The sequence below is a fragment of the Dryas octopetala genome, chromosome 5 (assembly GCF_963921425.1).
Source record: "Dryas octopetala chromosome 5, drDryOcto1.1, whole genome shotgun sequence".
Taxonomy (NCBI): Eukaryota; Viridiplantae; Streptophyta; class Magnoliopsida; order Rosales; family Rosaceae; genus Dryas; species Dryas octopetala.
The window spans coordinates 3,024,995-3,097,083 of NC_141370.1; the positions used below are offsets into that span (position 1 = coordinate 3,024,995).

The following is a 72,089-nucleotide window of genomic DNA, read 5'->3' on the forward strand; positions in this document are numbered from 1 at the left end:
AACATTGTTGTATGGATTGGGTATGGTCGAAGATGAATCCTCTTGATAGGCCACGTCATTCTGATTTTCCTTTTGCAGAATATCTCATATATTTTGATTCTGAATCATCTGAGCTACTTTCCAACCCACACCCGCCTTAGGATCATCCAGATAACATACTGGTTTCGCCATAGTAGCAAAAATAAATGGATCACTCTCATACCATCGAGTGTTTGTATTCACACATATTAAGTCATAATCGAGTTTAATACTGTTGTTTCTATTCGGGTCTGTATTAAACCAATGACACTTAAATAACACAACTTGAAAGCGATGCGAGTACAACACTTGATGTACACTCGTCAGCTTATCGTAGAAATCTACCGTGCCAGTCTCCAAGTTCTCTACACAAACCCCGCTATTTTGAGTGCTTAAGATGTCATCTCGTTCTACAGTTAAAAACTTAACTCCATTCACATTTCATCTGGAAAACGTTTCAACCCATTGAATGTCACTCGCCAAACTCATTAACTCATTGTATAATGGCGAATTATCATCAGTCAGCTTTTCAATCTGTTAAAAGACAATGTAATTAATATAATACAAAAAACATACAAACACATGAACGAACTGATCATTATTGTCAATAATCACTTACATGTTTCTTAAACCATTTAGGAAACAATTCTCGATAATTTTTCTCTACACGTTCCTTGTCCCATCCTGGATAGTCGCGATTCATTAGTTCCTCATGCTCAATGAGTAAGGAGTCAACTTCTTCGCAATTATTGAGTATAAACCAATGAGCCACCTCCATATCGTGTTTCGAGAATTCAACAGCTGGTTTAGGGGCTTCGCCAAATGGTCGTGTAATTTGAGAAAAGATAGAAAGTGTCTCATTTTTTTCACCACCGTTGTCGTTGCGTTGGGGCTGATTGAATGACGTCTCAACACTGCTGAGATACATTGCACAGTAGGTGATGAATTCATTTGCAATGTATGCCTCTGCTACGGAGCCTTCGGGGTGTGCCCTGTTTCGGACGTACATTTTGTAATTACCCAACATTCTTCAAATATAAGTACATAGTGAGAAAACTTTTATGAGTAACATAGAGCTAAACTTGGATAATAGTAACAAAAAAGTTTAGAAATTGTTACTTTTCTATTGGGTACATCCACCGATAATTGACCGGCCCAGCAATAATTGCCTCTTGCGGTAAATGTATCATCAAGTGAATCATTATATAAAAAAAGGCCAGTGAAAATATTTGTTCAAATTTGCAAAGGATGTACACAATCTCATTTTTCAATTTTACACGTCTGACACACGCAACGTCTTAGCGCATATATGCTGAAAGAACCTCGACAACCCAACAATCGGTTCAACCACATCTTCGGGCAAAAATTCTCGAATACCCACCGAAAGCAGCCGTTGCAAGAAAACATGACAATCATGACTCTTGAAGCCCAAAATTTTTCTAGAGTCTCACATTTCGTGAGATATTGGCCGCGTATCCATCTGGAAATTTGATCGATGAAAGAAACTTTAAGAATTATTTCTTATCCTCAGGCTTCACTATATAAAATGGATGCTTCTTTATCATTTTTTTCACTCTTCTTCGTTAACCACAAATGTTTCCTGATGCCCATTTCTTGCAAATCTTGTCGAGCCTTAATTGTGTATTTTGATTTTCCCTTAATGCCCAAAATTGTCCCCACCAAACTTTCGCACACGTTCTTCTCAATATGCATTACATCGAAATTGTGCCTGATTTTCAACTTGAACCAGTACTCCAACTCGAAGAATATCAACTTGTTCGTCCAATTTAGATGTGCAGGTGACCTTGACATATTTCATTCTTTGTTAGAGAGATGTTTACCAATCCGGCCAAATTCTAAGTTATTCAACTGCCTCAAGATGTCATCGCTAGATAATTCTTTAGGTTTCACGCCTATCTCCTTTTTTCTGTCAAAGGCCTCCTTATTGTGACGCCATTTATGATCCCCCAGCAACCATCTTTGGTGGCCCATATAACATACTTTACCACTGTGCCAAGCGGAAGTTATATTCTTATTATAAGTGGGACATGCCATATAACCCTTGTTGCTCCAACCTGATATATTCCCATAAGCTGGGAAATCATTTATTGTCCACATGATTGCTGCATGCAAGGAAAACATTTTTTCGGTTGACTTATCATATGTCGGCACACCATTTTGCCACAATTCTTTCAGCTCATCAATCAACGACCGCAAATATACATCGATCTCCTTGCCAGAGGATTGCGGTTCTGGAATTAATAGCGTCAGAATTGTGAATTCTTTTTTCATGCATTTTCAGGGAGGCAAATTATAAGGAACCACGACCACTGGCTAAGTGCTGTGAGATGTGCTCATATTCCCGAATGGATTAAATCCATCAGTAGCAAATCCTAACCTGAAATTTCGTGGATCCGCTGCAAAATCCGATATATCTTGTCAAATTTTTTCCATGCGCTTCCATCTGCAGAATGTCTCATCACATCGTCTTCAATCCGCTTATCTTTGTGTCATCTCATGTCACTTGTAATATGTGTCGACATGTACAATCGTTGCAATCTTGGCTTAAGTGGGAAATAACGCAACACCTTTTGCGGAATCTATTTCTTTCTCTCTACAGACTTGTTCTTATATCTCAGCTCATTGCACACAGGGCATTTATCCTTCCCTTGGTATTCTTTGTAAAACAATACAAAATCATTCTTGCATGCATGAATTTTTTCATATCCCAAACTGAGATCTTTCAACACCTTATTCGCCTGATAATGGGTTTCAGGAATATGATTGTTCTTTGGAAGCATTCGTTTCAAAATTTTCATTAACTGATCATAACTTCGATTCGAATGTTGATTAAGTACTTTCCAATGCATTAACTCCACAACAACAGTTAGCACTGAGAACTCTTCACAACCAGAGTACAATTCCCGCTGAGCTTGATTCAACAATCTCTTACACTTATCAAACTCTTCTCTTTGGACTTCGGGCAACCCATCATCCTTCATCCATATTATCGCTCTTTATATCATCCTGATTGACTTCGTGATCAAGCGATGCATATGGATAAACATCATTTATTATGCCCATCACTTGGTCATTATCATTACCAACAGATTCAGTAGGCTGCAGAATTGTTCGAGCATCCGAAGAAGTCGAAGCATAAACTCTCGGTTCACCATGATAATACCATGTCGTATAGTTGTGTGACATCTCATATTTCACCAAATGAATTATGACTTCACGCACTGTCTTCCATAAAGTGTTGTTACAATTCTGGCACGGACACTTTATATTATTCTGAGCATTAACTGTCGGTCCATGATGCCTGTTTCCATATTACGTGACAATTAGAAAAAGATTTGTCACCTTTCTTCATCTCTTTATGCCTCCGGTAAAGGCCCTATCCCATTCGAGAATGCACATATGTGTCGTGGTTGTTGGGTCTCACGATGTAGTTTCAATCTAGGAAAATTTCGGCAGCATCTCCCTATGATTCTCCAAGTGCATGTAACGACCCGACCCAAATTTTCACTAGAAATTTAAATTTTTAATTAATTATATTTTTTAAGAGGTCTTTAAAGAATGTTGGGTTGTATTTTAAAGATTTTGAGATTTATTTGGAAAATAAAAAGGGTTTTGATTTAAAGTTTTGATTTATTTATTTTTGTTTTAATTTAAGCTTGACCCAAAGTTGACTTTTAAAATAAATGGGTTTTCGATTTTGACTTTGGGTCCGTTAGATAGGTTTTAGAGCCCACGATTTCATAGACACGTAGCACACGTCGATCCGATTTACGGTTTGGAAGATACGGACATGTGAAGTGAGGGGCAATTTTGTAAATTTATAAAAGTCGGTTTTTAAATACCCAAAATCAGAAAAATTTCTGATTTCCCTCACTCTCTCCAGAAAATTCTACACACTTCTCCCTCTCCCTTTATCTCTCTCTCCCCGCACTCTCTCTCTCGGTTTTCCTCTCCCCCGCACCCTCTCCCCTGCGCCATCACCCAGCCACCACCCCTCACCGTCACCGGCCAACGCCCCAGGCACCGACCACCCCTCACCGACCCAGCTTCACCGGCGAGACCCCCCCCCCCCGGCGCCGACCTCTCTCTCTCTCTCTCTCTCTCTCTCTCTCTCTCTCTCCTGCACATCTCTCTCTCTCCTCCCTCTGCGTGCGCACATACCCACTACAGCCACCATCGCCAACCACCTCCCGCCGACCTCAACCACCGACGAGCCTCCCCCGACGCCGACCAGCTCAGCTCGGCCCTCCTCCAGCCAGCCCAGCTCCCACACGCGCGAAATCCGGGCCAGAAGAAGCCCAGCCCGCCGCCTCTCTCTCGCCGGATTCCGGCCAAATCTCAGCCCCTTTCATCCCTATTTTTGGTGAGATTTCTTCCTCTTCCTTTGGGTTTTCATTTTCCTAACTGATGTTGATTAATTTCGAGTATATAGGAATTTGAAATTTCTGGGTTTTGAAGCCATTTCGGGTTGTTCTTTAATTTTCGGATTAGAGGGCTATTTTTGTCGTTTTAAATAATAAATTCTATTCCTAGGAACCCCAATTGTGGTTTAAGATTGAAGGATTGAGTGGGTTTGAGGAATTAGGCATTTCTTGGTTGAATTTGGAGTTGGGACAGCCACCTTGGGTAGCACCCACAGTAATTCTGAACCCCCACTGCCATTCGTGCATTAAGGACTATTTTGGGCATTTGTGGAATGGGTTGTTGAGCATGGCTACGTGAGTGTGATTAGAGAAGTCGAAGTTGTTTGTAAGTTTAATTTTGAACGTCGTAAATTGTCGAGTTAGAACGAGTGTTGGGCGTGATGTTAAGGTGAACACACATCTACGTTTAAGTGTCTTGAGGCGGAACTAATTGTATTTCGTTGATTGTCTATTTTATAGGCGAGACGACCGCAGCCCGAAACGATTCGGCGGAGGATCGGAGCTAGGATTCTCACTGTGAGTGGACATTTGTTTCTAGAAGCATTTTATAAAATCTGTGAATTTATTTATTGATTATTTGAGTTTTGAATGAGATATAATGAATGTGGGCGAATTCTCGGTTTTTAAATGTATTTATTAAATTCCTTTGAATTAACTGTTGTTGATAAATCTTGATTTTGATGTGGGGTTTGGTGGACGGAGATGAATTTCGGGTTTTCAAATACTCTCGTATATAAGTTTTAAAACATAATTTTATTTGATGGTTTGTTTAAATTTATGGACCTTTTTGGAAAGAACTCTAGCTTCCTACTAAATCAATATGGTTCATTTATTACTTTGGGTTTTGATCGAAAAGAATGGATTAGATTTATGCCTATTGAATTTAAATTGAGCTATGAATTTACGTTTATGGATTTAAAGTTTTTCTTGGAAAACTACGATTATTTTATTCTTGGTGGAAAAAGGATTTATTTGGGGTTATGGAAAAATGGTTTTCAAACCACCCTTTGCAATACCCTCCAGGTTATCAAATACATAGGTCTTTGGGACCCATCACGGCACACATATAGGCTTTGGGCCGTGTGTCGGGATGCTTCGCCCTTTGGGGGCTGCTCTGCGTGCACGTATGACCAGGATTGCCTGCACTGTATGGCTAGGATATTGCCTGCACGTGTTGGATTTACTCAACGCGTGTGTATGGCCAGGATATTGCATGCCTGTGCGATGCAGAAATTTCGCACAGGTGTATGGCCAGGTTATTCAGGGTATATAGCATGGTGGAAAATGAAATTGTTATTTTCAAGTGTTTTAAGTACGAATTTTAAGTGAGAAATACCTTTCGAGTTTTATAATGATTTCGAGTTTTATTATTTTTATGACCTTGTTAATTTAGATGGTCGGTTATTGAGAAAAGTGTTTTGATTTGTCTTTTAGTTGAGTTCCAATGGTTTATAACACTCTTAAAGTTTGGAAATGGTTTTAAAACTGGGGGATTTCAAAGAGTGACGTGAGGTCTTTGAACTACACGTGGTTTTGAAGGATTTTCTGAAAATGGAATTTACTTTTGTTTTTGTTTTCCATAAATTTGTCCACTCACTGAGCCTATCTCACCGTTTTCTTGTTTTGTCTTAAATTGTCCCACCAGGTAGTAGCTTTGGTGGAGGTCGAGCCAAACACGTCGAGGCAGTTACATCCGTCTCCCTAGTCGGACCCTGTAGGCGCCATTTAATTTTTTTGTAGAAATTCTTTGTAATAGAATAGAAGCTCTGATAACTACTTTAAAATTTTAAGTTGGATTTCTGTGAAAATGTTGGTCTGAGACCCTATTTTGGTTGTGGTAGAGGTGATTGCTGTTTAGAAGTGCTTTTTAACAGGTTTTAAAATTTTGGGTTAGTACATTTTCAGGGGAGGTTCTGCCGAATTTTCGGTAGGATTTTCCTTGATTTTGGATTCCCGCAAGACCTCTCCGGGTTCCAGGGTGGAATCCGGGGGCGGTCTTGTCAACTTGGTATCAGAGCATTAGGTTTTAGATTCCTCAATTCTGCACTGAATGTGCATCCCCATTATTGATAAGAGTTTGGTTTTCTTATAGGTATTATGCCTCCTCGACGACGTGGCCGACCACCGGGGACCCACCATAGGGTAGCCGAAGGTGTCGATGAGACGACACAAGGTTTCGAGCAGTCTATTGATAGGCTAGCCGAGGCAGTGACTGCTGCTGTTCGTACTAGGGCGTTTCCTGAGGGACAGTACAACATTGAGCGTGCCCGTAAGCTCGGGGCCTCAAATTTTTCGGGTACTTCGGATCCCAGTGAGGCTAACGAGTGGATGATACAACTCGAGAGGATCTTTGAGGTTATGGGATGCCCCGATGACCGGAAGTTAGTCTTGGCTACTTTCCTGCTTGTGGGTGACGCTTATCACTGGTGGGATTCCGAGCGTTTAGGACTCACCGCGGCGGAGATTACTTGGGACAGATTTAGGAGAGTCTTTTATGAGAAGTACTATCCGCGGGTTTATTGTGATGAGAAGAGGGCTAAATTCTTGAGGCTTAGACAGTGATCTATGTCAGTAGCAGAGTATGAGAGGAAATTCACTGAGCTTTCCAGGTTTTGCTCAGCGCTTGTGGCAGATGAGGCAGATAGATGCTCGAGATTTGAGGAGGGTCTGAGAGACTCTATTCGCACGGTGGTTACCGCAGCTAACCACTCTACTTTTAGTTCTTTGAGGGATGCTGCTATGAGGGTCGAAAGGTCTTTATCTGATCGGAGTAAAGGCGAGGCGAGGCGTCGTCATTTTCAGAGTACCTCGATGGGTGGCCCTAGTCAAGGACCATCCAAGAGAGGTAGTTTCAGTTCGGGTTCTTCAGGAAGTGATGGTTTTAGAGGTGTTAGACATGGCTCAGTGGATAGTCGAGGTTCTGGACACAGTCATAGTTCTGGCTATCAGTCAGCGGGTAGCTCAGCTCGTAGCACAGCACGATTGAGTGGATCTCAGGGTAGTCAGATTCGTGGGACAGGCCGTCCTCTGTGTAGTTCTTGCGGCAGGTATCATGATGGAATGTGTCATTTAGGCAGCTCTGGATGTTATCATTGTGGACAGACGGGCCATTTTATGAGGGAGTGCCCGATGCTACAACCGGGTGATGGAGGATCTTCGGGATCGGCCCCCCTACAGGGACAGACTTCAGGGGCCCAGAGTCAGGGGAAAAGAGCAGTGGAGACTGCGGGTGCTATGTCTAGTAGTGGAGCACGGTCTAGTCATGCCAGTAGAGGTGGAGGACAGCAGAGGGGCCAGCCAGGACGCCCCAGAGCCCAGGGCAGAGTTTTCGCCATGACGCAGCAGGACGCTTAGGCTTCACCGGATGTCATCATGGGTACGTTATCTATCTTTGGGCATAATGCAATATTTTTATAGGCTCTGGACACACACACACTCTTGCGTGTCACGTATTCTCGTTTTGATTGTCAATAAGAGATGAACTTTCTCGATTTGTGGGTTAGAGTGGTTTTCAAATGATTTAAAGGTTTTAAAATGGATTTATTTCGTAATGGTTTTATCCCTGAAAACTTTATCTAGGGTTTGGTGTTCTATCACATTTTTAAGTTTTTATTTTTGAGGCGTACTTAATTTATTTAGGTTCGTTGTGGAGTGATCTTTTCAGTTTAAATGTCTTTGGTTTTCTCAAACGGAAGGAAATGTCAAAATTCACGCATATTTCAACTTATGGTTGTTGAAAGGAGGTTTGATTTGATGGGCGATAAGAATTTTACAAATACAATTCACTTAAATTAAGGTTTTCTACTAAATTTCGAGGACGAAATTTTTAAGGGGGGAAGGTTGTAACGACCCGACCAAAATTTTCACTAGAAATTTAAATTTTTAATTAATTATTTTTTTTAAGAGGTCTTTAAAGAATGTTGGGTTGTATTTTAAAGATTTTGAGATTTATTTGGAAAATAAAAAGGGTTTGATTTATTTATTTTTTTTTAAATTTAAGCTTGACCCAAAGTTGACTTTTAAAATAAATGGGTTTTCGATTTTGACTTTGGGTCCGTTAGATAGGTTTCGAGCCCACGATTTCATAGACACGTAGCACGCGTCGATCCGATTTACGGTTTGGAAGATACGGACATGTGAAGTGAGGGGTAATTTTGTAAATTTATAAAAGTGGGTTTTTAAATACCCAAAATCAGAAAAATTTTCTGATTTCCCTCTCTCTCTCCAGAAAATTCTACACACTTCTCCCTCTCCCTTTATCTCTCTCTCTCCCCGCACTCTCTCTCTCGGTTTTCCTCTCCCCCGCACCCTCTCCCCTGCGCCATCACCCAGCCACCACCCCTCACCGTCACCGGCCAACGCCCCAGGCACCGACCACCCCTCGCCGACCCAGCTTCACCAGCGAGACCCCCCCCCCCCCCGACGTCGACCTCTCTCTCTCTCTCTCTCTTTCCTGCACATCTCTCTCTCCTCCCTCTGCGTGCGCACATACCCACCACAGCCACCATCGCCAACCACCTCCTGCCGACCTCGACCACCGACGAGCCTCCCCGACGCCGACTAGCTCAGCTCGGCCCTCCTCCAGCCAGCCCAGCTCCCACACGCGCGAAATCCGGGCCAGAGGAAGCCCAGCCCGCCGCCTCTCCCTCGCCGGATTCCGGCCAAATCTCAGCCCCTTTCATCCCTATTTTTGGTGAGATTTCTTCCTCTTCCTTTGGGTTTTCATTTTCCTAACTGATGTTGATTAATTTCGAGTATATAGGAATTTGAAATTTCTGGGTTTTGAAGCCATTTCGGGTTGTTCTTTAATTTTCGGATTAGAGGGCTATTTTTGTCGTTTTAAATAATAAATTCTATTCCTAGGAACCCCAATTGTGGTTTAAGATTGAAGGATTGAGTGGGTTTGAGGAATTAGGCATTTCTTGGTTGAATTTGGAGTTGGGGCAGCTACCTTGGTTAACACCCACAGTAATTCCGAACCCCCACTGCCATTCGTGCATTAAGGACTATTTTGGGCATTTGTGGAATGGGTTGTTGAGCATGGCTACGTGAGTGTGATTAGAGAAGTCGAAGTTGTTTGTAAGTTTAATTTTGAACGTCGTAAATTGTTGAGTTAGAACGAGTGTTGGGCGTGATGTTAAGTTGAACACACATCTACGTTTAAGTGTCTTGAGGCGGAACTAATTGTATTTCGTTGATTGTCTATTTTATAGGCGAGACGACCGCAGCCCGAAACGATTCGGCGGAGGATCGGAGCTAGGATTCTCACTGTGAGTGGACATTTGTTTCTAGAAGCATTTTATAAAATCTGTGAATTTATTTATTGATTATTTGAGTTTTGAATGAGATATAATGAATGTGGGCGAATTCTCGGTTTTTAAATGTATTTATGAAATTCCTTGGAATTAACTGTTGTTGATAAATCTTGATTTTGATGTGGGGTTTGGTGGACGGAGATGAATTTCGGGTTTTCAAATACTCTCGTATATAAGTTTTAAAACTTAATTTTATTTGATGGTTTGTTTAAATTTATGGACCTTTTTGGAAAGAACTCTAGCTTCCTACTAAATCAATATGGCTCATTTATTACTTTGGGTTTTGATCGAAAAGAATGGATTAGATTTATGCCTATTGAATTTAAATTGAGCTATGAATTTACGTTTATGGATTTAAAGTTTTTCTAGGAAAAGTACGATTATTTTATTTTTGGTGGAAAAAGGATTTATTTGGGGTTATGGAAAAATGGTTTTCAAACCACCCTTTGCAGTACCCTCCAGGTTATCAGATACATAGGTCTTTGGGACCCATCACGGCACACATATAGGCTTTGGGCCGTGTGTCGGGATGCTTCGCCCTTTGAGGGCTGCTCTGCGTGCACGTATGACCAGGATTGCCTACACGTGCTGATTTTATTCGCACGTGTGTATGGCCAGGATATTACCTGCACGTGTTGGATTTACTCCACGCATGTGTATGGCCAGGATATTGCCTGCCTGTGCGATGCAGGAATTCCGCACAGGTGTATGGCCAGGTTATTCAGGGTATATAGCATGGTGGAAAATGAAATTGTTATTTTCAAGTGTTTTAAGTACGAATTTTAAGTGAGAAATACCTTTCGAGTTTTATAATGATTTCGAGTTTTATTATTTTTATGACCTTGTTAATTTAGATGGTCGGTTATTGAGAAAAGTGTTTTGATTTGTCTTTTAGTTGAGTTCCAATGGTTTATAACACTCTTAAAGTTTGGAAATGGTTTTAAAACTGGTGGATTTCAAAGAGTGACGTGAGGTCTTTGAACTACACGTGGTTTTGAAGGATTTTCTGAAAAAGGAATTTACTTTTGTTTTTGTTTTCCATAAATTTGTCCACTCACTGAGCCTATCTCACCGTTTTCTTGTTTTGTCTTAAATTGTCCCCCCAGGTAGTAGCTTTGGTGGAGGTCGAGCCAAACACGTCGAGGCAGTTACATCCGTCTCCCTAGTCGGACCCTGTAGGCGCCATTTAATTTTTTTGTAGAAATTCCTTGTAATAGAATAGAAGCTCTGATAACTACTTTAAAATTTTAAGTTGGATTTCTGTGAAAATGTTGGTCTGAGACCCTATTTTGGTTGTGGTAGAGGTGATTGCTGTTTAGAAGTGTTTTTTAACAGGTTTTAAAATTCTGGGTTAGTCTATTTTCAGTGGAGGTTCTGCCGAATTTTCGGTAGGATTTTCCTTGATTTTGGATTTCCACAAGACCTCTCCGGGTTCCAGGGTGGAATCCGGGGGCGGTCCTGTCAGTGCACGACGTAGATATTAAAAACAAATATCTAGTATGCACTCGAAGAACACATAGGGAAATGTTGCCGAAATTTTCCAGATCGAAACCGCATCACATGAACCGCTAACCATAACACATAATTGTGCACTCCCAAACTATCCATGGATAATTTGGACAGTTCAAGAATCATATTAGAGCGTAGTCACGCCCAGTGTCCATGCGTGTGTCCAACAGACTCTCGAACGGGTCTAAGATGAATTTAAGTTGAATGTACAAAGTTATTCACTGATAACTTCGCACAACTAGTTGAATGTACAAAGTTATCGACTGATAACTTCGCACAGGCGCTTCGTGCCACATGATCTAACCCAGTACTCGAGGAGTGTTGGACTACGTCATCAGGAATTTTGTAATTACAACTAAATTAAATATAACATACAAACTAAACTATAATTAATCTAACAATATACATACAATGTAATGACCCTACCCAAAATTTAACTAGAAAATGTAGTATTTTTATTAAACTTTGGTTTTACAAAGTTTTATAGGGATTGAACTGTGACACCTCGAGAAAATTTTTACTTATAAATTACCGTTGGAAATTTAAAGTTATTTTTTGGCAACCCATTTTTTGTGCGCCAAAATAAATTTATTTGAAATTTACCTATTATAGTTTTATTTTATAAACGACTTATTTTAAAGGTTTGACCCAAATGTTGACTAAAGTTTTTTTGTTGGTTTTCAATTTCTATTTTGGTATTCTCGGGAAGATCTCGAGCTCACGAACGCGTAGGCACGAACGGTTTGTAAGTCGGAGTTACGAGTAGGATTTTACGGATGAATAAAGTTTGGGGGCATTTTAGACCTTTTTCCTTCTAAGGATTTTTCTAGAAAGACAAACTAGATTTTTTTTTGTTTCTCCACTCTCTCTCTACTCACGCAACGCCTCCCCTGAGTTCTCTCTTTTCTCTCTCCCTTTTCGGTCACTCTCCCTTCCTCTCTCTTCGGATCCTTGTCGTCCGGCGAGGGATGGCAGCAAGACCACCCACCCCTTGCTCGCCTCCTCCCCCTCTCTCTCCCATTATTCTCTGTTTCTCCCGCCGATCACCCACGGTGAGGAAATGACACAAAACAGGCCGAGCCTCTTCGCTGACATCCTCTATTTTCCGACCACGTCACGATGCCGGACCACCAGGGATGACTTCCTCTCGTCACAGCGAGTTTTTCTGTCACTTTCCCTTTCTCCGACGACCACCCACGAGAGAGAAATGATGAGTGCAGTCGCCGGCTTCCTTCCCATTTTTCGGCGACTCCGGTGACTTCTAGTCTCGACCCAGGTACTGAAATCGATCCTCTCTTCATTCTCTACAAGTTTGTATGTTTGATTTGGTTTGATTGTGCCCGGAATTAAAAACCCAACTCAGCCACCCATGGCCACCGTGAGCTTCGCCGCGCATGGTGACCGGCTCAGATTCCCTTCAATGTTTCCTGTCTCTTTTAAGTTTAATGAGCCTATTGGAGTTGGAATTAAGTTTATACATTTGTGTTTGGGTTGGACATCAGGTTTGGGTAGCCATCGAAACTGACGACAGTGTCGAATTCTGGCCACTCAGAGGCCACATGGCCACTGAATGGGAATTGGGTGAGTTTAATCGGACCCGTCGTTGATTGTGGGTTAATTTGTGAGCTAGTAATGCAAATTCTCTACAGTTATTAAACCGATTTTGGATTGATGGTTGAAGATTGTGTAATTGGACAGGTTGTTGTCTTGGCTAGGTCCGAAGTTGTTGGAGAAGCCGAGAAGTGTTGGACATAAATTGTGACTTTACCGATACAAAATTCATCTTAGGAAGAATTTTCTGATCGAGGTAAGACATTGCGTTGATTTCCTTAAGTTTAAGATGTGTTTTGGTGTTGTGGTTGAGGTTCGTTTGAGCCGGGAAGCTTGGGGTGATTAAGGAGGTGTTTATTATGGGTTTAAGTTGTGTGTCGAAATCTTTGTGTCGGACGAGAAACGGGAGTGTCGTTAGGTCTCGTAAACACACACACCTTTAATGTTGTCGAGTCGAGAATAATTGTGTTTTATTGTTTATTTTATAGGCGAGACGACCGTGGCTCGTGACGATCCGGCGGAGGATCGAAGATAAGGCTATCTTTGTGAGTAGACTTTTGTTTTTTAAAAGCATTTTTAAACTTATGAATTTATTTATTTGATTATCTTGAGTTTTAATTGAGAAATAGTAAATTCGAGTAAACTTTTGGTTTTCAAAAGAATCTATGAAAATTCCATTAATTCTATCATGCTTAATATCTTCAATTGATTTTCGATTTAATAAATGGCGACGGATTTCAGTTTTCAAATGCTTTCATAAATAAGTTTAAAACATGGATTTACAAGTTGGTTTTTCTGAGTTGTTGGATCTTGGAAAGGAAATCTAGTTCCTTATTTTATACATATGATTTGTTTAATATTTTGGGTATTATCGAAAAGTTTGGATATACTTGATTCATGTAGTTTAATTTGAATAATACATTTTGGGCTTTTGGATTTAAATTTGTAAAAGGGTTTCAATGATATTTTCTTTCGGTGAGAAAATAATTTATTTGGGTTATGGAAAATTGGAAAAATGGTTTTCAAACCACCCTTGCAGTACCCTCCAGGTTATCAGATTGGATAGGTCTTTGGGACCCATTGTAACGACCCGACCCAAAGTTGACTTTTCAAATTAATGGATTTTCGTCTTTGACTTTGGGCCCGTTGGATAGATCTCGAGTCCACGAGTTCGTAGACACGTAGCACGCGTCGATCGGAGCTATGGTTTGAAAGTTACGGGAATTTGAAGTAAAGGGCAAACTTGTAATTTTTGCAAAAAGGGTTTTAAAACCCAAAACTCAGTTTTCTCTCGGGACTCTCTCGGACATTCTCTCTCCCTCGCGTCTGTTCTCTCTCTGGCCCTCTCACCTTGCCGCGCCTGCCACCGGCGCGTGGCGGCGCGTCCGGTAGTGGGTGGCGACGGGACTGGCCCAGATCTTGTCGCCGTCCCTCCCTCTTCCTCCCCCTGGGGTCGGCGCAGCCCAGAACTCCTCAGAACCCGAGAACCCAGACTTCGCCGATTGGAGTTCCGGCGTTGACTCGCCGTTTCCGGCGTCTTCGCGGCCTAGCACCAGCCCAGAAAGCTTCCCCTCGTCGAGGTGAGCATAGTGGTGTGCTCCGATCGTCCATCCGACGCCTCTCGAAGACGAATCGACGCTGTGAAGGCCGGGAAGGCCGGCGACTTCCGCCGTCGATTCCGGCGTTTCCGGCGACTGTTGGTCGTCGGTCCAGTTGTCAAAAATGACCCTCTAGGTACGAGTATTCTTTCCCCTAAGGTGTTGATTGTAAATTTTGTGAAATTTGTGAAGTTGGATTTTAGGGGTTTAAACCCATTTCGGGTTTTCTTTGATTTCGATTTTGGGAATTGATAATGGATGGTTTTTAGACAATTCTCACCCCTAATAATCTAAAATTGTTATTTGAAATTGAAAACTCTAGGAAATTATTGATTTTAAATTGTGCCGCCGCTGCCACCGACGGCTCCGCCACTTGTGGCGGCGAGTTAGGTGGTTTTTCTTGTTAATCAGCCTCCCCAGGACTCTTAGAGGCCAACCCTAGGGTCTATCTACGTGTTGGTGAGTATTGTGAAATTTGAGGCTGGGCAGCCACCGTGTGTGGTGGTTACAGTCCATTTCGGTCGTTGAATGGCCAAATTGTGAACCCTGGATATTTATAAGCTGGTTGTCTGGTCTTAATAGGTACATGGGCTCGGGAAATCTCATTCACGATGCCGTTATGCTGCCGGATTTGGTATCCGAGCCATGGCACCATGAAGGGTATTCCAGACTTTTACGTAGTTAAATTTTAAGTGAAACTTATCTGCTTATATTGTTGAGTACCGTGGTTTTATTGTCTGTTTTAAAGATTTGCTGTTTTACGTTAGAGAAGATTAGGTGTAGGATTTGAATTAGGAGAATGAATTGACGAGGATTTGAGGCGAAGGAATTAATTGGGAATTATAGCATTGCTTAGAGGAGAGTCACCAAATTAGAGAAGGATTATTTATAGTCGAGGTTAATGATTGATGATTAGGCAGTTATTATATACAAATGATCAAACTAATTATTGAAGAAAAGTCAGTATGTTTCGAGTGACAGACAAGTGATGGTTTATAAGCGGGGATCAAATTCGGAAGGATTCGGCAGAGTTCAGAGAAATTTTGGGAAAAATGTTGTGAGTTGGAAATGCGAGTACGGATTGGACGAGCCTGCTCGTACGGAGAGACCCCTCCGTATGAGATTGTGGCTAGGATACGAGCCTGCTCGTACGGAGAGACCCCTCCGTATGAGATTGTGGCTAGGATACGAGCCTGCTCGTACGGAGAGACCCCTCCGTATGAGATTGTGGCTAGGATACGAGCCTGCTCGTACGGAGAGACCCCTCCGTATGAGATTGTGGCTAGGATATGAGCCTGCTTGTACGGAGAGACCCCTCCGTATGAGATTGTGGCTAGGATACGAGCCTGCTCGTACGGAGAGACCCTTCCGTATGAGATTGTGGCTAGGATACGAGCCTGCTCGTACGGAGAGACCCCTCCGTATGAGATTGTGGCTAGGATACGAGCCTGCTCGTACGGAGAGACCCCTCCGTATGAGATTGTGGCTAGGATATGAGCCTGCTTGTACGGAGAGACCCCTCCGTATGAGATTGTGGCTAGGATACGAGCCTGCTCGTACGGAGAGACCCTTCCGTATGAGATTGTGGCTAGGATACGAGCCTGCTCGTACGGAGAGACCCTTCCGTATGAGATTGTGGCTAGGATATGAGCCTGCTTGTACGGAGAGACCCCTCCGTATGAGATTGTGGCTAGGATATGAGCCTGCTCGTACGGAGAGACCCCTCCGTATGAGATTGTGGCTAGGATACGAGCCTGCTCGTACGGAGAGACCCCTCCGTATGAGATTGTGGCTAGGATATGAGCCTGCTCGTACGGAGAGACCCCTCCGTATGAGATTGTGGCTAGGATACGAGCCTGCTCGTACGGAGAGACCCCTCCGTATGAGATTGTGGCTAGGATACGAGCCTGCTCATACGGAGAGACCCCTCCGTATGAGATTGTGGCTAGGATATGAGCCTGCTCATACGGAGAGACCCCTCCGTATGAGATTGTGGCTAGGATACGAGCCTGCTCGTACGGAGAGACCCCTCCGTATGAGTTGTGGCTAGGATACGAGCCTGCTCGTACGGAGAGACCCCTCCGTATGAGATTGTGGCTAGGATACGAGCCTGCTCGTACGGAGAGACCCCTCCGTATGAGATTGTGGCTAGGATACAAGCCTGCTCGTACGGAGAGACCCCTCAGTATGAGATTGTGGCTAGGATACGAGCCTGCTCGTACGGAGAGACCCCTCCGTATGAGATTGTGGCTAGGATATGAGCCTGCTCGTACGGAGAGACCCCTCCGTATGAGATTGTGGCTAGGATACGAGCCTGCTCGTACGGAGAGACCCCTCCGTACGAGATTGTGGCCAGGATATGAGCCTGCTCGTGCGGAAGGGTCATCCGTACGAGATTGTGGCCAGGATACGAGCCTGCTCGTGCGGAAGAGTCATCCGTACGAGATTGTGGCTAGGATTTGAGCCTGCCCGAGTGCGGGATTGTGGCCAGGACATTGTCTACAGTACAGGTACGAGAATGATGTGAGTTTTAAGAATAAGTGTTTCGAGATATTAGCCTCCAAGGATAAATTCAGTTCAGAGTTTGACTTACGGCTGAGGGGATTTAAAAATGGTTTTGAAAGGAGATTTTTGAAAGTAGTTATAAAGCTGGAGGATTTCCAAGAAACGAAGTGTGTGAAATTAGATAGATGGTTGTTGGGTTGCTTGTATTACATTTGTTTGCTAGGACTTAGTAAAATCTAGGCTTGAATCGTGAGGACGGAAATGATGGTGTCTATGCATTGAGGATATTAATTAGGATGTGAATGATTGAGGTTAATGGTTGACAATTATGCAATTGATTTGTCAGAGTATAATTATTATTATTGATGAGATTTGATGTGCAATTGAGATATTTTGATTTTTATTGATGCTTGGATGTAGTGTAGGATTTGTGTTTTGCAGGATAAGCAGGCTGAGGAAGCAGTGGGGAGAAGACGAGGCAGTGGGACCCAGAAAGATTTATTTAATTGTTTTTACTCAGTGGTTTGTTTAAAATGTTTTTGACAGAATTATATTTGCTTATGTTGTTGTGCATGGCTCAAAAGTCAGAGAAAACAGATTTAACAATTTGATGTTCAGTATTTTCATGGGCCCGAGGATCGGGGTGTTACACCCATCACGGCACACATATAGGCTTTGGGTCGTGTGTCGGGATACTTCGCCCTTTGAGGGCTGCTCTGCGTGCACGTACGACCAGGATTGCCTGCACGTGTTGGATTTTACTCCACACGTGTGTATAGCCAGGATATTGCCTGCTTGTACGATGCAGGAATTCCGCACATATGTATGGCCAGGTTTTTTAGGGTATAAGCATGGTGGGATTTAATTGTTATTTACAGGAGTTATTAAATATGAGTTTGATTGAGAATTTCCTTTTTGAGTTTTATCAAAATTTCTGTTATAATGTTTTTATGACTCTTTTATTTTTGAAGGTTGTTTATTGAAAAGTTATATTTTGTTTTATTTAAATTTCTAGAGTTTAAATAGTTTTATGACGTCTTTAAAGATCGTAAGATGGTTTTAAAACTAGGGGATTTCAAAGAGTGATGTGAGGTCTTAGAGGAGATTTGATTTTAAAGGAATTTGAAAGGATGAATAACTTAATGTTTTGTTTTTATATTTCATCCACTCACTGAGAGTTATCTCACGTCTTCTTTATTTTGTTTATAACATTTTCCCCCCAGGTGTTATAGATCGCCGAGGGTGGGCCGTATCACGTCGAGGCAGGACTTTCAGATCTTCGGCGTCATTTCCCTTAAGTTGAGGAGTTAACTTTTATATTGTAATGGAAATTTAGCTATGCTCTAATTATCATGTGCTTTGGTGAATGAGAACTTATTGTTTTGGCTTTGTGAGTGAGTTTGAGACCCTTTTTGCTTTGTGGTAGAGGTGGCTGAAAGACATATAAGTGCTTTTATAGGTTTATAAATTTTAGGTTAGTCCATTTTCAGGGGAGGTTCTGCTAAATTTTCGGTAGGATTTTCCTTGATTTCGGATCCCACAGGACCTCTCCGGGTTTCAGGATGGAATCCGGGGGCAGTTCTGTCATACAAGCATACAAACAAACTAATAAATTTTAGCATTTAAAAACATACAAACTAACTAATCAATTTTATAATTAATTTTAACATACAAACTAATTCACTAAAAAAGTTTAATACAATTATATATAAAATATTAAATACTAAATCATACAAAAACTTAACTAAGAGATAAATTAAACACATACCTCGCCAAAAATGCAACTATCCTTCACCAAAAATGCAACACTATCCTTCCTTAATCAAAAAAATAAATCATTGTCAAATATTAGCCCAAATTCAATCTAAATTCAGATTTCACAACCAAACCACTAAATTAAAAAAATCTACAACATAAATTAATTACCACAAAAAATCAGAAATTCCACAACAAATTTATGCAAAATCCACAACAAGTGCAAACTATCCAATCCTACAAATGCAAAATCCACAATATTAGAAAAAAAAAATCAGAAAATAACAATCAATAATTAAAATAACAGAAATTGAAAAAAAAAAAAACAACTTTACCCGTGGGGGGGGGGGTTCGGTGTGGGGGTTGGGTTTTCGGAGGGGAGTGGGTTTCAGTGTACTGGGAGGGTGGGTTTCGGTGGAGGGGGTGTGTTTTCGGTGGGGTGGGGTGGGTGGGTTTCGGTGGGGCGTTGGGTTTTCGGTGGGAGGGTGGGGGGGGTGGGTTTTCGGGATGAGGAAGGAGGGAGAAGCGAAGAGGGAGGAGGACGAGGTGGGTTTTCGGGATGAGGGAGGAAGGAGGAGGGAGGAGGAGCAGCCGGGAGGAGGGAGGAGCAAGAGTTGAGAGAGTTGAGAGATATGAGTGACAGTGAAACCCAACAATCTGGATATACAAATTAAAAGACTTTGGGCGAAGAACAGGATTCCGTCGCCCAAAGCACCTTTAGGTGAGGAATACATGATTTCGTCGCCCAAAGGGTATTTGGGCGACGGAATCCTGTTTGTCGCCCAAAGTCGTTGACTTTAGGGCACCGTTTTATCCCGCCCAAATTTTAGACTTTGGGAGGTGAATATTTCGTCGCCTAAACACAATTTTATGTATGAACCATGGTCGTTCATACATTCGAGCTCCGATACCAAACTTCTCATCTCTAATTGACCAAATTTTTTGGAGGAATGATCTTTGAGTGGGAAACTAATAAATAAACGGTTCGGATCGTTAAAAACACGATCGAGATATAAGGTTCTATAGATAAATGAATGGATTTTACACTTAAATAATAAAATTCTATTAACTATTTCATTCAAACCTTGTCGATTCAATAATTTTGAAGACCATAACGTGATTACAACAATCACAGTCATTCATCATCTATGTTTATACTCAAAGATCATCCCTACAAAAAATCGGCTCAATCAGAGTTCATCTAGTCGTTCTATTATTATTATAAATACCATGATCCTTCATACACACTAAATGCTAAACCTAATTTCTACTTCTCCGATTGAGATAATTTTTTGTATGGATGATCTTTGAGTGGGGGACTAGCCAATGATTGGTTCGGACCGTTAAAAACATGATAGAAATCTGAGCTTCTACATATAAATACACTTGAAGAGTATAATTCTATTAACTTTTTCGTTGAAACTTTGGCGATTCAACAATTTGTGTATACTACAATGTGATTTCAACGATCAGAGCCATTCATTTTATTCGTTTATACTGGAAGATCATCCCTACAAAAAATCGGCCAAATCGGAATTCATCTACTCCTTCGATTAGTATTAGAAAATTCACAATAGTTCATAAGTTCAAGCAATGTTACCTAACTTCTACATCTCCGATTGAGCTAATTTTTTGCTGGGATGATCCTTGAGTGAAGAATTAAAACGGTTCGGATCTTTGGAAATACGATCATATCGTATGCCATTACATACATAAAATTGTAAATAAAAAAGTATTGAAACTTTGGGCGAGTAACTTAAAATTTCGTTGCTCAAAGTGACCTTGGGTGAGGAAACGTTAAATTCGTCGCCCAAAGTCACTATAAGCGAGGAAATTTTAAGTTCCTCGCCCAAACCATTATTACAAAACGATCGTTCCTACATTCGAGCTCTGATACCAAACTTCTACATCTCCAATTGACCTAATTTTCTACAGGAATAATCTTTGAGTGAGAAACTAATAAATGAACGATTGGGATCATTAAAATCACGATCGAGATATGAGGTTCTACATATAAATGAACGGTCTTTACACTTGAAGAATAAAATTCTATTAACTTTTTCGTTGAAACCTTGTAACTTCAATAATTGTGAAGACCACAATGTGATTATCACAATCAGAGCCATTCATCATCTATGTTCATACTCAAAGATCAACCCTGCAAAAAATCGGCTCAATCAGAGTTCATCTACCCGTTCGATTATTATTATAAGAATCATGATCGTTCATGACTTCTACATCTCCAATTGAGATAATTTTTTGCATAGATGATCTTTGAGTGAGGCACTAAGAAATGATCTGTTCGGATTGTTAAAAACAATAGAAAAGTGATCTTCTACATACAAATACACTTGAAGAGTATAATTCTATAGCTTTTTCGTTGAAACTTTGTTGATTCAACAATTGTGAAGACTACAATGTGATTTTAACGATCGGAGCTGTTCATTTTATTCGTTTATACTCAAAGATCATCCCTGCAAAAAATCGACCAAATCGGAATTCATCTACTCAATCGATTAGTATTAGCAAATTCTTGATCATTCATACATTCGAGCACCATTACGTAACTTTTACATCTCCAATTGAGCTAATTTTTTGCAATGCTGATCTTTGAATGAGGAATTCAAAATTGAACGGTTCGGATTGTTGGAAACACGATTGCATTGTATGAATAACCTACATATAATTGTACAAAAAACAAAAAGGCAATGAGACTTTGGGCGACGAAACATGTTGTCGCCCAAAGTCACTTTGGGCGAGGAACATGCATGTTCCTCGCCCAATTTATTTGTCAACCACCATTTTGGCGCGTGAGTTTAGGCAACGAAATGATGTCGTCGCTCAAATTACATTTAGGCGAGGAGCATAGTATTCGTCACCCAAAATCACTTTGGGCGACGGAAGTGTTCGTCGCCCAAACCTGTATGAGATTAGGCGAAAAATTTTCTTGTTCGTCACCCAAAGTTTCTTTGGGCGACGAATCGAGGTTCATCTCCCAAATTTTCGTCGCCCAAATATGTTTTTCTTGTAATGCTTTAGGTCATTTTTAAAGATGAAGTGGAGGGTCCTAGAAGGGTCATTTTTAACTATGGTTTAGAAAAACAATTGGCATGTCTGGATTATACCTGGTGGTTTTGCTAGTCAAGGTGGTCAATCTGATAGCCTGTTTCTACTTGTTGGCTCCATGCTTATCTCTATATAATGATGTTCCCAATTCAGGCATTAAGGATAGGCTATTTACTCTACGTTTCTTATTTTCTTTTTATGGAATGAAATCTTCTTATTTATAAAACATATTAAATATATGACATATGGAATTTCTTTCTTATCAATTTTCAGAAAAATGTATATATTCTAAATGTATATGGTCCAACCTCATTCTTCTCTTGTAGAAAAAATAAAATCCAACCTAAGATGATTAGGCTTTCGTTGTAGTAGATTGGAGAGAGACTGAGAGAGAGAGAGAGAGAGAGAAAGAGATAAAAATAAGAAAGAGTGAGAGATGATGCAGATTTGGAGTCATCGTAGGCGTCTCGATCGGTCGGTGGTGTAGGGGGGTGCAGGGCAGTTAGGTGGGGGTGGGTAGGGAGGGAGGAGGGGGACTGCTAGTTTCTCGGTTGGGATCAAGTGATTAAATGTAGGAAAAAAGAAGAAAGTGAAAGAAGAAAGAAAAAGAAGAAGGAGGAGGGGCTGAGTTTCTTAGTTTTGTTCAAATTAACTTTTTTATATGCATTTATAGTAAAAAAAAAAAAAGGAAAGAAAAAAAGGGAAGAATGAGGAGTAAGAGGAGGAGTATATAAATAAACTACCTTAATGTTAGGTGGTGGCAGTGGTCGTTATCAGGGACGGAGCCAGGATTTAGAACTCGGGAGGGCTAAACTAAAAAAACATCAACGGTACGATGAAATTTCATTAATAAATAAAAAAGATACACCTAGTTAGGGGGGACACAGTGAGCCTTACCTCTCAAAATGCATATCTATACAAAAACATAGACTAGAAAACAACAACAAAACAATGAAACATGCAATGCAAATACAAGATAAGACTATGCAAATTGAACCATGCGCTTCTTCAAAACATAAAAATCCTTAATTACTGAATCTGTACTTATAGTATCAGAAAGCTCTCTTTCAATGTGGAGAATCATACAATCACTAAGAAACTCATCTTCTATCTTGTTTCGAAGTTGAGTTTTAATAATCTTCAAAGATGAAAATGCTTGCTCCGTTGTTGCAATAGAAACAAGAAGAGTCAACACTAAACAAATCAATCTATATATCATGGGAAAGAAATCTGACTTCCTTGTTTCAACTAACTGATGACATAAATCAGAAATAGAAGATGTATTATAGAACTTGGGATCAGAACGCATGTCTACCTCATAAAAGGGGCATTCCATTCTTAAACTAACTAACTCAGCAGGAGTGAAATCTTGAGGGTAGAACTTCATAGCAAGATCACATATATGTTCAATTTTAAATGATTTGAAACTATCACGAGGATCCAATGATAAGCTAAGAGTAAGAAGTTCCACTGCTTGGGGGTTAAATCTAGTATCTAACTCCACCAACTGAAAATCTATAACAGCATAAAATACATTTACACGATAATGATGTTCAACTGTTATAGAATTCCTTTGTTGACAAGAACGACTTGTACCCACCCTATAACGAGCACCCAAATCAGGCATAATGATGTCATGTACTTCACAAAATGATTCAACACTTTTCAGAAAAGTATCTCATCCATTTTTTCTGAACTCTTGGAGAAATAATTTTGTTGTTGAAACAAAATTCAAAGCATGTAAGTAAGAGGACAACAAGCAAAGAGTTATGCTTTCATTTCTTTGCTTTGTTGAAATTGAAATCACGTTCTTTAAATGTCTTGAGATTTTTTCTGCATTGCTTGAGAAAGAAAGTTAGTGATTTCCATAACCTTATTCAACAAAAGCAAGTTAAACACAAAACCAAAAGATGTCATCCAATTAAGAAGACTATTGGCTTCCCCACGCATATCTTCGTTGATTCCACTTATAAGAACTCTTTGAAGCATTGTACTAGTTGAAGCAAATAACTCAATCAAGCTTCTACTAGAACGAAAATGAGACCCCAACGAGTAGCTCTTGCTCATGACAAAGCATACATTTGATTTTTCCCTGTACCCGTCTCAAGTTTTCCAGCATCTAACAAATCTTGAATCTCCTCTTGTCGAATAGCTTGTAATTCACAATGCGCTTAGCAGAAGAATCAACAAAATTCACAATGGAAGTTAACATAGAATAAAAATCCCAAGTATTAGACACACCTCTAGCTGCAGCATTTAAAGCTAGTTGAAGGCAATGAGCAAAACAATGCACATAATATGCATATGGGCAATCTTGAAAGAATAATGCTTGTAACCCGTTCCATGCGCCACGCATATTGCTAGCACCATCATATCCTTGACCACGCATATTTTCCATTTGAAGATTGTAACTAGTAAGCACCTTGCCTATATGATTCTTAAGAGTTATGAATGTAGTGTTGGGAACACTCCCAATGGCAAAAAATCGTTCTTGAATAAGGCCATTACAATCAAAAAACCTTAAAATAATAGCCATTTGTTCTTTACTAGATACATCAACCAATTCATCAATAAGAATACAATATGGTTTATCCCCAATTTCCTTACGAATCTTCTTCCTCACTTTGTTAGCCATAATATGTAGGATTTCCTTTTGAATTTTGGGTGCAATATACTTTCCATTATGAGGAGCATTCTCTAAGACAACATCTGCAATGTTAGTATTCAATTTTGTAAACATTTTAACAAGTTCAATGAAGTTGCCTCGATTGGATGAACTACTAGATTCATCATCACCTCTAAAAGCCAATCCTTGATTTGCTAGAAGCCTAACACCCTCTATTGTTGTCCTAAGACGCAATCGGTTTTGCTCCACTTGTTTTGATGATTGTGTATTCATTTGTACATCAATATGTGTAGAGGGGTTTTTCAAGAGATCCTAATTCTGCATATTTTGATGATGAGTTGAGTTTACAGCCCTTATATGCTTACGAACATCACATTTTTTTCCCATCATTAACCCTTTTCCAATGTGGATACCCATCCATAGTAAATGTAGGATGAGAAGGTGGGTTAGTATCAAAAAGGAAACAAGGAAAACAAAATGTCTTGTCACTACTAATTGAATACTCAAGCCAAGGCCATTGAGAATACCAAGAAGCTTGAAGTCGGTGCATTTGTCGTCCGTCAAAAGAGGAAGGGTAATCTTTTAATTTCGGTTGACATGGTCCTAAGTGAATATAAGCTCTTCGAACATTATCATGTTCATTAATAGGATACTTCCATATTGCTTGACGTAATCCTGGATCACGTTTAAGAGTATTAGTAGTAATCTCAATATTTGGATCAACCTCGACTCTTTCAGTCTCAACTCTTCCACTTTGAAACTCAGAATGACGTTGCTCATTACAAATTGGTGTAGATGAAGAAGGATCGTTTGTTTTCTTAAACTATGAAAGAATACTTTTTCTTTTCTTCGGAATTTGTTGATGAGTCGACTCCGACATGATAAACTAAAACCTATTCACCATATATTATAAACATGATATGTAAGGATATGCTAAAATGAAAATTCCTAAATCAAATCCCTAAATTGATTAATACTAAAATACACATTCCATAATACTTTGTAAATTCAGTTGAGTCTCAATGTATGCATAACTTAATCCCTAAATGACTAAATTCACACCTTAAATTAAATCCCTAATAATAGAATAAAAAATCTAAATTCAGCCCCAATGCCCAGATATTTAAATCAAAATTAAATTTAAAAACAAAAGAAATATAATAGAGTTAGAAATTATAAATACCAAGAGGCAAGAGAAGATGTTGATTGTTGTACTTGCAGAGAAAGGCATGTGAGAGCAGAGCACTAGAGAGATTGGGGCCACAAGCCACTGGGTGTCGGCGATAGAGACAAGAGAAGAAATTTTTAGTTGTTTGCTCTTTTCTGTCTCTGTGATGATCGACAATATGTTGGGTGAGTGGGTGATGTTTCTTTGTTTTGTCATTTTTAATTGGGGTGGGTTCTGGGCAGTGGGCTTCAACACATAGCTTTTTAAAACAAAAAATTAAGATAGGCAGTGGGCTGGATGTGTGTTTAAGTGTTTTGTCTTTTTTAATTCGGGTGGGCTGTGAGCTGAATACATACATAGCTTTAAAATATATATATATATATATATATATATTAGGGTGGGCTGGAGCACGTCCAGCCCACTATGATGATCAGTCCCTGGTCGTTATGGTGTTGGGTGGTGGTGGTGGTGATGGTATTAGGTGTTTTTGTTGGGTATAGAGAGTAGAATGGATGAGATGTGGTGGTGAGTTTTAGTAAGGATAATTTGGGAAAACTTGTTGAGTATACTAATAAATTTTTATAATTTCTAATTTTTAGTTAGGTGTAGAAAGTGTGTTGGGATTATTGATAAAACAAATTGGGTCCGAATAATGGCACCTGTTATATATTAGACAACAACGTACTACAAAATTTATGTCATACACAAATTAAATTGTTAGAAATATTGTAAGTAACAAATTTGTTAACACTTAATGTGGCTCTGCAACATGGGCCTTCCATGAAATATGAATATGATTGTTGTAGTTAGTAAAGATAAGACTCATCTTGGCATACCTCATCCAAATATATATACATCAACGAAGAAATGCCAAACTTTTATACATCCAAACTTTTATCATTGGTATATATTAATTTGATTTTACTTGAAACACCGTTAAATATAATTAAACAAATTTAATGTTTCCAAATTTTTTATGTTTTCACTCTCTTTGTTAGGAATGTAATGGTTGGATATATTCAACCCAAAGGGAACTGATCATCTTTAATTGATCTTATAGATTTCACTTTTACTCATCAATAATTTCATGCTTTTCTAAATAAATGGCCATCATTGACTTTTAATTAACACCATTAAATTATTTTATCTGTTTAATTTTCATTCGTATTATTATCATTATTATAATGCAACAAGAATACATTATAACATCCCTATGTCAATATCTATGATCTTCTCTCCCAAAATAATTTGGGAAAATATTAATTGCCTAAGACATGATAAAAGAAATTTATAATTAATTATTTAAAAGAGCATTTGCCTTGGTAAAGTTTCTTAATCACAAGGTTTACATCAGATCCTAACATACTAATAACATGACCATGATCCACGATGAACTTTTAATACCGTTAAATTTATTAATGTATTTCCAATCATATTAAATACCCACTCTAAAGTAACAAGAATATATCTAAGCATAAGAACAAAAATTTTAATCCATGAATTTGGTTGACCTATAAATATACTACAAGGCGTACGTGCATTAATTAACTACGTCCATGACCATGTATGTTGGAAGAGAGTATGTGTACAAGGCTATCTACGTACGTAATGAGATATTGCCAATGTACGTAGAATGAGATATTGCCATGGACGTAGACTAGCGTGCATGGCAATGTGTGTATTAAAAAAATTGAAACTTTTTCAATTTTAAAACACGTTCAACAAGTTAATTATTTATTCAAAAGGATACTAGTGACCATTTTTGAATTTTTGATAAAAAGATTTAACGACATGAAATTTAATATTTGAGATATATATTGATATATAATTTTATATATAATTTGATATGAAAGCAAATTAATATTGTTGAAATATTGAATTGTATAAATTGTTTCTAGCATACAAGTCTCGGGTCTTGTGTAGTTAGGATTTACAATTGTAGTTTATAAATTTTGACTCGGCCTAGATATGAAATATGTTTGCCAGTATACATTTTTGTGGCTAGTATGAGATAAACACTTCCTCATTTAGAACATAACAGCTCCCCAACATCTAGAAAGCAACAAACAAAATAGAAAGCATCAAATCCTAACTGACCTGTCCAAAAATCTATTTTCTTAACTTACAACAAGGCAGTCCATGAGCCAACTGCTTCTCTAGCAAATCATTAGAGGAGCTCTGAATGACTAAATTAACAGCAGCAGAGTTACCCCACAACTTCAATAATTATCGAAAGGTAGAATAATATGCAAATCTGAATCTACCACCACAGCTTAAAATAAACACTTAAAATGTTTACCATTTAATCTTTTTAAGTAAATGATTTTCAATTTATCTAATTTTTTTGTAAGGATGATCCTTTGATTGATGGAGACCTAAAAAATATGACCTTGTAATCTTTAGTGGTGGAATCATAACTGAAGCCACAAAACATGGATCGATCCCAGGCAAAAGAAGTTCTGACAATTGGTGGAACTCTTCAGTATGAGGGTTCCATAATCCTTCTAAACATATCCAGCCATTGAAACAACCACAATACGTAGCTGGTCGAAGCATTCCATTACTTGCATACACAAGGACTAAAGATTTCACTGGTAGCCTTGACAGTATCTCAATTAACACTTCCCTAGCAAGACCAAAGGGGAAACAAAGATCAGCTTTCCTAGCACGTACAGAAGATTGTATGCATCTTTCGAAACATTAAATGCATTTCAAATTAAGATCTAGAGCACAGTTTATATAATACCAAAAGATGTATCTGATATGTCATTGTATTCATAACCAAATTAATTATCTCAGAGTGGTTCGTTAAAGTTTTCCATTAAATCATAAAACAATTCCTCATTAAAAAAAAAAAACAAAAAAAAAAAAATTTTTCTCTATGTAGATCCGAGATAGCTAGGATGAGTTGTTATGAAAAATTCACATATTATAAACAGAAAATTAAATCAAGAAAGAAAAGACAAAAGAAATGTATCAAACTGTTTTAATTAAGGGATATACTAATTTCCAGATATGGATTTGAAACTTATACATGAGTTAGTTTACAATTTGAAGAGCATATATAAAGAACATAAAGTCTTCATACCATTAAATGAACTACAGTTGTAAGTTGTACCTGCTAGTAAAGCATTTGGTAAATGGATCAAAGGCTTAGAAGATGAGGAAAAGGATCATGAAATTGTCTGCCCTCAATGGTGTAATAATGAATACTATACTTGAACATTTGGACTACTTCAGCTCTTATGCTGCTGTGAAGGCCCATCACTCGCATGCCTTGGCGAAGGGTTATGTGTAGGATCAGCGCTTGCACAGGCATTTTGTGCTGAGAGGGATATGCTGCAATTAAGGAGTATGATGCCAAATTAACCAAGGACAAGAAATCCCCACGATATAAATTTTTCAATAAAGGAAACATAAAATGTACAGGCACATATTATCCAAGGAAAAACGAATTGAATTTCAATAGATATATATATATATATAGGAGAGCTCCATTGTAGGATCCTACATTTAACACTCCAAACCGTCTATATAGGATCCTATATATATATATATATGTATGATACCTCATGGGGCCTACTCCCATGTTGTTTTTCAATAATCCGAACTGTTTATTTTTTAAACTTCTATTCATAGATCATCCTTGCAAAAAATTAGTCAAATCGGAAATCATTTGCCTATCTAACTTTGATCAAACAAATAGACGGTTTTATCGAAAAAATTTTGTTCGTCTATTTGTTTGATCAAAGTTAGATAAGCAACTCATTTCTAATTTGGCTAATTTTTTGCAATGATGATCTATGAATAGAGGTCCAAGAAATAGCCGATTCGGATTGTTGAAAATATATGGGAGTGGAACCCACGAGATATCCTACAAATAATTTTATGCATAAATTCAATTTAGACACATAACTATACACGTCATTTCAACGGGATCCACAAACTTTAAAATATTTTAAATATATACTCGATTTATTATCTAAATTGAAAAATGGACTTCTGTCCATCGATTTGTTGAGAAATCAGTCAAATGTCAGCTTGGCTTTAGCTAACGGGGATTAATTGACAACGTGGCACCAACTTAGCATACCTTTCCGGCCAAATGAGTGACACATGTCCACCTGACACAGGCCCACACATCCATCATGTCTTTCCCGCTCGTCAAACGCTCTCCTGACCATTTTGTCTCCCAAAAACATCACGTTTTTTCTCAAATTCGAATATAAATCCATCACCTTTGTTCGACGAGTGAGAAAGAGATGATGAGTTTGTGGGCCCATGTCAGAGATTAGGTGGACAGGTGTCACCGTGTCGCTCATTTGGCTGGAAAGGTTTACTGAGATAGCGCCACGTTGCTAAGTAATCCCGGTCAGCAAAAGTCAAACTGGCATTTAACTGATTTCTCAACGAATCAATGGACAGAAGTCTATTTTTCAATTTAGATAATAGATCATGTGTATATTTGAAATATTTTAAAGTTTGTGGACTCCGTTGAAATGACATATATAGTTATGTGTTTAAATTGAATTTATGCCATAATTTTATTTATAAGATTCTACAATTAATAAAGCCTCCCTATATATATATATATATATATATACTATACACACACTCACACACACACACACAACAATAAAGGGGATATGATTGGATCTAATCAAATTTCACCCCCAATGCAAACACACTGTGGACCTGTGGTATCGGGGGTGTGCACATATAGGAGAACATGATCATTATATGTACATATATATATATATATACAGAAATGATCACTCACTCACTATAGAGTGGGGAATTCCCCGCTCATCTAACTACCCACTCACAAGAGATAGGGGAATTCAATGATCGTGACGGTCCATTTTTTAGGTCCATCCTTAAGGGTCGTCCATGTAAAAAATCAGCCAAATCGATAATTATTTGGTCTTCCAAACTTTGCAGATAAATATAATTTGTCAGATAAAGTTGAAATGATGTTGACAGTAATACACTGGCTAAACGGTTTATGATTTGGCTGATTTTTTGCAAGGGTGATCTTTAAATGATGCCCTAAAATATTGACGGTTCCGATCATTGAAATTCATTGATGGCTGGTTAGGTGAGCGGCCAATTCCTCGCTCTATGGTGAGCAAGTGATCATTACTATATATATATATATATATATGTAAACAAAATAAAATGAGACTCAATAAATGAGAGAACTATGATCGAACAAGATAGAGGGTAGCGTACAATTCATAGTGAATATCAAGAGACATGGTGCTGAAATGGATATTCAAGGGTTATAGATATAGATCTATACCTCTGGTAAATCATTGCTTCAATTTCCTTTAACCCTAGAAGCCATATGAAAAGCATTATCTTCCTCTTCATCTTCACCTTGAGATGCCTCAGCAAAAACCTTCACCATTCTCTCAAGAGATTGATGAAAGCCGCCAAGACTTAGAGAGAAGAATCAGAACAGGTTTGTGCACATGGCACCCACACTGAGTGTTTAGGTAGTTTTAAAGATGAGGTGGAGGGTTCTAGAAGAGTGGTTTTAAAAAAACAATGGGCGTGTTTGGGATTATACATGTGGTTTTGTTTGTCTAGGTGGTCTATTTGGCTCCATATTCCATCCTTAGCTTTATATAATAGTGATGTTCCCAATTCTGGCTGAATAATGAATGTTTCTTGTTTTCTTTTTATGGAATCAAATCTTCTTATTTATATAAAACAAATATAATAAATATATGGCATATGGAATTTCTTTCTTATTAATTTTTCAGAAAAATGTCTATGTTCTATAAAATAGCTACAAGTTTTTTTTTTTTGTATTTTCTGAAAAATTTAATATGTCAAGAGAAGAAAACACTATTATATTATGATTTAATTGAGTGATGACGGTATTGTTGATGATAAAATGATAGTTTTAGCAGGCTATATATATATATACACAAGAATATTCTAAAACTAATTAGTTAGTAAGTTAATATAAAGCTAACCACCCTGTTGGGCCCACCACACAATGTAAATTCAAAATCTGAACCATCTATTTTTTAGGCCATACTTCAAAGATCATCCTTGTCAAAAATCTCCAAAATCGGAAGTTATTTAGTCATTTGATTATAACAATAACTATTTATATACTTTTATTAAAAACACTGATCGTCTATTTATTTTATCTCAATTAGATGACTAAATGATTTCCGATTTAGTTGATTTTTTGTAATGATAATCTTTGAAGTATGGCCTAAATAATTGACGGTTCAGACATTATGTGGTGGTCCCAAATGTATGGTTAGCTTTGTATTAACTTGCTAATTAGTTAATTTTAGAGCACTCCTATATATATATTTATTTATTTATTACATATATTATAATGGTAGCTAATAGTATGACTACTTACAAAAGTGGTGGTTATGGGCAGGTTCATCAAAATAGTTTGAAACTTTAATGCCAGTGATAAATTTGTCCATACAAAACCCCCAATGTTTTATGTGATAGAGTCTTGTCTATAGGTCTCATTAGATTTATAAGAGCATGTATAATGGTTTTTTGCTATATGCTATATTTAGCATGACTTTTAGCATTTAGTAATAGCTTTTATGTTTTTTGCTTCAATGGCACAAAAGTTATAGCTATATGTTAATATGTTTATATTTTTAATATATTCATATATATCTTTATAAATTAAATTTAATATATTAAATTATTTTAATAATTATATCATTGTAAATATTTTAATGAGATTTTTAAATATGAGCCCAATATTAAATATATTTAAATATTATTATTTTAATACCCAAACTAATATTTTAGTATTTTTCATGTCAAAGTCAAATTTAAGAATTGTAAAATTTGAATACATGACCAATCAACCCATAACAGCTGCCTATCTTCATGTCTCTTGCTGCAATCTTTTCCGTTCATATGAATATCATTTCCTCTTTTTTTTTCTCATGGGACCCAACACTTTTTCAACCAATCACTTTCTTTCACTTGGTTTTTTATTTTTTATTTTTTATTTTTCTTTACCCATACTTTTCAAATGGTAAGTCCACTTTTTTCTTGAGTTCCTCAATAGCAATTGCTAAATTTTCTATTATAGTATAGTGAAAAATTTAGCAATAACATAGCAAATACTAAATTTAGCTATGTCATTATAATGAGTTTTTTTATCAATTCTGCTATATTTAGCATATAGTATAACATTTAGTCATGTCATTGTACATGCTCTTAGAGCATAGGTCCTATCATCTAAGGCAAGGCACCCAACCTTCATGTAATATCTACGGGCCCTATATCTTTCTCTTATTTTCTTCGGACTCATTCCAAGTGAGTGACATAAGTCTCAGGTAAAGTTTATCCATAGTCTCATAGGACATATACTTATATGTTTTGTTAATGTAGGCCATTTGGTGGATTTCATCATGACAAATGTTAATTTAAGAGTTAAAATTGTCATTTTCATTAAAAAATTAAAATTAAATTAAAAATAAAAACAAAAACAAAAAACAAGAAAAAGAAAAAAGAAGATGAGGTGCAGATCGCACCCCCTCCTCACCCATCCCCAACCTCCGACGACAGCCTACTCAATGAAGGTGAGGTGAGGATGGATGGGTCGGGCTTGGCTGGAGCGGAGGGTCGGCGTGGGCTTTGGCTGGAATGGGGTGTGGCAGAGGGAGGGGCAGGTCGAGGTAGGTCGGGGCCTGGGTTGGGAAGAGAGGGGTAGGGGCGGGGAGGGCCTGGGTTGGGGGGGAGAGAGGGAAGGGAGGGAATATCATTAATATCATTGAGATCTCTGGTAAGATTAATGTCAATTCTAGTGACATTAATATAATTGAACTGATGCAGGGACAAAAGGGAATATCAATTGAAAGTGTAAATGGTTCCCCACAACCAAATAGAAAACTTACATACCCTTGATAAAGCCAATAGGCTCCTCCATCGAATTTTATGTTGATCTCTTTAACGTAACAACCACAGTCCTTGAGGGAAAGCTTCAGAGTACAATAGGTCTCCTTCAAACACAAAAAAATAAGAGAGGGAGTAGGAGAAAGACGAAGAAGGGGAAAAAAGGACCGGTTTGGTATGAATAGGTCTCCTTCAAACACAAAAAAAAAAAAACTTGGGTCTTAAAAGTACTGAGAGCCCAAAACTGGACTTTATAATCATTTACTTTAATTTTTTTTAGTAGTAATCTTTTTTAGTTTTTAGTTCTACTGTTTTTTGGTTTAAATTTTTTTAGTTTATAATTTTACTGTTTTTTAATTTAGAAATAGAATTAAAATTTTATTTAATATAAAAAGACCAATTTATCCCTCATTTAGACAGAGTTAGTAATAGCGGTTCATCCCACGTGGATACAAATCATTACTAAGTGTCTTTTATTAATACACTTCTAAATATGTGTCTTAAGTTACGATTGACACCTAAATATGTGTCCTCAATGAAAAAATTTTCTTTAATTTTTCTATTTTCTACTTTTTCTAAACTTTGTAATTTCACCAAAAATAGCTCGGGACTCCAAATAATCCCTCGAAAAATCCTACGGACTCGTAGTAATTAATCCTAATTTTTTGTAGCTTCAAAATAATAATTTGTCTTCCAAAAAAATTAAGGAAAATTTAACTCTAATGAATTTAATTCTGAAAAATTAATTTCAACTTGATAATCACCAAATTTGTGCACAAGGGCACTAGAGTTCAACTCTAAACTACTAATGGTACAAGTTAGTTACACAAAAGACAAAGAAAACTCTATTTCCTTTAAAGAAACCTTAAGCTTCTAAATACAAAAGAGTTTTGAAAGACACGTGTCAACACCCAATAGGATTGGAAAATCCAAGGTATTACAACGCCCTTGCACGTGTGACGAAATTTTGACCATAACACGTGGACAAATTGTATTGGGTGACGTAGGAGCACGTGTGGCTGTTGGGCCTTACACACAAATAAGCAAGCTTTGATACCATGATAGAATTTGAGCATCCAACCCAAAGCCAAATGGCAATGGGTGTAGAGGCCCAAGATCATATAAGCCTAAGCTCTAGTTTTCCGATGTGGGACATTACTCTCAACAAAAAGCATGTCCATTTGAATTAGGCTTTTTATCAACTTATCCACCTGAACTTTGACCTGTTTTTCACTTCACCACCCAATAAATTTTTTGACTCAATGTGGCACCTTAATTTTTAAAAAATTTCAATGTCAGACCTCTGTTAGCTTTCGTCCAATTTTCCATCAAGTTTTAGCACATTTTGGGCACGTGACCCATTTTTCATGGGGTTTTCGGTCTTTTCCTCTTAACCTTTTTCTTGAGTAGCACTCGGGTAGGATGGCCGAATTACACAACTTATATATAGTTTCTCCAGTAGAACTCGAGTACTAGTCGAGGTCCCCTCGAATATGATAGCAGAATGTTTCTCGAGTAACACTCGAATATATAGCCGAATTACACAACTTATATATAGTTTCTCGAGTAGCACTTGAGTACTACTCAAGAGAACCTCGAGTAGGATAGCCGAATTACACAAGTAACACAACTTATATATAGTTTCTCAAATAGCATTCGAGTACTAGTACTACTCAAGGTCCCCTCACGTAAGATAACCGAATTAGTAACACAACTTATAGTTTCTCGGGTAGCACTCGAGTACTACTCGAGGTCCACTCTACCAAACAGATCAAGGGATGAAGGGTCCCAGTCCCTTTCCCTCCCCTCCCACTTTTCTTTTCCCTCCAATTTTCCATCACACCTACTGATAATCACCAAAGCAAAAAAATATCATCAACACAAAATCCTCAATTTAACTTGCAAATGCCTTTAATTTGTCTAAAGTTATAAGCATCAATTCCATATATTTCATTCCATAAAGGATTTCATTCAATACATTCCTTACTCTTCATTCCCAACTGAAAATCCACAAAACCATCTCACATCCCAGATTCTAAACTCTTTGACAACAATGGCAGCTAATTACTCAAATCTTTGCCACCTCTTCATTCCCCACTGAAAATCTCATATGGGTTTGCTATGTGGCATTTCTACTCTCGTTAGTGGAGTTTGGTCATGTAGCAGTCGGCCCAACCCTAGCGTTGAGAGGGGGTGTTAAATATCTCATATAGCCAGGATATGGTTGGGTTGTACACAATATAAGCCTTGGGCAATCCTCTCCTTAAAAGACAGTTTTTTAGGATGAGATAGGCCTATGGGTTTAACACATGCACTTTATAGTTGGTCCTATGTGGGCTTTAACAAGGCTGTGTTTAACTACCTGAAACGCAAACTCTTAGACTATTGATATGAATTTCAAACTTCAAATTTTGAACCCAAACATTTGACCCCACATATATGAGATTTATACTTTGGATTTCGAACTAGGATTTTTATCTCTGTACGTCCTCGAACCTTTGACCCTCGATTTGGTCTACGATCCTCAGACCTCCGACCTTGGACCTGGATATTTGATCGAGATTCCAAAACTATAAGACAGCCGGCAGCCCTCTCTCTCTCTCTCTCTCTCCCTCCTTCCCTCCCTCCCTCCCTCACTCTCTTCCTTTTTCTATTTGCGCACAGAACCACCAAAGAAAGAGTGTTAAATTGGTGGTTCGACTTCTTCTTCTTGTAGAAAAAAAATATATAACCCAAGGCCTCCATTATAGCAGACCAGAGGAAGAAAAAGAGAAATGAGAAACAGAAAAAGAGATAGAAAGAGATGACGCCGACTGGGCGACGTCAATGGATCGGCCGGGGGAGGCACCGTATTGTTGGGTGGGGAGGGAGGAAGGAGTTTGCTGGGGTTTTTTGCAGAAAAAAATTTAAAAATGAAAAGAAGAAAAAAGAAGGAAGAATAAGGAAAGAAAAGAGAAGGAAAATGAGGAGGGGGTGGGTTTGTGCAATTTGCAGGTGATTGCTTTTTTTTTTTTTCATTTTTTTCTATGTAGGAGAAAAAAAAAAAGTAGCTGAAGGAAGAAAAAGGAAGAAGGAAGAAGGAGGAGGAAGATCTAGGTATTTTATGTAATGAAAATATTTCAATGTTGGGTGGTTGTGATTATGGTGTTGGCGTTGGGTGGTGATGGTGTTGAGTGGTGGTGGCGATGGAGGTTATGGTGGTGGTGGTGGTGATGATGTTGGGTATAGAAAGGAATAGATTGAGTGTAAAGTGTATTTGTTGGGTTTTAGTAAGACATTTAATTGTAAGTCTACAGTTTAGTTGTGTGGAAGTGAATTTTGAAAAAAGAAATTCAAGAATTTGGTGATTATTTTATTGATTTTCATTTTTTGAAATTAAATTATGAGAGGAGGATTTTTATAATTTTTGTGGAAGTGATTTAACTATTTTGATGCTATAGGAAATTAGTACTCAGTGAGCCAAATTTGTAGGAATTTTCAGGGAATTATTTGGAATCCTGAGCTATTTTTAGTGCATTTCTAAAGTTAGAGAAATTAGATAAAATAGGAAAATAAAGAAATTGAAAACGTTGCTGACTGGGACTGACAACGCACACATAGCGCGCAGCCATTCGCCCAAGTGCGTTGACGCGGCACCACGTAGGTGCAAGTAAATTAAGCTCACAGGAGCTGCTGTGCAGACATCACACTGGAACTCTATCCCTCTTTTAATCTAAGTTGTTAGAGGTCATTAAAATGCGTTTGATCTCAGCCGTTGATTTGAGTAGGAGCGGCTATTGTTCAAATCGGGTCCCTTGGACCCGCATGTCTCTCATTTGGGCTGACCCGGCTCGTTTCGGCTCTACAAGTGGGTAACCCGTCGGTTTGTGCATGACCCAATTCGGTTTTTCTTGTTTTTTTTCACACTTTTCTTTGGAGAGCTTGCCAAAGAGGAAGAGTTCATAGGAGTGGAAATTAGCTTTGGAAGTTTACAACCAGGTAGGTAAGTATTTTATTATTTATGCTTTATTTATTTTTCTTAGGCTTTAATATTAGCTTGCATGCTTAGATTAATTAAATATGATTTATTTATTAATTAAGCATGCCTAGGTTTATTTTAGAGATTTAATTTAAGGCTAATAACTTGTTAGGTTTAGCAAATTTCTATTATAGAGATTAAATTGGATTTAAGTTATTATTCGAGTAGAAAATTAGGATTAAATACCAAATCCCAATAATTTTTTGGTATAGTATGAAGATTATATAATATTTCAATTAAACTACCAAATATAAATGTAGTTTTTTAGATTAGGTCACAAATATGTTGGCCCTTTTGATTTGAACCTTTTTCATTTGACATTTTTGTCATTTGGCCCACATATAATGGGTGTTAGTTAAACTTTATAAGATTTTAACAAAATTGCCCTTGAGGCTTTTATATTATCTTGAAAATTGCTAATGTAGTCTCAATTTCATATTTAGTTGTGACTATACGATACTTACAACTTCAAATTTAGTTGTGACTAAACGACAATCACATTTAAGTTGTGAGACAATCACAGTTAAGTTGTGACTTAATTGAATTTTTTTTAGAAAAATTATACTACAATATAATATAAATAGAGGTCAAAACAATACTTTTACTCAAAATAATACATAGTATAGTAGTGTTAGTTGTCTCTTTCAATATACCAAGACAATCACAATTAATTTGTGACTGAATTGATTTTTTTTTTAATACAATATAGTAAAAATTAATGTAATATTTGTGATGTAATATTATTTTTATTTTTTTATTGTAGTGGCATGTGATGTAGTGTTTGTAAATTCTAATACTTTTTACTTTATTATTTTGTTTGACTTTTCAACTAGTACCTAATCTAAAATGCTATTTAATTTTGGTATCTAAACTAAAAAGTTACTGAAATTTAGTAGTTAAAATTAATGGACCTTTATTCGAGCTTAATTAATTAGTGGAATATTTTGGAGAAATACTAATTAATTAAATACTTGAATAATACTTAGGTTTGATTTATTCTAACCTAAATTAATTTATGCAATTGCTTTGAATTAAAGCAATTAGTCAAGTGGTTTGACTTTAAGATAAAACTGGAAACTTAGAAACTCTAAAGAATAGAGTTTAGTCCACGTAGGACTAGAGTCTTTAGGGATGTGAGACCTAAAAGGATGAGTCATAATGAGATTGTGTTGAACTTAACTTTTGACTAAGTTGTCGTATTGTCGGACACTAGGAACACTAGGTACCGAAGGCGATGGATTCGAGACGAATGGGGATGCATAGGCTATGTAATAGAATACGTGAAGAGCATTGGATTTCAGGTAGAGGATTTATCCTACATTCCTGACTATGGACTTTGTGTGTGTTTGTGTTTTTAAATTATTATAACATGCTATTATTATGATTGGTTTGAGAGTTAAGGTAGCATTGTTGGTGACCTTGGGTTCAAGTCCCTAAAGCTTTTATAAGAATTGATCACTTACGTTATAGGGTACGCGCCTAGCCAAACTAATATGTGTGACGTGTGCTTATGCGAAGCCAGGGCTCATAACTGATCCGGTGGCAAATGATATAGTTTCTCATTTTCGAATTCCTATCTCTATTTACCAGGGTATGCACTCTCGCTATAGATCCTATTTCTTTTAATAGCTGGGCATAATTGTACCATTGTATATTGACTATCAGGTATGAATGATTTGCATGTTTATAATCATATTGCTATACAGCCTAGTCATAAATGTTTTGAAAAAATTTCAAAGGAAATGTTTGAATAACTTATTTTGATAATTTAAGGATCCAACAAGAAATGGTTTCCATAATAATTTACACTCAGAAATGTTTTGTGGTTTTCAAACTAGCTAGGGTCCCTTGAGGCCCTGAAAGGAAGCTATGATCGTATAAGATGCTTACCCCTTACATTTGTTTTGTTGTTCCTTGTTTATTGGATGTTTTTATAAGTACGAGCATGGTAAAGAGACGAAGTTGGATGAGGGTCGAGCAGAGCAGCATCTTAAGACTTGTCAACTTCCTTGATTTTATAGGTGATGTCATTTAATTGTTTTCTCAAATCGAGTACGTTTTGAATGATTTTCCTCTATTGTTTGGAGATGGTTTTGAACTATTTACTTTGATTTTACGTTGACGTAATTTTGAAACCTTTATACTATGCTTGCTATGTATTTCGAATTTATTTAATTTTTCAAAGTTGCAATAGACTATCGTAACCTTAGGAGTTGGTTTTATAAAGAAGTTTTATTTTTATTTCACATGTTTTCTTCTATTTATTATCTTTGATCTAACCCATATTAAACCCAAAAGGCTTAACTCACCTTGAGTATCTTAAGGGATTAATACTTGATTTAGTGGTATTAATCTCTTGGGGCATTTAAGATAGGTGTCTCTGTTGCATACCCGGGGTTCGGGGTGTGACACCTCACTCCCCATATTTGGTCGCGAACACCCTGCATTGGCAACCCTTCTCCCTCTCTCACTCTTTTTCTTTCTCTATTGACATGACCATTGTCGGACCTAAGGAGTGTCAGCGGCTTCACCAACTTCCAGATCAAAGGTCAGTGAAGCCGCTAGTAACCCTTGGGTGCAGCAATATTCACGCTTAGTAGAGAGAGATATATATATATATATAATACATATACACGCACCTTCTAATGAGGGATCTGAGGGTAAATATGAAATCTCTTATAGGATCCATTTCACATTATAATTTGAAGTTTGAAACCATCTCCTTAGGATTAAGCTTGCAAAAAATTAAATTAATTTGAATCCAAAAAGATTTGAACCCATAAGTTTGGACAACCGAACTCCCAATTGAAAAAAAATAAAATAAAATAATTTAAAAAAAAAAACCCCGAACCCGCTTCATTATCGGTTTTTGGGTTACAAGTACCCACCCGTAAAAAATATGTTTCATCTCTGCATAAACTATTGTGAAATGTTTGTTTGGGCACCAATTAGATTCAGGTTTTAGAAACCATGTTTCTTGAGTTTCCTAAAGCTCTATCAACAAACCCTGCGAAGTAAGAATATGAGTTCTAGTAATCTGGTTGCAGACGCAGTGTGGATGGCCATTGAATCAACTGGTTTAGGTCTTTTCCCTTTGACTTTTTTCCATTCCTAACTTTATTTATTTGCTTTTTTGTTTTTAGGGTTTTTTTTTTAGTATTTCACTTTCACATTTAATTCTCATATATATAATGTTGGCATTGATCGATGAGAGGCAACTGATTGGAATGGGACAGTGAGCAATGATCAGCTCTCCATGTCCTCATTTCAAATTCCTTGTTAAACTCGTTTTAGAAAGTTGAAATTCTTACAATGTGTGTGTTTGTACCATATTTTAAGTATGCGACATGACATTGATATTCAGTCCAGTTACAAGGCACAAAAGCTCAATTTATTAAATTCACCCAAATGCCCCAAGTCTAAGCCCATTTAGTGAAAAGCTTATCAGACCTCGACGAGCGAACAAAAGCTTTTAGCAAGACCTCACCGAGAAGATACATAAGGCAGAGGGAACATGACCATTAATGTTACAACACACGTCCCAGGAAAGCTGTCAAAAAGCTATCCCCAGCTGTCAAAGTTGTACTCATTTCTCTGCAAAGGTCACTCCCAAACGTACACTTGTCAGCTATCCAAGAAAGAAGGACTAGAGTTTTGAGCTTTTCCCTACTATAAATACCTTTCTCAAAGAAGAATTCAGGAGCTCGATACACAGACACATCCAAAAACCTACAACACTGAAAAATTCTCCTCAGCCGTTATGCTCTGATTTTACTTGTTTGTACTATTTGTACTGTTTGTCATTTGTGAACAGCTGTCCTTTATTAATTTCAGCTTATTTACATTTATTTTTAGTATTTTCTTTACGATTTTATTTCTTTTAAGTTTGAGGAATATTAATTACCTTTATTTTCGAGTATAATTAATCCTAGATCTTGTTACTTTCCAGTATTTGTTAGCATTTATTTTGTCTTTTTATTTCATCATCATCTCAATATGATCTCCCATTCATATTTATGGCTCAATTTATAGTAAGAACTACAATTGTTTATCAGCTAAGCTTGGATGTGATTTACTTTCTTTACCAAGATTTATTGTTTTTATTTGAGCCCTCTCACTCTCAGTCCAACGATTAATATTTTTGAGTTTAAAAACACAATAGCAATTAGATCCGAACATTGAAAGTCCTGGGATGCCAAGGCAAAGAAAAGAATTATGGCTGACTGTTATGGTAAAAAATGCTTCGATCATGGGTTGGGCTAAGATTTGATCCATAGCATTTTTACTTCACATGTTTTCCGCTATTTATCATCTCTGATCCAACCGGTCTCATCAATTTAAAATGCTTAACCTGTCTTGGGTATCTTGGGAAGATTAATGCTTGATTGGTGGTATTAATCTCTAGGGATATTCAAGATAGGTGCATCTGTTGCATACCTGAGGTTCGAGGTGTGACAGATGGTAAAGTCATCCCCATTTGTTGCATACCCGAGGTTTAGTGGTTTATTTTGAAGCTCAAGTTGTTGTTTTTATGACCTTTATTTAGTTTGTATGAATATGTATTATTTTTATGGAGTTATATGTAATAGGGATTATATTTTGTGAATTTACTATGAAGCTTTGAACTTTATGAACTCTATTTTCTTCATCTATTGAAAAATATTTATTTAACAGATGTTTTAGGGCTAGTTTGGTACTGCTGTGCTGTGAAAATAATCACTGTCAAATGTGCTGTGATTATAATCAGCTGTGAAATAAAATAGTTAAGTGTTTGGTAAACTATATTATGAATAGTGCTATAGATACAAAAAACAATTCTTATGTGTTTGGTAAATATTAGTATTAAAAGTGCTTTGACTGTATATAATGACTAAAATGGACATGATACTGAAAGTGCTTTACAGTTACTTGTTTGGTTAAAAAACCACTTCCACTTGCGTTTATACATTTTTTTTCTATATTTTTTCATAACTTTCACTTTGCAAGAAAAAAGAATATAGAAATTAATCTATATATATATATATATATATCAACCAAACACAAATGAACTTATTATGTTTGGCACATCGTTTCAAAAAAAATTTAGCTAGAGAACAATTGCAAACCATTATGTTTTATTTCTCAACCAAAAAAAAAAATAATAGTACAAATTAATATGATACATAATTTCAATGGCACATTGAAGAACCATAATTTTAATTGAATAAGTAATGAAATTTGAATGCTAACCAATGTTGTATGTTAAATCCTACATACTGCATCAATATTAAATAATCTTGGGCAAATTTATTTATAAAAATAACTAAACTACTCCTACATAAATATATATATTAAAATGTCTAAATAGATGATGCACTCATTAAACTTGCAGCAATATTATTCCTCAGTGCCTCCAATTCTTGAGCTACTTGACCATCTTCTTCTTGTGCATAAGCTTCCCTTCCTATCACTTCACTTAGGATGTCATTTGGGTCATCTCCACTTTCTTCAAAATGACAATCACGTTGGGCATACCTTCTTATATAGTTATGAAGTGTCATGGTTGCAATAACTATTTTCACTTGCTTCTTGAATGGATAACTAGGCATGTCTCGTAATATATTCCATCTTTTTTTCCACACTCCAAAAGTACGTTCAATAACGCTCCTAAGAGAAGAATGTGCTTGGTTGAATACTTCTTTATAACCCATTGGTTGAGTACCCCTACGGAAATCAGGAAGATGATACCTTTCACCTTTATATGGTCCCAAAAAACCTTTCATTTGTGGGTATCCTGCATCCACTAGATAATATTTTCCTGAAAATAAAAGATATATATGGTTTATGATATAACTTTTACTTATAAATTGCAACAAGAAGTTAAATTATGTGCACATTTTTTTCTTAAAAAATTACCATTTGGAGGTTTAGGAAAATTCAAAGTGTGATCTCGTAGAACCGAAAGGAATACCCTTGTATCATGAGCAGTGCCTTCCCAACCTGCACATGCAAATATGAATTGCATGTCAAAATTGCATGCAGCCATTATATTTTGTGTTGGTAGTCCCTTCCTTCCAATATATGGTACTTGATCACAAGGAGGTATTGAAGCATGCACATGTACTCCATCAATAGCACCAATACAATCCTACAAATGATAATAAGAAAAAATTACCGGTTAGTAATATAATCTAATAATTAAGTTAGAATCTTATTGTATATTATGTTAGCATCTTATTGTATATTATTAAGTATATTATAATCTTATAATTAATTATTATATATATTCTAAATTCTAAATACTAAATATAAAATATATATTATATATATAATATATAATTCGAAATAATTTCATATTTCATTAATAAATAATTTAATTTAGAATTATATTCTAATTATAAACTAATTTACTAATCTAAATCACTTTAATTAATTAAAAATTAACGGAATGATTAGTTATAGCCATTCGATTAGTTATGGCTATTAATTAAATTATAAATTAATAATACTAAATTTTAAAATTTCCCTTTTCGTTTTTTTTTTTTTAGTTATGTTATAGGTTATAGAGGGTCTGCCCTAAGAATAAGAATAAAATGAAAGAGAAAAGTGCAATCTAGATCATAATGAAACATTCCTCTGGTTTCATTCGGAAAGGTGAAAGCTAAGACAAAAAAAAAAAAGAATCGACCGTTCAAGTATTCAAAACTCCACGCTAAAAAAGATAGAAATAGGGGCATGTATAAGTATAATAAATACATATTAGTATAATATATGTTATGTGGTATATATATATATATATATTGAATTGCTGATATATAAATGATAGAATCATTTCTGATTGGACCAAATACGAGTCTCCGATAGAGATGAAAGAAGATCGACAAGAAATAAAATAGGAGAAAACACTATGTAAACCGGTATCTAATGAATTCAACGGTTCCGGCATAATATAAATGAAAGAAAAAAGGTTATCAGTTCCGGTACGTAGACCAAATGATACAATGCAAGCAAAAGTTCCTAGATTCATGGAGATATAGAACAGCATATAAGTTATCATGCTTGCATATCCACCATTTGAGTCTCCAACAATTATTCCAATAATTACATATCCAATTTGACCTATGGACGAATACGCAAGCATACGTTTCATGCTTGTTTGAGTAATAGCAATGAGATTCCCCAATATCATGCTAAGAATAGCTAGGATTTCCAGAAGAAGATGTCATTCGTTTGATGAGAAATAAAAAGAAATATCGAAAATTCGAGTGGCTGAAGCTGAAGCAGCTACTTTCGAAGTAACAGAAAGAAAAGCAACAACTTGAAAAATTTAATAACCCAACCAACTCCTTTCCCGCATAATAAAAAAAAAAAAAATTTTAATTTTTTTTTTAACTTAAAATGAAGTCTTGGATATCATAACATTTCTTAAAAATAACCTTTATTGGTGAGCAAAAATGGACTCTTTAAATTAGTCTATTAACGTGTGGATGTGTAACTGTAAAATGGGCCATATGCTGCGAGCCTGCAATCGGGTTGGCCCAACAAAAACAATCAGCCATTTAAGCCTGCAAGGCAAAACGTCACCGTTTTCAGATCCGTTTTCATATTGTTTATGTTCATGCTTGTAAGTCATGTAAGTTTCAATCTTATCTTAACTAATTTATTCAAACTATTCCATTAGTTTTCTTTATATTAATGTGGGCTAAGGCGTTTTCAAACTAAAAGATACTAATAAAGCATTTTAGTGTTGTCATCATCAGTGCGAAATTGAAAACTACTTGGATATGGTCCAGAGATGAAACATATCCTTGCAAAATTGAAACATGACCCAATTAGCAATATTTAGCTACTCACTCCTCTCAATCCTTTTGGTGCCTATTAAATGGGTCAGATGTAAGATTGCAATATGTTGAGCGAGGAGTCACCTCCCATTTGTAAGAACCTAATGTTGTGGTGCTATTGCTCCAGATGGGCCAAAATTTGACATCTTTCTATTAAAGTTGCCTATCACCTCTTGTCCAAGCTGATGTAGATGCATTTTATTTTTTAGTATTAACGCACAATTTATACTGGGATCACAACAACTTATAAGTGCGGTTTATCTCTACTTTGGAAGTGACACAATATGTATTAGCATTACTTGTAATTTATCTACATTTTCGGCTTGTAGTACAATTAACATTAAGCTTAGAGTTGCCTTCAATCTGTAATTAATATGTAGAATTGTTGGAGTTGATGTTCAACCCCATTCTGGTTTTGGTCACCTAGTTGCATCAGGAAACCTGCAGCCTAAGCATTAACCGAGTTCCATATGGATTGAACCTTGCAGCCTTAATAAGATTAAGTGTTCACAAAGTTATAAAAGGCTAAAGGGATTCCTAATCATTAAAGGACAATGAATTAGTATGCTATACTAATTAGGATATCTTAAAGAGTTTGGTTATGGGATTCAAACTCTTGAGGACAGTAAAGATATATATATATATATATATACTAGATCCCTTTGCACGCAGAGAATACACACAACTAAGGCTACTCCCCATATAGTAGAAAGTGTTAAGGCTGCTGTGAGTGCAAAGAAGATCTAGACCAATTACTGATTTGCAACATGGATGCTGCTATGGTGAATTCAGGTAAGTGATCTAATTCATATCAGCCTATTAAAGTTAACATGTGGTATCAGAGCTTGGCTGTATGTTTAGAAACCTTAAAGAAAATTGACAATCTGATTATATGTGAGAAATTATATGTTAAAGACCACTGTATGCATATTTTTTGAAATCGAATTTCTCTGTTCAATCTGTATTGCCATGAAAATCATATTTTTTCTGCACTAACAGTTTTATGCAGCAGTTTTATTATGTTTGTAACTTATAGTGTTGCAAGTAATATCTCCTAAAATCAAAACCTATGAAGAATGATTATTTATCTTATTGTATTATCTGAGATATTGTATATATATGTAAACTCAGGCATGATCAATGTTTTGGAGGGTTCTTGAACTAATTAAGCAAGCAACTCGCAGCCTAGTTAACTTGAGAAGTCTCCAAAACAACAGGTTGTTGATCAAATTGCATGACCAACACATGACAGGTGAAGTACTTATCTGCTCATAAGTGATAAATACTTCACTGTGGTCAGTGTGGTGATGGCTAGCATAGAAGATGAATTTACATGGACTATTAAAGGATTTCCTTCTGTCCATCGATGTGGGAAGTTCTTTATAAGGCAGTACATGTATATTCATAATCTAAGTGCTATAGCATGGTTTACTCTCAGCCCATAGGTGTGAGTCGACTGTGTTAGTAAAGTTTTTCTTGGGGATTAAGTTTAACACTTAGTTTTTAAATTCTCAGTTGTAAATTCTTCTTTGAATTTCAATTCCATCCAAACCTTGACTGGTACCAACTTCAAGAAGTGGAAAGCTGATTTAGAGATTGTTCTTGGACTGATGGATTTGGACTTGGCATTAAGGGAGGAGGCACCACCAAAGCCAATTGAGAATGGAGATGAATGGATTGATCCATCAACAAGGGCAAAATATGAAAAATGGACTAAGGCTAACAGAATGTCAATTCTGATCATGAAGAGATCTATGTCTGATTCTGTGAAAGGAGGCATACCAGAGTCAGATAATGCAAAGACTTATCTTGCATCGATTGAAGCTAAGTTTAAAGAGTCTGAAAAAGCTGAAATTTCTAATCTTATGAACACCTTGTCACTAGCTAAACATGATGGAGAAAAGAGTGTTAGAGAGCATATAATGAGCATTATTGAAGCAGGAACCAAACTGACAGAATTAGAAGTGCCTATGAGTGATGCTTATCTGGTTCACTTGGCCTTGAATTCACTGCCAAGTGAGTACACACAGTTGAGGAGTAGTTACAATACTCAGAGGGAGAAATGGAGTTTAGATGAATTGATAGGCTTTTGTGTAAATGAAGAAAAGGAGATTAAGAAAAATAAGGCTGAAAGAGTTGTGAATTTTGTGCAAGATTCTAAGGCATCAAGCTCTAGGAATGGCTATAGAAACAATGCTAAGGCTGCAGCAGCAAACCTTCCCAATCATCAAAACTCCTCCAATCCTCCACATCGACCTAACAACTCTCAGGCTACCAAACCAAATGGACTGCAATGCTATTTTTGCAGAAAATTTGGTCACCTTAAGAGAAATTGTATCAAGTATAAGAAGTGGCTAGATAAGAGAAAGACTAAAGGTAACTTGAAACATGCTTTAGTATGCTTTGAATCTAATTTGGTTAATGTTGCTAGTGATTTGTGGTGGCTTGACAGTGGTGCTACTATTCATGTGTCCAATACCTTGCAGGGATTCATAAGCAAGAGGGTGCCAAGCAAGGATGAGGTTGCTGTGTTCGTAGGCAATGGAGTCAAGGTGGAAGTAGAGTACATTGGAGTTGTCAGATTGAAGCTGGAATCAGGATTTATTTTGGACTTAGTTGATGTAGTTTATGTACCTTCTATGAGAAGGAATTTAGTTTCTATTAGCAAGTTGATTAGATCCAATTTTAAGTTTGTATTTGACAGATTTGGAATTTCTATCTATAAGGATGATGATTTAGTTGGAAAAGGTTTGGTTTGTGATAATTTATTTAGTCTTTGCTTAAAAGAATCTGAAAATATTGTCTGCAATACAACTATCATTAACAGAATTTTGCCTAAAGAAACCTCATCTAAGCTTTGGCATAAAAGGTTAGGACACATTGGACATGAAAGGATACAAAAACTGGTAAAGAATGAAGCCTTACCTACACTGGACAGTCAAGTTGATGAATTCTGTATTGAATGTATAAAAGGAAAAATGGTAAATAACAGAAAGAAAGGTGCAATTAGAAGTGAAAACCTGCTTGAACTCATTCATACAGATATTTGTGGTCCATTCCCTAAGCCCACACATGATGGTTTTCGATATTTTATTACATTCACTGATGACTTCTCACGTTTTGGTTACATTTATCTCTTGACAGAGAAGTCAAGTGCACTAGAAGCTTTTAAAATATACAAGGCTGAAGTGGAAAACCAATTAGATTTGAAAATTAAAGTGGTGAGATCTGACAGAGGGGGTGAGTACTATGGAAGATATACTGAGGAAGGTAGGAACCCTGGACCCTTTGCCAAATTTCTGCAACAAAATGGCATAGTTGCACAATATACCAACCCAGGCACACCCCAGCAGAATGGGGTATCTGAAAGGAGAAATCGAACACTAATAGAGATGGTAAGATGTATGACATGCACTAGTGGCTTGCCTGATTTTCTGTGGGGAGAAGCACTTAGAACTGCAAACTATATTCTAAATAGAGTACCCTCTAAAGCTGTAAACTTGACTCCATATGAGTTGTGGTTCAAAAGAAAACCAAGTTTTAACCATTTTAAAATTTGGGGATGCAAGGCAGAAGCAAAAGTGTATAATCCTGCAGAGAAGAAGCTTGACTCTAAGACTGTGAGTTGTTATTTTGTTGGCTATCCAGATAGAACTAAGGGTTTTAGGTTCTATTGTCCTAACCACAGTACAAGGTTTGTTGAAACAGGGAGAGCTAAGTTCCTAGAAGACCCTGCTGCTATATCTGAGAATAATGATTTTGTTTTTGATGAGTTAGAAGAGCCTATAGCCATGCATACTGCAAGAGAAAGAGAATCAGAAAAACCTGTTGATATAGCAATCTCTGATTTAAGCATCAACAAGGAACCTATACCAAACCAACCATTAGAAACAATTAATGATCCAAAAATCGTAGATAATCATGTTTCTGATGATGTAACTCCAATGCAAACCAGGAATGCAGTCATAAGAAGATCAACTAGAGTTAGGAAACCTGCATTATCCAATGACTATGTAGTTAACTTGCAGGAATCTGAGCAACCTGATGAAGGCACTAACACTGATCCTTACACATTCAAAGCAGCAATGACAAGTGAGGAAAATGAACATTGGCTAGGGGCTATGAAATCTGAAATGGATTCAATGAAGCAGAATGGAGTATGGGACTTAGTCGATTTGCCAAAAGGAGTTAAGCCTATAGGATGCAAATGGGTTTTCAAAACCAAAAGAGACTCGAAGGGGCAGGTTGAAAGATATAAGGCCAGACTAGTTGCTAAAGGATTCACTCAACAAGAAGGTGTGGATTTCACAGAAACCTTCTCACCAGTCTCCACAAAAGATTCCTTCAGGGTGATTATGGCTATGGTTGCACATTTTGACTTGTTTCTACATCAAATGGATGTTAAAACTGCATTCTTGAATGGAGACCTATATGAGGAAATCTATATGAAGCAGCCAGAAGGTTTCATTCAAGAAGGGAGAGAAAGTTTAGTTTGCAAACTCAAGAAGTCAATCTATGGTTTGAAACAAGCATCTAGGCAGTGGTACCTTAAATTTGATGAAGTGATTCAAGGTTTTGGTTTCTTTGAGAATCAAGTGGATGAGTGTATTTATGTTAAGGTCAGTGGGAGACATTTTGTGATTTTAGTATTATATGTAGATGACATTCTGCTAGCTAGTACTAATTTGACTATGCTGAATCACACTAAAACTTTCCTATCTAAAAGTTTTGATATGAAGGACATGGGAGAGGCTGCATATGTGTTAGGCATAGAGATTACTCGAGATAGGGAGAAAGGGATACTAGGTTTATCTCAAAAAGGCTACATAGAGAAGGTACTGAAAAGATTTAATATGAGTTCTTGCACTGGTACAGATTTGCCTTTAGGAAAGGGTGACAAATTAAGTAAGAAACAAGCTCCAATTACTGACCAAGATAAGCTAGAAATGCAGTCAAGACCCTATGCTTCACTTGTGGGAAGTTTAATGTATGCACAAGTCTGCACAAGGCCTGATATAGCCTTTGCAATTTCTGTACTTGGCAGATTTCAATCGAATCCAGGTATTCCTCATTGGGTGGCAGCTAAGAGAGTCATGAGATATTTGCAAAGAACTAAAGATTACAAGTTGTGTTATAGAAGGAGCAATGTGTTAGAGTTAATTGGATACACTGACTCTGACTTTGCAGGATGTCCAGACTCTAAAAAGTCAACTAGCAGTCATGTTTTCTTATTTGCAGGTGGAGCAGTCTCATGGAAAAGTGTTAAGCAGTCCACAGTGGCTTCTTCGACCATGCATGCTGAGTTTGTGGCATGTTATGAGGCTACCATTCAGGCAATATGGTTAAGGAACTTCATTTCTAGCATGAGGGTTTTAGAAAACATAGAGAAACCTATACAAATATGGTGTGATAACAGTGCTGCAGTGGATTACACCAAGAACAATAAAAGATCGTCTGGCACTAAGCATTTAGATTTAAAATTTCTGTTGGTAAGGGAGAAGGTCAAGTCAGGATACATTAAGATTGATCACATTAGCACTAACTTGATGATTGCAGATCCACTCAACAAAGGATTGCCTAATTCAACGTTTCATAGGCATGTGGCAAGTATGGGGTTGTCTTCTGTTTTGGATCTGCAGAGTTAGTGGGAGCAATGTTTTTCCTGTTATTTTCCTTCTCATTTGTTTTAATTGGTCATTAAAGTTTGTTTTGGATGTTTTGGATAATTTTTTAAAGACTTGCAAATTGTTATTCACTTTTAAAAATTTATAGAAACAGATTGGCATCCAATTTTGGTTAGCATGCCTCTGTCTTATCTGGTTTATGTTATTGAATGACAATTTGCTTAAAGGCATATAAGTTGCATTATGCATATGGATGTTTCATTAGAAACATAAGGCAGATTTGTAAAAATCTGATAAAGAGAGGATCTAACAGAATGATTGTGTTTGTTGTGCATTTTGATATGCATTTGAGTAACACTTTAGGAAACACATTGGTTATTCTGGTTTTACATTGTCTTGTTGGTGTCTCATGTGGATATGAGTGCTTGCATATGTAGTTACTAAAGCTCAGGATGAAATATTTAATCCGAAAAGTTTTTGGAGCTCTATGTAAGAACTCATTTCTGACAGAGGCTTGTTGGGAATTAGAATTCAATGGAATCCTGTGCGCACTAAAGGGTTGTGCTTAGCTGCATAAGCATCTATTTGACCAAGTGGGAGAATGTTGGAGTTGATGTTCAACCCCATTCTGGTTTTGGTCACCTAGTTGCATCAGGAAACCTGCAGCCTAAGCATTAACCGAGTTCCATATGGATTGAACCTTGCAGCCTTAATAAGATTAAGTGTTCACAAAGTTATAAAAGGCTAAAGGGATTCCTAATCATTAAAGGACAATGAATTAGTATGCTATACTAATTAGGATATCTTAAAGAGTTTGGTTATGGGATTCAAACTCTTGAGGACAGTAAAGATATATATATATATATATATACTAGATCCCTTTGCACGCAGAGAATACACACAACTAAGGCTACTCCCCATATAGTAGAAAGTGTTAAGGCTGCTGTGAGTGCAAAGAAGATCTAGACCAATTACTGATTTGCAACATGGATGCTGCTATGGTGAATTCAGGTAAGTGATCTAATTCATATCAGCCTATTAAAGTTAACAAGAATATCTCATAAGGATGATTAAGATCTAAACCTCTTGCAAAAATGTCTAAAAATCAGCACAAAATAAAATCAGATTATAATAAGTTTTTGGATTAGCTTAAGTGGTAATAGTTGTTGAGGTAAATGGTTAAAATTAGAAAGGGTCCGTATTCAATTCATACAAATGTAAAAAATAAAAAATAAAAAAAATAAAAAAAAACATATGAGACTTTCTTGTTAGAGCATGGACTCATGTTTGTATATCACATTACTTGTTTATATGTTACCATAAAATAAAAGGGTTTCGGTTTTGTTCTTTTACCTGGGGAAAAAAAAAAAAAAAAAGATTTAAGGTTGAGTTTAACCATTTTTTAAAAAAGAAAAAAAAAAAAAAAAAAAAAAAGGAAAAAGACAACGAAAGGGAAATCGAGAAGTAGAAGCAAAGCCGAGAGCGCAACTGCAAAGGACGACATTTGTTATTTGCCCGCTCTCACTTAAAAATTAGACATCTCATCTCTGATCCACTCATCAAATTTCATCCCTCCTTCTCTACTGAAAGGGAATCTCTTTGCGTGTTGTGACCTCTCCATTTCTGCTCTTCTGCTCCATTTCTTATTATCTCACAAACCAAACAGATAACAAACATGGCCGAAGGTTATTGGAGGTACAGCGATGCACGCCAGCCACCACCGTCGGCGATGAATTCCGTCGTCGGCAAGCGCCCACGCTCCGATTACGGTATATTCAATTCCTCACACATCTCCTAGAATTCCCATCTCCCTCTCTCTCTCTCTATCTATCTCTTTGTGCTTCATGAAATTAGGGTTCTTGGGGTTTTAATCTCTGTTTGGTTGCTGAGAAATCAGAATTAATAGACAAAAAACTAAAAACAAAAGCTGTGCCATGAAATTTTATTCTGTAAACAACAAATGGAGATTTCAGCTGACTTCCAAGTACTGGAAATTTCATTGGCTTGAGGAATTGAAATTTGGGATCGCAGCTCTTTTTTAATTTTCCGTGCAGTTTCTAATAAACCCAACGGAGTTTTAAGTGGTTGATCTATGTTATATGTGTTTTGATCACCGTTGATGTGTATGTGAATCAGCTTATTGAGGCATTGCTTCTGATATGTGTAATTGGGGCCGCAAGGGTTATTTATAAGATGTACTTGCTTAGATTATATGATAAATTTGCATTCTTGGTAACTTGGTGTGCTCTATGTGGTGTTCGTCACACATTTATGAGTGTAACCGTTGTTTAAAGTATGATATGAGAGTTGAAAATAAGTACTATGAATCTCATTATGTCGGTTTGTTATAAGACATATCTTTACCGCAGTAGCCCGTAGGTTGCATGTGTTATAAAATTGAAAATAGTGGACAAATGGATACAAAATCGTTGGAGGCTGTAAATAATTAGTAATCATTAAGAAATACTTTGTTTCATTTAAGGTTTGACCTTTTATGCCTATTTCTGCATTCCGTTGGTCAGTGCACAGATTGTATTAAACATGTAATTGAAGTTATTTGAAGATATGCTATTATGTTGGTTCACTATAGTTACCATAAAAAGTACTAAGCTGGATGGAAAAAAAAAAAAAATTCAAGTAGTCATGTTAGCAGATTGAATATCTTCAGATACTTGCGCATCTTAAATGGATTTTCGCTACCTAATTACCTGATTACAACTGATGCAGTAGTTTCAAGTGATTATTGCAATTGTATTTGTTAGGTTGTCTGCAATTTTAACTTAATATTCTCCTGTTTGTAGCTTTTTTCTATAGAGATTTGATTTTCTTAACAAAGGCACATTCTGCCTTTAGTCACCCATGCAGTTCAAATATTTGTTGCTTTCTTGTCTCTTTTGGCATATACTAAAGTACATTCTTAATCTCTTAGATGCCCACAGTGGCCACGACCTGCCTAATTATTATCCCCATGAAGATGATAGAGGTTCTCTCCGCGGAATTAGAGATACTGACTCCATTAATGCGTCATATGACCGTTACCTTCGTACCGCGGTACCCACTTTTTATACTTTTTGGATCTCACTTGCATTTTTCACCATATGTTTATGTTTGGGGGGCTAATGTAACAAGTAACATTTCAGCAAATGTCATCGTATAGTGGGGGACAGTCTGCTAGAACCATGAGTGGGGGACTACCTGGTCGTTCTGTTGATGATCCACGTATGATGGGAATTGGGGGTGTTGACCCAGGGGCAAGTGTGAAAGAGAGGGTCATGGGATTGGGAAGTGGACGGCCTGAGGCTCCCCTTCCTCCTGGTGCTACCAGTACGCTATTTGTGGAGGGATTGCCTCCCAACTGTACACGACGTGAAGTAGCTCGTATCCTTTCATTTGTTGAGGGCTTGCAGTTTTCTATCCTTTTTTTTTTTTTTTATCCATTGTCACTTGTACTTTACCTTTCTAGATTTTCCCTTCACTCGGGTTTGAAGATATCTTTCGCCCTTTTGTTGGCTACAAGGAAGTGAGACTTGTAAGCAAGGAATCGAGACATGTAAGTTTATCTTTCTCCAAAGGTAGATTCAATATTTAGTGGTTGATGGATTCACTAATAATTAATCTGTGCAGCCTGGAGGAGATCCTCTGGTACTTTGTTTTGTTGATTTTGTGAGCCCAGCTCATGCAGCCACTGCTATGGATGCCTTGCAAGGTAAGCTTACAATTTCCCTTAATTTGTTGTAATCATAGCCCCATATGTTTGTTGGCATATTCAATTTATTTTTTACTTTGAAAGAAGAAGGGCTGCCAAATGATTCATTATACATCCTTTTAAAAAGAGAAAGAAAAAGAAAAGGATGTGTATCTAGTTGATACTGCGGGTTTTTGCTTGGCTGTGAATTAACAAAAGAAAAAAAGGAAAGGCCGTTTTCAAAATTTTAGAAAAAAACAAATTAGCTTACAAAATTTAACAATTTATAATTTTATAGTGTAGTGTATAGTGCATCAATATTGAACACAATTCACACGGAAAATCTATACCCAGGATTTGTGACTTAAAACGCTTTTAACTTAAAAGAGCTTACTGACATTTTCAAAAATTTCAGAAAGCTTCCCAAATCCTTAGTTGTGCGGCATTTATTTCCCGTTTAAAGTGAGATAAGTCACTATTCAAGGCGTGGGACTTCTCTTTATGAAGAATGATGTGATATTTTTAGCCATTTTGTATTGGCATTGAAGGAGGTGAACAAAGATTGCTGCTGGCCATATTTGTTATTCTGCAGGTTCTGTTATGGGTTAGGGGCATCTGTCAGTTTGTTTAGTATTTATTACGTCTTGGTTTCACCCGATACTTTAGGTCTGTGCATGGTTTTCAAAGTCATCCAATGCCATTAGCCAAACTTTGTAAATTCTTCCAAACAATGGAAGGACTTACCTTCCTGACTCATTATAATCCTAGATTATGATGACCCTTAAATCTGGTTGGTTTCGTGGGGAATTGATGGGTTAAACTTTTAAATAGGCTGCTGAGACTGGTCAAGGAAGGCGTCTAATCATTTGTTTGACCACACTTGTAATGTCATTCTAAGGATGGTGCTGTCGATATAGTTATCTCATCATGACTGGTGAGGATTCCCTAATAGTATTGCAAGTTGAAACCTCATTCTGGTGAGGTTTCCCCAATTGTACTGTATACGTTATTTTTAGGGAGAGAGCGTGTGAACTTTATTTTGGAATAAGGGAGGCCCATTTTACCCTTTCAATCTAGGAAATCTGTGGAGAACCCACGTATGCTACTTAGGTGGGCTGAAAAGTGATAGGTGTTATGTATTTAAGATAATGATTTCACGTCTTATATCATCTATCTGCTGATGCCCTGATTCGCCGTTGAAAACGTACCTAGTTGTTACTGCGTAAATGGTCGAGCTCGATTTTGCAGGTTATAAATTCGATGAGCATGACCGTGATTCGGTCAATTTAAGGTTGCAATTTGCTCGCTATCCTGGTGCGAGGTCAGGTGGTGGTGGGCACCGAGGGAAGCGTTGAATTATGCAGGTTTTCAGGTGATTAACGCAATTTTCAATCCACATGACCCTTTATTATTCATGGCCGTTAGGTGCCGAGTAAAAATTAAAAAGTCACGCTAAATCATGGGACGACTCTTCTCTGTAGGACATGCTTGATTTGGGAGGTTTTGATAATGAGGGGCGATACAACAAACTTGCAGTCTCAAGAATTACAGGCGCATAGTTAGGATCAACTCAGATCGTGTGTTTCTCTATAATTGTGGGGCAATTGCTAGATTTCTTTTTCTGTTAGACGACTGCATACTATATTTTTCTTATATTTATTTCAGACTGTTTCGTATTCATTTCATTATGATTACTGGAAGACTCTCGCCATATGCATTTCGTTAGAAACTGTAAACTTATTTGTAGTTGAACATGTTCAAATCTCTTTGCATTTGCGCATGCTCTGGGATTAGGGTTTAGTGCTTGGTATTTATTTAGTGATGAAGTGTGGTAACTGCCGAGTAGATATCATATATATTAAAATAACTGGATTTGTTTGTCTTTGCGATATTATAGACTTAATATTCCAAAAGGAATAAGATCTTAAATTGAACCATTTGTTGTAGAACCCAGTATCTATGATGTATTGATGTTTCATTTCCCTTTTTCCTTCAATATGTTTGTTCCTTTAGGCAATTATTTAAAAGGATACAAAACAATATTTCTGTACTAGTATTTGAATGTGATTTTTGGGGTATTAGTAGTTGAAAAATAAAAGAATGTTATTAGTGGGTGGGTGTATATGTGTAGAGGTCATTTTGATTGAAGGAAGCCTGTGAAAAGTTCCTGGTTTCGAATTTTTACTGGGTTGGGTTGGATTGTAGATGGATCTAGCATTGAATGGATGTGATGTTGAACGAATCTTGAGGGGATATAGTTGATGCCATTGGATTCCTCCTTGCTGGACTGTTTGGTCAGGCTAGTTTTTCCAATTTGAATTGGGAGCAATAGTAGTGAGTACAATAGATTTAGGTGTAAGTGTAATGCATACAAGGTATATGTTATGTGAAGCAGCGAGGATTGTTGCTTTTAGTGCTACATGACATATTTCATCATACATAAATGCGGACTTTGCCCCAAGGTCTTACCCACCTTTTCGCCTCCCTAAGACAATTTAACTCTGCTTTGCTGCGGACTGACTACGGTGAGTGAAAAAGGGTCGGTTGAATGGATGGATACCTTTACTCGGCTATTATCAATATTTCACGATTGATGGAAGAGAGGTGGTTGAGAATGATTCATAGGAAATTAGGAATCCCCTCCTTATTGTCCCCTAGTATCATAATATGTATGGGTTCACACTTCACACGTCACATAAACATTCGCCTAACTAATATGTTTTAGTCATTCAATTTCTAAATGGCCTTTTAAATCAAAGGAAATGTCCCTCGATAAAAGAAATCAAAATAAAGGTTGTACTCTTTACTCAAGTAGTCAAGTTGTATTGCATTAGTTTTTTTTTTAATGAAAAATACTTATAAATTCTCAAAAAATAAAAAACCTATAAAATGTTGACTTTATAAGCAACTAAAAAGGAACTCCTCAAAAGCAACAAGAGCCGTGGGAAAGCAAGATGATGACTTTGGAATGTTATCTAGAGATAATATTCATTTGTAAAAACAACTTTAAAATAGGCAGACAGTTGGGGTCGAATTTCTTGACGATAATGCATCTTGTTTTATTCTTTTTACTACCGGAACTACAAGTTTTCACTATTTATAACCTTTTTCATGAAGCACAAAGAGATAGATAGAGAGAGAGAGAGAGAGGGAGATGGGAATTCTAGGAGATGTGTGAGGAATTGAATATACCGTAATCGGAGCGTGGGCGCTTGCCGACGACGGAATTCATCGCCGACGGTGGTGGCTGGCGTGCATTTCTGTACCTCCAATAACCTTCGGCCATGTTTGTTATCTGTTTGGTTTGTGAGATAATAAGAAATGGAGCAGAAGAGCAGAAATGGAGAGGTCACAACACGCAAAGAGATTCCCTTTCAGTAGAGAAGGAGGGATGAAATTTGATGAGTGGATCAGAGATGAGATGTCTAATTTTTAAGTGAGAGCGGGCAAATAACAAATGTTGTCCTTTGCAGTTGCGCTCTCGGCTTTGCTTCTACTTCTCGATTTCCCTTTCGTTGTCTTTTTCCTTTTTTTTTTTTTTTTTTTTTTTTCTTTTTTAAAAAATGGTTAAACTCAACCTTAAATCTTTTTTTTTTTTTTTTTTTCCCCAGGTAAAAGAACAAAACCGAAACCCTTTTATTTTATGGTAACATATAAACAAGTAATGTGATATACAAACATGAGTCCATGCTCTAACAAGAAAGTCTCATATGTTTTTTTTTATTTTTTATTTTTTACATTTGTATGAATTGAATACGGACCCTTTCTAATTTTAACCATTTACCTCAACAACTATTACCACTTAAGCTAATCCAAAAACTTATTATAATCTGATTTTATTTTGTGCTGATTTTTAGACATTTTTGCAAGAGGTTTAGATCTTAATCATCCTTATGAGATATTCTACATATTAATTACAGATTGAAGGCAACTCTAAGCTTAATGTTAATTGTACTACAAGCCGAAAATGTAGATAAATTACAAGTAATGCTAATACATATTGTGTCACTTCCAAAGTAGAGATAAACCGCACTTATAAGTTGTTGTGATCCCAGTATAAATTGTGCGTTAATACTAAAAAATAAAATGCATCTACATCAGCTTGGACAAGAGGTGATAGGCAACTTTAATAGAAAGATGTCAAATTTTGGCCCATCTGGAGCAATAGCACCACAACATTAGGTTCTTACAAATGGGAGGTGACTCCTCGCTCAACATATTGCAATCTTACATCTGACCCATTTAATAGGCACCAAAAGGATTGAGAGGAGTGAGTAGCTAAATATTGCTAATTGGGTCATGTTTCAATTTTGCAAGGATATGTTTCATCTCTGGACCATATCCAAGTAGTTTTCAATTTCGCACTGATGATGACAACACTAAAATGCTTTATTAGTATCTTTTAGTTTGAAAACGCCTTAGCCCACATTAATATAAAGAAAACTAATGGAATAGTTTGAATAAATTAGTTAAGATAAGATTGAAACTTACATGACTTACAAGCATGAACATAAACAATATGAAAACGGATCTGAAAACGGTGACGTTTTGCCTTGCAGGCTTAAATGGCTGATTGTTTTTGTTGGGCCAACCCGATTGCAGGCTCGCAGCATATGGCCCATTTTACAGTTACACATCCACACGTTAATAGACTAATTTAAAGAGTCCATTTTTGCTCACCAATAAAGGTTATTTTTAAGAAATGTTATGATATCCAAGACTTCATTTTAAGTTTTAAAAAAAAAATTAAAATTTTTTTTTTTTTATTATGCGGGAAAGGAGTTGGTTGGGTTATTAAATTTTTCAAGTTGTTGCTTTTCTTTCTGTTACTTCGAAAGTAGCTGCTTCAGCTTCAGCCACTCGAATTTTCGATATTTCTTTTTATTTCTCATCAAACGAATGACATCTTCTTCTGGAAATCCTAGCTATTCTTAGCATGATATTGGGGAATCTCATTGCTATTACTCAAACAAGCATGAAACGTATGCTTGCGTATTCGTCCATAGGTCAAATTGGATATGTAATTATTGGAATAATTGTTGGAGACTCAAATGGTGGATATGCAAGCATGATAACTTATATGCTGTTCTATATCTCCATGAATCTAGGAACTTTTGCTTGCATTGTATCATTTGGTCTACGTACCGGAACTGATAACCTTTTTTCTTTCATTTATATTATGCCGGAACCGTTGAATTCATTAGATACCGGTTTACATAGTGTTTTCTCCTATTTTATTTCTTGTCGATCTTCTTTCATCTCTATCGGAGACTCGTATTTGGTCCAATCAGAAATGATTCTATCATTTATATATCAGCAATTCAATATATATATATATATATATATATACACCACATAACATATATTATACTAATATGTATTTATTATACTTATACATGCCCCTATTTCTATCTTTTTTAGCGTGGAGTTTTGAATACTTGAACGGTCGATTCTTTTTTTTTTGTCTTAGCTTTCACCTTTCCGAATGAAACCATAGGAATGTTTCATTATGATCTAGATTGCACTTTTCTCTTTCATTTTATTCTTATTCTTAGGGCAGACCCTCTATAACCTATAACATAATAACTTATAACATAACTAAAAAAAAAAAACAAAAAGGGAAATTTTAAAATTTAGTATTATTAATTTATAATTTAATTAATAGCCATAACTAATCGAATGGCTATAACTAATCATTCCGTTAATTTTTAATTAATTAAAGTGATTTAGATTAGTAAATTAATTTATAATTAGAATATAATTCTAAATTAAATTATTTATTAATGAAATATGAAATTATTTCGAATTATATATTATATATATAATATATATTTTATATTTAGTATTTAGAATTTAGAATATATATAATAATTAATTATAAGATTATAATATACTTAATAATATACAATAAGATGCTAACATAATATACAATAAGATTCTAACTTAATTATTAGATTATATTACTAACTTAGGTACTAGGGTACTAGATTATATTTTAAATATTTTAAATATATAGAAATATAGTTTATACAAAAAGGGTGATGAGCATTACCACCATCATAGATGGATAACACGTGTCAGGAGGTTTGAAGAACCTATAACTCAAACAAGACAATTCACATTTTACAAATCAGGATTTATGCACAACTCAACTGTAAGTCTATAACCGACCAAAAAACAAAAAAAGACACAACTCAACTGCTAGTGTTGCGTAAAAGATGAAAAGCAACTGTATTCATGCTTTCTCCATGAGATGATGAGAGCATTTTGTTCAATCTACACGCACGATTCATCATTCCAGGCTCTCCAATTTCCAAATCAACTGTATTGCTTCACTTCTCCGCCATGCATCTTCTCTTTAACCCCTCTTTCGTGGTCTAATCTAAATAATGAGTATCTTCATACGCAGGAAAGCAATGTCTAGAACTGATTATCACACAAGACAATAGCATACTTGAGAGAATTCCACAATTTTATTAACACATAAACTTGATGATGATCCCATCTACAACGTTCAAACAGATCACATGGCAAGAATCAACAGCATGAAACAATGACAAATTTTCAAGGGGTGATCAATGATGCCAAGTTTCTGTACAGCATGAATATATAGTACATGTTGCATTGGACATTGGTACACCTAATTACATCAAGAGGAATTGAATGGCAGCACCCTTTTTGCTACCAATCCTCCTTAACAATTTTTGACTTCTCAAGTATGAACTTCCCTTCCTTGTACTTCTGCGATGCCTCATAAGCTCGTTCATACTTCCACCCCAACACCTCCCGGCAATCACCACAATAGACATCGGCAACAGTATGCAGACCAGTCAACAGATGCCTGTCTTCCTTTGCCCCCACAACGACCTTCATAGCGTGGGAGAACAGAAAAGCTCGGCCATGTTTTCCCTAACAACAGAATTATGCAAAACAATGTTAGACTAAAATCTGCTCAAAACCTATTATCACAGTCAATATGGAATGAAACCAAACATTCAGAATGTTTAAAATAGACAGCAAAACACTGGAGTTACAAGATCAAACCCAAAAGAGCAAACTTTGTTTTTAATTCAATCTAATTCAGCTTTCGTTTTATTCTTTGAGGGATATGAATTTATCTTCTTATATTGATTTGGTTCATTACCTTCTTATATTGATCAGAGCAAAGAACCCTTATGATTAGCCAAAAAAACAATGAACCTACAAAAATAGAGTTGGCACCCCAATTGTAATTCTTCTATAAATGGTCATTTTTCTGAAAAAAAATTTACCCTCTTCCTGTCAACCACTTGGTTCCCTACCCCCATCAATTTAACCTTTTACAACAATCAATGATCATGATTCATTCGTGAAGAACTAATAAAAACTCCTAAAGAAATTTTGAAAAGAAAAAACAACAGAATAAGAAGTTAACAATGTTCTGGAGAATAAGGTGCCTCACCTGAAAAGCCTTTGAAATTATATCATCATGAAGTGAAACATGGTTTCGGCAATTACAACAGCTGTACAATCTAGGCCCTACCAAATCCGCGATTAATTAACAAATTCAGCTCTAAACACCCTCATTGCTCACCAACCAGAAAAGGAAGAAAAACAGACAATTACACACAGAGAGAGCAGATATGTCTATAGGCGGAAACCCAAGTTACAGTAAATTCTGTAAAATCAAAACTTTAGAAAAAAAAAAAAAAACAAAAGGAAAAAAGAACATAAATTTATTTACCTACAACGAGATCAATGGTTACCCAGAAGCCTGCAAGCAAAGATAAGAGCACCAAGGGTTTAAATTTCAAAAATTTCGGCGAAATTTCGCCGAAATTTTCGATTTTTGGAGGGATCGAAATCGAAATCAAGTTTTGTTAAATTTTCGGTATAATTTCGGCGAAATTGTCGAAATTTTTGAAATTTCGCCGGTGAACTGGTTTTGGAATTTTGGGTTTTTGGAGAGGAGGCTGGGTTGGAGAGAAAAAGATGGTTTTGGGAGAAAAATGGGGCGGTGGCAGGGGGGCGCGGCAGGGGCGAGATCGGGGGAGAAGAGGATTGGGCGGTGGCAGGGGGGCACGGCAGGGGCGAGATCGGGGGAGAAAGAAGAGGGGCGGCGGCAGGGGGTGGCCGGGGGGCGCGGCAGGAGGGAGATCGAGGGAGATCTTGGGCGCGGCAGGGGGGAACGCGGCAGGGGGCGCGGCAGGCGGCGCGGTAGGGAGGGCGAGGCAGGCGGCGCAGCAGGGGGGGAGAGAGAGAGAGAGAGAGAGAGAGAGAGAGAGAGAGAGGAGAGAGAGAGAGAGAGAGAGAGAGAGAGAGAGAGAGGAAAAGTTTTGCTAAAGACTCGGGGGGGAAGAAAGAAAAGGGAAGGAAGGAAAGAAAAGGGAGAAAAAAAAAAAGGAAAAAAAGAAAAAGAAAGAAAGAAAAAGAAGAAGAAAAAAAGAAAAGAAAAAAAGAAAAAGAAGAAGAAAAAAAAAGTAAGAAAGAGAAAAAAAATTAAAAGGTTTAGGGTAAATTGGAGTTTGGGGCCTTTGGGCAATTGTAAAGAAAATAAAATAGTTTGAGTTTTTATTTGGCTTTTTTGGAGTTTCATTTAGTTGTTTTTAAACCCTAAATTTGTAAACTCTAATATATTTCAATATAAAAAATAATTTAAAATACTCTAAAGAGCCTAAACCCTAATATCATATACCATATCATAGTTTGAGGTTTTTGGGCAATTGAAAAAAAAAATGATTTGAGATTTTGTTTGGCCGTGTTGGAGTTTCGTTTAATTGTTTTTAAACCCTAAACCAATAAACTCTAATACCTTTTTATATAAAAAATAATTAAAAATATCCTAAAGGACCTAAACCCTAATATTCTATACGATATCTTAAATAATATAGAGTATAGATTATAAAGTATATAAAATTTAGTATATATATTATAGAGTATAAATAATATATTAATTTTATTTATTCATTATACTAATTTTATTTCATAGTATTTACCTTCAGCGCGCATTATATTCATCTTATATCACATGAAACTTACTATATAATATGGTTTCTTCAATGTTTTTTATCAATATAGTAGATAATATGTCAAATAAATATATAGTAAAGTTTCATTCAAAATTTCCGTATTTTGATAGTAATTTCCATCGTTTTCGTTTAATTTCTGTCGAAATTTAAAAATCTTCGAAATTTCCGTCGAAATTTCCATCGAAATTTCTATCGAAATTTTCTCGAAACCCGAAATTTTATTCCTTGGGCAGTAGGAATATAATTAATTAATTATTAACAACTATATATAAAAATGAATAATTTATAAATAAATGATTAGGAAGGCAAAAGTTGGAGTCTTTGAAGTGAAATTTATGGTTAAGAAAATAAGGAAGAGAATAAAGTTATAAAACCCATTAATTAATTGAGTATTGTAATGGGAATGGTCCGAATGGATGAGGATCTGAGCTGTAAAATCAGACACCGAAGCATAATTAAAAATTATAAGTTTGAGAAATCCTGTATTCTTTACCTGGAGAAATAAAGTAATGAAACTTATTGATTAATGAAATTGATGGAGAAATGGAAGTAGTTTTGCTCACCTCCTTTAACTCAGGTGTATGCTTATCTCCCATCTAAAATGTTGTCATGTGTTTAAACAATTAACCATGAGTTAATCTAAGATCCGTTGATTTTAGGTACCAAATTATAATGTTTTTTCATTTTAACTACCAAAACATTTATGTAATTTTACTTTAGATACTAAATTTCAGTTTATGTACCAATTTTAAAAAATATGATTATATCGAGCTGTGACTGTTTAACAGTCATAACTTTTTTATTGATTTGTTGTTTTTTCAATATTTGTAAGGCTTAAACTTTAATGTTTAGTCTTTGAGTTATATGACTTCATCCCTCAAGCCTAAATCAAAAGTATTAAACTCTTAAAAATTTTAAATTTTTATAAATTTGAAACAGTTACAATTCAATCACAACTGTGACTGTTTGACAGTCACAACTATATAACAAACTGATTTGTGACCTAATTCAAAATGTCTTACTTTAGGTTAGTACCTAAACTAAAAAAAATTAGTGTCTTGCTGCTTTATTGAAAAACTATTGATATTTGGTATTTAATCCTAATTTTCTAGTTAATCTATTATATTTAATTATTTATAATGTTATAATAATGAGAGAAAAATAATTTGACAACTCTTTTCTATTTTTATCCTTATCTTTTATTACTCAACTTTTTTCCACTTTTTTATTACCTATTACTTTCTCTTTTATCTTTTATTTAATTATTTCTAATAATTTTGCTTCTTTTGTTTTTTTGCTCTTCTCCAATACGTCTCTAGTATCCAAAAAACCACATCCATTTAATTAAAAAAAATATTAATTTTATGTACTTTTTTAATTAATTAAAAAAATATTCCAACATGAACACTTTTTTTTTTTTCCCAAGAATTTTTCTCTCTTGTCTCATACATGACCTTTTCAGATCAAACAAATGCTTAGGTCAACTCACGGTGGTCAGGTTAGTCGTTCCCTTCGAATCGGTATATCATGGGCCCATTTCTGACACTGGGCCGGGCTCAAGCTTGATTCTTTTCTTGGTCTTCTGTCGGTCGAGTTGTTGCATGAACCGTTCTACCATTTGTTCTACATCAGAACTTATGAGACAATCTTCCTCTACTAGACTCTTTAGACTTGCACTTTGGCAGCTGGAGGTCAACAATACTGTTGGACAGCCTAGTATTTCCAACAATTGAAGTCGCGCTTGCATTTTAAAAACACCTTCAATTGGTACGGCTCCCCAAAAATCATTGAAATATAGGTTCAAATTGTTCAAGCAATTTCACTTGATAAATTGTTACGACAAATGTGTAAATCTTGAATCCTGTTGAATGGAATCATAGTTGAAGGAATGGACTCCTTGAAGAAGTTACCCTGCAAGTGCAGGACTTCTAAATTCAAACAACCACCAAGGCTACTGGGAAGTTCTCTCGATAACATGTTATTAGAAAATGTCTAATTTCTTAAGACTCAACTTTCCAACCTCCATGGGAAGGGAACTACTAAAGTGGTTTGTAGACAAGTCCAAATAAGTTGACAAGGAGGGAAGGCTGATAACTTGTTGAGGTTGTTTCGAGAAAGATCTAGTTGCATCAACCATCAGCATTTCCCTAAACTTGAAGGGATGGTGCCGTCAAGATTATTTCCTTCTAATTGGAGCAAAGTTAATTGGTTGGATGCTCCCTGATAATTGGTTGTCTTCAATGCCAAATTCCTCAAGCCTTTTAGGGTGTAGAGGCTCCATCAATTCCACATTCAAAAATGTTATTCTATGCTATCCACTGCTCCCAAATCTCACCAAACAAAGCAAAATCTAATTATATCTCATCCCAATCGGTTTCAATTTTATAATTCAGTGCCTGATTCCAATTAATTATTAAGAGGAACTTGAGGGTCGATTGGCTACTCTCTTCTCAAACTGAGAGAATGACCACCTTTGCAAAGCAACCATATCAACTTTACCATAAAACATAAAGTAAGACTAATCCGAGGAATCACGGATAAAATTAGTGGAACATGAATTCATAATGTGTCATGTGATGTGACAATCTAATAAAATATAAGGTCAAACTATGTACATAGCACACCCACTACAATAATTATAAAGGAAACTTAGAATTTAGTTCATTTTATTAGTTTTTCTTAGACCAAGACCGATAGTGATTTAAGATTTTTAATTAAGTCTTTTTATTTTTATTTTTTTGACGGCTTTATGTTAGGTTTCAATTCCGAGATTTTGGGCGAACTCTACACCCTAAAAGGAAAAATACCTGTCAAACAGAAAGAAATACCCTTCAAATCGGGAAAACACTTTATTATGAATTAAAATGATTTTTTTATAAATTATTATAAATTAAAAAGATTTTCTTATAAATTTTTAAACACCTCCGGTCTCCATCTAAAGACTGTTTTTCTAAATGACCTAAGTCTAATTATCTCTAATTATAATCTCACGTAATTGAACCATTTCATCTTAACCACCACCACTCAAATATCATTTACCTCAAAAATAAGGTAAATCAAGTCGGTTATAACTTATTTGATTAGACTAGAGTAGATGATATCCAATTTCTCTATGCTACGAAGCATAACTCTAAGTGTATTCATACCAAAAGTAGGAGTTGAGATTTTGCAAACAAGCACTTGCTGCGGGAGAGGTCCTCTAACAAATTTATCACTTGCATACATCAAACAATCAATCATATTTCCCATAATTCTACATGCTATATAGGTAATAGTGAATTTTCACCACTAGTGCTAAAATGAGCCGAATTTCCATTGCAACTGTTCAAGCGATTCTCATTTCAAGAGTCCTTTCACTACAAACCTACCACCCATCAAGCAATTCAAGAAGACGAATTATTTCCGAACATGTGAAATATCTTGATGCATTCATGCTTATATTTCTGAAAGCAAGTGGTGATAAGCCTATGCCAGAAACAAAACTTAAACATAACTGTTTGTGGGAAAACCCACACCAACCCAAACAAGCAATCACGGTTCGGCACGTGGCTGGTCAACACCTACCTCGGAGTTGACTCTCAGTGGTCAAACTTTGACCTCCACATCAGCACTCCCTTTGCCAGCTCGGACCGGTCTCCGTGCCGGGCCCTCCATGTTCGGTCCGAGCCGAACCGATGATCTTCCAAGGAATCGAGTGTCCATCTTCCCACGATCATTCCGGTTCGGCTCGGCTCGGCACAGGAGATGGTCTCCTTTCGAGTTCTGGCGTCGACCAGTTAGGGCTCTGAAAGACCCCCAATCTGTGGGACCGGCTCGGCCTGGAATCCCATGTCCGATCCGACCACACATGGACTTCGTATCTCCGCATAAGAACATGTGTTCGTATCAGCTCGGCTCGGCTCTCCGCCGCCATTCCCGGGAAGGTTACACCAGGATGAACCGCCACACTTAAATGCACCTGACACATTCTTCTGACAGATAGAATATCAGGCCTGCATTCATGAATGTTGGAGCAGTTTGCCTGAACCTCCCAACCTTGCATTTAATGAAGCACTCAATGCAACATTAAATGCTGGGGAAGTAAGCAGCTGAGCATGCAACTAGGTCTGGCCAGGTGCGTGGATCTCTGGCAACCATTCATCCACATGCAGGTAACTTATTCATTAAGTCTTCCTTTTCCTATATAAGACACCACATATGCACAAAATGAGGCATCTAGCAATCTACCTACATACACGCAAAAACACTTGCATTCCCTTCTGAAAAAGAGCCTACCCAACTTGCTGAGAATAAGCCAGAACATTTGCCTTGTTCTTCCCATTCTCCCAAGTTCTTCCTTTGTTCTTCCTCACCCACCATCAAACACCACCACTGATTTCATCATCGGAGTGTGTTTGGCTGGTACCACACCGGTCCATCTCCTTTGATCTTGTTTTTGTCTACAGGAAGATCTCAACCAGCATCCACTTCATCATCCAGCAAAGCACCTGATCATCCAGATCAGCTTATCTAAGTTGTTGCATCTACCTTACGAGAATTTGCATCAACAGATTGGCGCCGTCTGTGGGAAGATCGACTTCAGCCGTCGTGCTCATCACTGCAAGCGCTAAGCTCTTCCTTCAAACAAGTCATCATGGCTACCGTCTATCGGGACAGCAGCTCTTCCTCAGGAGCATCTCAGAATAATGAACAACATCAGCCTGAGACGCCTGAGAAGACGAGGGGAGTACAACTCCCCAGGACATCAAAGTCCAAAGGTCCCTCAAAAATCCGAGCTGCTCACAAACTCCTTAAGGAGAGTCAGCGACACCTGGCCACTGAAAATGCACTCCTGAAGCAGAATAATGAGCTGCTCGCAAAACAAGCCGAGCTGGCCGGGGAACTTGCACGCCATCGTGCTCAGCTCGAGAACAGTGGGGGATCGGGTTTCCGATCGCGCCGGACCCGAACCGAGCAGGAGGTCCTTTCACCGTCTCCTTCTCGGCAAAGCATTCCTGCCGAGCCGAACGACCAGACCGATCGGCAGGACTCTGATTACGTCTTCCCGGGCTTCGAGGACATGCCCCCGGCCGAACAAGCCGAATGCCTAAACGCCCACCGTCTCCTTCGGCAAAAGCAGGCGGCTTTCGGAAAACGTCTCCCCGGGAATTCGGGGGGAGACCGGGTCGATCCGAATGCAAACCAGCGACCGCCGGTCCGAACCAGATTGGGGGCCAACAGTCCAACCGGCTCGGCCGAAACCAGGGGCCCGATTCGGAATAGACTCGGCCCTATCACCAGCCAGGATCCTTCCCCATCAGGAGCGCACTCGGGGAGACGATCAGTGAGCGACCGACTGGGATCTACCATGATCATGTCGGATCGACAACCGGCGAGCGAGAGGCTCACTCGTCAGCCGGTTAGTGAGAGACTCGGCAACCAGGCCGAGTGCTCAGGGGAAAACGTGGCCGAGCCGACCCCGCCCAATGTGGAAAATCTTGTTCGGACTTTGGTCCAGGACCAAATCCGAAGCGTCCACGACCGGCTCGGCCATGTCGAAATCTCCAGGGGATACACTGGTAGGGCCGACCACGGAGAGGAACTCCCCCTCCCGTACACCAGCAGAATCATGGATGCTGAGGTCTCCCGCGACACCAAGCCCCCCAAGATGGATCAGTATGACGGGACCAAGGACCCCTACGACCATCTTGACAGCTTCAGATACGCCATGGAGGCCCGCCAGGCATCTGAAGCCACGAAGTGCAGAATCTTCCCTTCGACCTTGAAGGGCTCGGCTCGGGGTTGGTTCCGAACCCTCCAACCGAACTCCATCGACTCCTTCTCCGACCTCCGGAGGGCCTTCCTGGCGAGATATCGGGTTGTATCCGAACGACTCTACAACTTGAACGATATGTCGCTCATTAAGCAGCAGGAAGGGGAGAGCCTCAAGGCCTATCTGATCCGCTTCAACATCGAATATACGAAGTGCGACGATTGCGACGATAGGTCGGCTAAGAATGCCCTCATGCAAGGTCTGCACGCCGGGGGACTCCGCTCCCACCTAATGAGGAATCCTCCCTCCACTTACGATGAGCTTTCTGCCGAAGCCACTAAGTGGGCACGAGCTGAGGAGTGGGATGCTCAGGTGGAGGCCCTGAATCCCAGGCCGACCTCGACCAAGAGAAAGGAGGGAGAGGTTGCACCTCCCAAACCCCAGGTCCAATCCAAGAAGACCAGGACCGAGGAGCCGCGCCAACTTCTGGGCAAGGGACCCAAATTTGTCCAGTACACGGAGTACACTCCCCTCAACGCCGGTCTGGAGGCAATCTACTCCAAGGTCAAAGACCAACTCCCAGTTGCAAGGGAGATCAAGGGACCACCCCCAGACAAAATCAGGGAGGGCGTCTTCTGCAAATACCACTCCAATCACGGCCACGTCACAGGCGATTGCTACGCTCTCCGCGACGGGATTGAAACTCTTGCCCGGGCGGGTAAGATCAATCAATTCCTGGCCGGTGGGCCTAGGGTACCCAAGGCCGCGCCGAAGAAGCCCACCAATACCATCGACGTCCAAGATGCTGCCATCGGATCGATCGGGGGGGGACCAACCTTCGTGGGGAGCTCGAACCGATCCCAGAAGGAGTATGTCCGACAGGCGGCTCAAGCTCACGAGTCCCTGTCGATCCAGGCAGGTCAGCCCAGCACTTCCAAAAGACAGCGGAAGGACTGGGCACCGGTCACCTTTGAGCCGAACGAGGCAAACGAGATCATCTTCCCCCACTATGATCCGGTCGTCATAGTGGCTGAGGTGGCCGGGACAACCATCGCGCGCTCCTTCGTCGATGGAGGGAGCTCAGTCAATATCCTCTACCACTCTGCGTTCGCGCAGATGGGCATCGGCGAGGATAAGCTGGAGACCGATACACCTGCCTTGGTCGGATTCGGGGGAGAAGTGGTTCAGCCCCTCGGACACATCTACCTTCCCCTTTCGCTCGGGAAGGGACCGATCAAGAAGACCTGCATGACATACTTCATTGTCGTCAAGCGGCCGTCGGCCTACAACATCATTTTGGGCAGACCGGCTCTGGTCGACCTTGACTGCATCGTCCATTACGCCAACCTCCTCATCAAATGTCCGGTGGGCGACGACTGCATCGTCATTCAGGGAGACCAGTGCTCGGCTCGGTCTTGCTACGCCGCTTCGATCAAGCAGAAGGGTCAGCTGCCGAACTCACAGGAACTCGACTCCATCGCTGATTCGGGCAGGTGGCCGAGGGCGGAGACATTCGACTTCGCTTCCGAGCCGAGCTCAGATTCTCGACCCCTTCCCGCCGAGGCGTGGGAGGAAGTGCCGATCTCTGACGAGACACCGGATCGGCTCGTTCGAGTGGGGACTCAGATCAGCCCCGAACAACGTTCTGCCATCATTGACTTCCTCCGTGCCAATGCGGAAGTGTTCGCCTGGTCTTACGATGACATGCCAGGCATATCGTCTGACGTGATCACCCACAGGCTGAACACCGACCCGGGATGCAAACCGGTCCGTCAGAAGAGGAGGTCATACGATCCGGTCCGATACGCCGCCATGGCTGAAGAGGTAACCAAGTTGCAAAACAACGGGTTCATCCGGGAGGTCAATTATCCCGACTGGCTTGCCAACGTGGTCATGGTGAAGAAGAGCAACGGGAAGTGGAGGATGTGCGTGGACTTCACCGATCTGAACAGGGCCTGTCCCAAGGATAGCTTTCCCTTGCCCAGAATAGATCAGCTCGTCGATGCAACAGCAGGACATCAGCTCCTCAGCTTCATGGACGCATACTCTGGATACAACCAGATCCTGATGCACAAGTCCGACCAGGAAGGCACATCTTTCATAACGGATCGCGTCATGTACTGTTACAAGGTCATGCCCTTCGGCCTCAAGAATGCCGGAGCCACCTACCAAAGGCTGGTCAACCACATGTTCAGATCTTCCATAGGCAAATCCGTAGAGGTTTACGTGGATGACATGCTGGTCAAAAGCATCAAGGCGGATGATCACGTCAGGGACCTCTCAGACATGTTCGGAGTCCTAAAAGAATATCAGATGCGGCTGAACCCAGCCAAATGTGTCTTTGGGGTTCGGTCCGGCAAGTTCCTTGGCTACTTGGTCAGCCAACGGGGGATTGAGGCCAACCCAGAGAAAATCCAAGCCTTGATCAACATGAAGTCCCCAAGGACACGCAAGGAAATCCAGAGTCTGACTGGAAGAGTCGCCGCCCTGAACCGGTTCATCTCAAAATCCACCGACCGGTGCCTCCCTTTCTTCAAAGCCTTAAGGGGAGCAGGGAAGAGCATAGAATGGACCCCCCAATGCGAGCAGGCCTTTCAAGATCTGAAAAGGCACATGGGGGAACCTCCCATCTTATCCAAACCAGAGGAAGGTGAAGAACTTTTCCTCTACCTCTCTGTCTCTGACTCGGCTCTTAGCTCAGTTCTAGTGAGAGAGATCGGCGGTGTACAA

At 37.8% G+C, this 72,089-nt stretch overlaps 2 protein-coding genes, 2 long non-coding RNA genes and 2 pseudogenes across 5 annotated transcripts in view; 3 read left to right on the top strand and 3 right to left on the bottom strand.

The window, feature by feature from the left end:
* The first annotated feature begins 9,018 nt into the window (after positions 1–9,018).
* LOC147283569 (uncharacterized) lies at positions 9,019–10,986 on the top strand. Its single transcript, XR_015122244.1, has 3 exons — positions 9,019–9,156; positions 9,677–9,733; positions 10,885–10,986. It is a non-coding gene; the product is annotated as an uncharacterized LOC147283569 (long non-coding RNA).
* Positions 10,987–12,776: 1,790 nt separating this feature from the next.
* LOC147283570 (uncharacterized) lies at positions 12,777–18,253 on the top strand. The gene is made up of 4 exons (XR_015122486.1): positions 12,777–12,868; positions 12,986–13,094; positions 13,327–13,383; positions 18,165–18,253. It is a non-coding gene; the product is annotated as an uncharacterized LOC147283570 (long non-coding RNA).
* A 4,491-nt stretch (positions 18,254–22,744) lies between these two features.
* LOC147283571 (uncharacterized) lies at positions 22,745–24,298 on the bottom strand (annotated as a pseudogene).
* An 18,511-nt stretch (positions 24,299–42,809) lies between these two features.
* Positions 42,810–43,591, bottom strand: LOC147283572 (uncharacterized). The gene is made up of 2 exons (XM_086245540.1): positions 43,366–43,591; positions 42,810–43,267 (listed from the first exon to the last, which is right to left on the bottom strand). Exons 1-2 carry the CDS (start codon positions 43,493–43,495, stop codon positions 42,810–42,812), a joined length of 588 nt encoding a protein of 195 aa, XP_086101666.1. The 5' UTR covers positions 43,496–43,591.
* An 8,806-nt stretch (positions 43,592–52,397) lies between these two features.
* LOC147283573 (RNA-binding protein 2-like) lies at positions 52,398–56,488 on the top strand. The gene is made up of 7 exons (XM_086244966.1): positions 52,398–52,683; positions 53,844–53,965; positions 54,055–54,292; positions 54,403–54,464; positions 54,539–54,620; positions 55,848–55,971; positions 56,081–56,488. The coding sequence occupies exons 1-6, from the start codon at positions 52,590–52,592 to the stop codon at positions 55,952–55,954; spliced, it is 705 nt and encodes a 234-aa protein (XP_086101092.1). The 5' UTR covers positions 52,398–52,589; the 3' UTR covers positions 55,955–55,971; positions 56,081–56,488.
* A 4,657-nt stretch (positions 56,489–61,145) lies between these two features.
* The window catches only part of LOC147283574 (protein yippee-like At4g27745 pseudogene), an 11,786-nt pseudogene continuing 842 nt past the window's right edge, over positions 61,146–72,089 (bottom strand). The window contains exons 2-3 of the transcript XR_015122503.1: positions 62,041–62,134; positions 61,146–61,508 (exon numbers count right to left, since the gene is read on the bottom strand). The product of XR_015122503.1 is annotated as a protein yippee-like At4g27745 pseudogene (transcript). The remainder of the gene's footprint in view (positions 61,509–62,040; positions 62,135–72,089) is intronic.

What these genes read in the sequence shown, in the direction of transcription:
- LOC147283572 (XM_086245540.1), bottom strand. Translation starts at nt 43,495, where the DNA reads ATGGCTGCATGCAATTTTGACATGCAATTCATATTTGCATGTGCAGGT. An exon ending in TTTTCCTAAACCTCCAAATG is followed by an intron (nt 43,268 to 43,365) that starts GTAATTTTTTAA and finishes TTTTATTTTCAG; the next exon opens with GAAAATATTATCTAGTGGAT.
- LOC147283573 (XM_086244966.1), top strand. Translation starts at nt 52,590, where the DNA reads ATGGCCGAAGGTTATTGGAGGTACAGCGATGCACGCCAGCCACCACCG. An exon ending in ACCGTTACCTTCGTACCGCG is followed by an intron (nt 53,966 to 54,054) that starts GTACCCACTTTT and finishes GTAACATTTCAG; the next exon opens with CAAATGTCATCGTATAGTGG. An exon ending in TAAGCAAGGAATCGAGACAT is followed by an intron (nt 54,465 to 54,538) that starts GTAAGTTTATCT and finishes TAATCTGTGCAG; the next exon opens with CCTGGAGGAGATCCTCTGGT.